The 72,089-nt window shown below is 44.8% G+C and overlaps 1 protein-coding gene across 1 annotated transcript; it reads left to right on the forward strand.

The window, feature by feature from the left end:
* Positions 1–20,056: 20,056 nt before the first annotated feature.
* GKN1 (gastrokine 1) lies at positions 20,057–50,989 on the forward strand. Its single transcript, XM_038746415.1, has 6 exons — positions 20,057–20,156; positions 25,623–25,630; positions 36,045–36,179; positions 41,664–41,771; positions 47,271–47,409; positions 50,895–50,989. The coding sequence occupies exons 1-6, from the start codon at positions 20,057–20,059 to the stop codon at positions 50,987–50,989; spliced, it is 585 nt and encodes a 194-aa protein (XP_038602343.1).
* Positions 50,990–72,089: the final 21,100 nt, after the last annotated feature.

The raw sequence follows: 72,089 nt of genomic DNA on the forward strand, positions 1-72,089 counted from the left end.
TCTAATCCCAGCTCCACCGCCTGTCTGCTGTGTGACCCTAGGCAAGTCACTTCACTTCTCTGGGCCTCAGTGACCTCATCTGTAAGATGAGGATTTCAACTGAGAGCCCCACGTGGGACGGGTTTGTGCCCTGGATCAGAGAGGTCAACACTGCCTCAGTGCATCCCCAGGCCACTACTAACGGAATATCCACTAAACCGTGCTGCTTCTCACTATCATTCATTCATTCAATCGTATTTATTGAGCGCTTACTGTGTACAGAGCATCATCATCATCATCAATCGTATTTATTGAGCGCTTACTGTGTACAGAGCATCATCATCATCATCAATCGTATTTATTGAGCGCTTACTGTGTGCAGAGCACTGTACTAAGCACTTGGGAAGTCCAAGTTGGCAACATATAGAGACAGTCCCTACCCAACAGTGGGCTCACAGTCTAAAAGCACCGTACTAAGCGCTTACACCACCATCATTATTATTATTAGTGTTGTCCGCAGCTGAATTTTCTTCTAGGTATCACCACTGGCTTCCAGGGGAGATCTTATCCTATTTAAAGCGGCTTTCAAAGTGCAGAAGAAATGGATGAACTACGCCATCGTCGAAGCAAAAATCAAAGCCACTCTGAAGCTCGGAGTAGAATCCGCCGAATCCGCGGGGATTGAGCTATTCCAAGAATGGCCATTGTCCGGAGCGGAAGAATGTTCGCTTTGGGCGAACTCACCCATCACCGTCCAGCTATTCGGTTTGAACTTTGGAATCCATCGGGGTGTCGCGTTTCAGATAAGTCTACGAGGAAGCCGCAGTGACGCTGACAGAAGCAAGATGACCGAAAGAAATCTCCTCGCAAAATTTCTGACTTTGCTCCAGGCTCCTTCCGGCCTATCTCCCCTCAACTGCCTCATCGACTATTTGAAGAATTCCCTAGCCCTCCTTAATGAGAATTCCTCTGGGGTGTCATTATCGACCCACAGGACTCCCCTCCTGCCCCCTCCCCAGAAGCAATCGCCCTCGTTCATCTCGGAGGGAGAGGACATCGATACCTCGAAGGAGACCGGCGAAGCCCCAGATTCCCCGTTCAGTCATCATCATCATCATCAATCGTATTTGTTGAGCGCTTACTATGTGCAGAGCACTGTACTAAGCGCTTGGGAAGTACAAATTGGCAACATATAGAGACAGCCCCTACCCAACAGTGGGCTCACAGTCTAAAAGGGGGAGACAGAGAACAAAACCAAACATTTTAACAAAATAAAATAAATAGAATAGATATGTACAAATAAAATAAATAAATAAATAAATAGAGAAAAAAATATGTACAAACATATATACATATACACAGGTGCTGTGGGGAAGGGAAGGAGGTAAGATGGGGGGGATGGAGAGGGGGATGAGGGGGAGAGGAAGGAAGGGGCTCAGTTGCCACGTCTTCTCTCCTTCCCTCTCCGTCCGACCCTTAATCAATCAATCAATCAATCGATCGTATTTATTGAGCACTTACTGTGTTTGGGAAGTACAAGCTGGCAACATATAGAGACAGTCCCTACCCAACAGTGAGCTCACAGTCTAAAGGCCTTAAGGGGACTGAGCGACCCAACCCGGCTTGAATTTCGTTTAGGAATCGATGGGGGGAAACGGGCGGAGGTGATCGACCCCTTTGCCAATTCTGTGATGGAGAGTAGTCTAAACAGAGTCTCCATCTGAGAGCGTCATCGTTTGGAGCCTTAGGGGCACTTAATGGTGAAAGAAATCCCTCTGCGAAGAGGCAGCGGCCTCTTTTCGCTGAGGATTTGTCGTGCCAGGGGTTTCAGGTCTCGGGGACTGTTGGAGAGAGGAAGGGGAAAGGGAAGGGTTTTATTTTCCCGAGAACAACATGGTGCTTAGCAACATCCAAGCACAACACACTTCTGCTATCGTTATGACCCCGCAGACCTTCTTCAAGAAACCAGCTTAGACAAAGCACCCGTCCGAACTTGGAGAGGGCAAGAGAAGTAGGGAAGCTGCCCATTCCCATGCCGTGCTGCTGAGACTTCCATTATCATCATCATCATCAATCGTATTTATTGAGCGCTTACTGTGTGCAGAGCACTGGACTAAGCGCTCGGGAAGTACAAGTTGGCAACATATAGAGACAGTCATCATCATCATCATCATCAATCGTATTTATTAAGCGCTTACTGTGTGCAGAGCACTGGACTAAGCGCTTGGGAAGCACAAGTTGGCAACATATAGAGACAGTCCCTACCCAACAGCGGGCTCACAGTCTATCAGCCTCTGCTCCAGCCTGGGAAGGACTCAAAGTCAGTCAGCCGGTCAACCTTATTTATTGAGCGCTTACTGTGCGCGCAGATTGATCGATTGATTGTGTGCAGAGCACTGTACTAAGAACGTGGGAAGTACAAGTTGGCAACAAATAGAGATGGTCATTCATTCAATCATATTTATTGAGCGCTTACTGTGTGCAGAGCACTGTACTAAGCGCTTGGGAAGTACATGTTGGCAACATATAGAGACAGTCCCTACCCAACAGCAGGCTCACAGTCTTTATTGAGTGCTTACTGTGTGCAGAGCACTGTACTAACCTTTTGGGAGAATACAGTAGGACAGTAACAAGTCTATTCATTCGTCACTGAATGAACAGCTACCCACATTGAGTTTATTCCTCTGTTCATTCAATCGTATTTATTGAGCACTTACTGTGTGCGGAACACTGTACTAAGATTTGGGGAGAATACAATAGAACAATGACAAGTCTATTCATTCGTCACTGAGTGAATAAACTACCCACAATGAGTTTATTCATCCGTTCATTGAATCGCATTTATTGAGCACTTACTGTGTGCGGAACACTGTACTAAGATTTGGGGAGAATACAGTAGAACAATAACAAGTCTATTCAATCGTCACTGAGTGAATAAACTACCCACAATGAGTTTATTCATCCGTTCATTCAATCGCAATTATTGAGCGCTTACTGTGTGTGGAGCACTGTACTAAGCTTTTGGGAGAATACAATAGAACAATAACAGGTCTATTCATTCGTCACTGAATGAATAAATTTCCCACAATGAGTTTATTCATTGGTTCATTCAATGATATTTATTGAGTACTTACTGTGTGCGGAGCACTGTACTAAGCTTTCGGAAGAATATAATAGAACAATAACAGGTCTATTCATTTGCCATTGAATAAGTAAACTACCCACAATGAGTTTATTCATCAGTTCATTCAACTGTATTTATTAAGCACTTACTGTGTGCGGGGCACTGTACTAAGCTTTTGGGAGAATCATCATCAATCGTATTTATTAAGCTCTTACTGTGTGCAGAGCACTGTACTAAGTGCTTGGGAAGTATAAGTTGGCAACATATAGAGACAGTCCCTACCCAACAGTGGGCTCACAGTCTAAAAGGGGGAGACAGAGAACAAAACCAAACATACTAACAAATAAAAGAAATAGAATAGATATGTACAATTAAAATAAATAAATAGAGTAATAAATATGTACAAACATATATACATATATGCAGGTGCTGTGGAGAAGGGAAGGAGGTAAGATGGGGGGATGGAGAGGGGGACAAGGGGGAGAGGAAGGAAGGGGCTCAGTCTGGGAAGGCCTCCTGGAGGAGGTGAGCTCTCAGTAGGGCCTTGAAGGGAGGAAGAGAGCTAGCTTGGCGGATGGGCAGAGGGAGGCCATTCCGGTCTCGGGGGATGACGTGGGCCGGGGGTCGATGGCGGGACAGGCGAGAGCGAGGTACGGTGAGGAGATTAGCGGCGGAGGAGCGAAGGGTGCGGACTGGGCTGGACAAGGAGAGAAGGGAGGTGAGGTAGGAGGGGGCCAGGGGATGGATGGACAGCCTTGAAGCCCAGGGTGAGGAGTTTCTGCCTGATGTGCAGATTGGTAGCCACTGGAGATTTTTGAGGAGGGGAGTAACGTGCCCAGAGCATTTCTGGACAAAGATAATCCGGGCAGCAGCATGAAGTATGGATTGAAGTGGGGAGAGACACGAAGATGGGAGATCAGAGAGAAGGCTGATGCAGTAGTCCAGACGGGATAGGATGAGAGCTTGAACGAGCAGGGTAGCGGTATGGATGGAGAGGAAAGGGCGGATCTTGGCAATGTTGCGGAGCTGAGACCGGCAGGTTTTGGTGACGGCTTGGATGTGAGGGGTGAATGAGAGAGCGGAGTCGAGGATGACACCAAGGTTGCGGGCTTGTGAGAGGGGAAGGATGGTAGTGCCTTCAACAGAGATGGGAAAGTCAGGGAGAGGGCAGGGTTTGGGAGGGAAGACAAGGAGTTCAGTCTTGGACATGTTGAGTTTTAGGTGGCGGGCAGACATACAGATGGTGATGTCCTGAAGGCAGGAAGAGATGCGAGCCTGGAGAGAGGGGGAGAGAGCAGGGGCAGAGATGGACATCTGGGTGTCATCAGCGCAGAGATGATAGTTGAAGCCGTGGGAGCGAATGAGGTCACCAAGGGAGTGCATGTAGATCGAGAATCAGAATACAGTAGAACAATAACAGGTCTATTCATTCGTCACTGAATGAATAAACTACCCACTATGAGTTTATTCATCCGTTCATTCAGTCGTATTTAGCGTTTACTGCGTGCAGAGCACTGGACTAAGCACTTGGGAGAGTACAATGCAACAGTGAACAATGACCTTCTCTGCCCACAGTGGGTTTACAGTCTCGGGGGGAGACAGACATCAATGCGAATAAAGAAAATGACAGCTGTGGAAATCATCATCATCATCATCATCAATCGTATTTATTGAGCACTTACTATGTGCAGAGCACTGTACTAAGCGCTTGGGAAGTACAAATTGGCAACATATAGAGACAGTCCCTACCCAACAGTGGGCTCACAATCTAAAAGGGGGAGACAGAGAACAAAACCAAACATACTAACAAAATAAAATAAATAGGATAGATATGTACAAGTAAAATGAATAAATAAATAAATAGAGTAATAAATATGTACAAACATATCTACATATATACAGGTGCTGTGGGGAAGGGAAGGAGGTAAGATGGGGGGGATGGAGAGGGGGACGAGGGGGAGAGGAAGGAAGGGGCTCAGTCTGGGAAGACCTAGAAGGAAATAAGCGGTGTGGGGCTGGGAGGGGTGAGGAGAGCAAAGGGAATAAGCCAGCCCGATGCAGAAGGGAGTGGGAGATGAGGAAAAGTGTGGCTTAGTGAGGGAAGGAGTCTCCTTTTGGAGGAGATGGGCCTTCAAGCCAACGGTTGAGGAGATTATGCTCGATGCGGAGGTGGATTGGGCAGCCACTGGAGATTTTTGAGGAGCGGGGTGACGTGTTCCGATTGTTTTTGTAGAAAAATGACGTGGACAGCAGAGTGAAGTATGGATTGGAAGGGGGAGAGACAGGAGGCTGGGAGGTCAGTAAGGAGGCTGATGTGGTCATCTAGGCGGGATAGGAAGAGCGATTGGATGAACGTGGTAGTCGTTTGGATGGACAGGAAAAGGCAGATTTTAACCATGTTGTGAAGGTGGGACCAACAGGACTGGGTGACAGATTGAATGTGTGGATTGAAGGAGAGAGAGGAATCAAGGATGACGCCAAGGTTACGGGCTTGTGAGACGGGAAGGATGGTGGGGCCGTCTACAGGGATGGGAAAGGGATGGGTTTGGGTGGGGAGATAAGGAGCTCTGTACTTCCCAAGCGCTTAGTACAGTGCTTTGCACACAGTAAGCGCTCAATAAATGCGATTGAATGAATGAATGAATATTATGGACGTGTTAAGTTTGAGGTGACGGGAGGACGGCCAAGTAGAGATGTCCGGAAGGCAGGAGGAGATGTGAAACTGGAGAGACGGAGAGAGATAAGGGCTGGAGGTGGAGATTTGGGAATCATCCGTGCATGACAGATCTGGACTTAAGTAGCAGGAACCATCTTGGCCTAGTGGATAGAGCAGCGCGGCTCAGTGGAAAGAGCCCGGGCTCTGGAGTCAGAGGTCATGGGTTCAAATCCCGGCTCCGCCACTTGTCAGCTGTGTGATTTCGGTCAAGTCACTTCACTTCTCTGGGCCTCTGTTACCTCATCTGTAAAATGGGGATTAAGACTGTGAGCCCCCCGTGGGACAACCTGATCACCTTGGAACCTCCCCAGTGCTTAGAACAGTGCTTTGTACATAGTAAGCACTTAATAAATGACATTATTATTATTATTATTATTATTATTATTATTATTATTATTATTGCCTGTTGGGTGACCTTGGGAAAGTCCCTTCACTTCTCTGGGCCTCAATTCCCTCATCTGGAAAATGTGGATGGAGATTGTGAGCCCCTTTGGGACTGTGAGCCCGTTGTTGGGTAGGGGCTGTCTTGATATGTTGCCGATTTGTACTTCCCAAGCGCTTAGTACAGTGCTCTGCACACATTAAGCGCTCAATAAATACAATTGAATGAATGACGGGGACGGTGGCCAACCCGATTTACTTGCCTCCATCCCGGCGCTTGGTCAATCAATCAATCAATCAATTGTATTTATTGAGCGCTTACTGTGTGCAGAGCACTGTACTAAGCTCTTGGGAAGTACAAGTTGGCAACATCTAGAGACGGTCCCTACCCAACAGCGGGCTCACAGTCTAGAAGGGGGAGACAGAGAACAAAACAAAACATATTAACAAAATAAAATAAATAGAATAGATATGTACAAGTAAGCACTTAACAAATACCACAATTATTATTATTATCAAACCGCCACCCAGCCAAGTTCATTTTGCTGCCTGACTCTCTCTCGCAGAAAAGATCGGACATTTCCTTCAATGGCTATAGGATTCCAACACGTCAGTCTTTTGGAATTCTTTCGGGTATTTCCTCTCAGCTTCAATCCCAAAAGAATTCCAGGGATCCTTGTGTTGTCATGTATACTTTTGACGTGTCTTTGGGGAAATTTCATTTTCAGCTGCATCCTTAGAGGGTGGTCATGGCTTTATAATAATAATAATAATGATATTTGTTAAGTGCTTACTATATGCAAAGCACTGTTCTAAGTGCTGGGGGGATACAAGGTGATCAAGTTGTCCCACGTGGGGCTCACAGTCTTAATCCCCATTTGACAGATGTGGGAACTGAGGCACAGAGAAATTAAGTGACTTGCCCAAAGTCACACAGCTGACAACGGATTTGAACCCATGACCTCTGGCTCCAAAGCCCAGGCTTTTTCCACTGAGCCACGCTGCTTCTAATAATAGTGATGGCATTTGTTAAGCGCTAACTGTGTGCCAAGCACTGTTCTGTGTCCAGCTGCCAACGATGACGCAAGATTTTAAATCGAATGGGAAGTAGTGATTGTAATTGGTGTGACGGTATGATGGTAATAATAATAATAATAATAATAATAATAATAATAATAATGGCATTTGTTAAGCGCTTACTATGTGCCAAGCACTGTTCTGTGTCCGGCTGCCAATGATGACGCAAGATTTTAAATCGAACGGGTAGTAGTGATTGTAATTGGTGTGATGGTATGATGGTAATAATAATAATAATAATAATAATAATAATAATGGCATTAGTTAAGCGCTTACTACGTGCCAAGCACTGTTCTATGTCCAGCTGCCAACGATGATGCAAGATTTTAAATCGAACGGGTAGTAGTGATTGTAATTGGTGTGATGGTATGATGGTAATAATAATAATAATAATAATAATGGCATTTGTTAAGCACTTACTATGTGCAAAGCACTGTTCTAAGCACTGGGGAGGATACAAGGTGATCGGGTTGTCCCCGTGGGGCTCACGGTCTCAATCCCCATTTTACGGATGAGGGAACTGAGGCCCAGAGAAGTGAAGTGACTTGCCCAAGATCACACAGCAGACACAGCAGACATATTTATTCTACTTATTTTATTTTGTTAATATGTTTTGTTTTGCTGTCTGTCTCCCCCTTCTAGACTGTTAGCCCGTTGCTGGGTAGGGACCGTCTCTAGATGTTGCCAACTTGTACTTCCCAAGCGCTTAGTACAGTGCGCTGCACACAGTAAGCGCTCAATAAATATGATTGATTGAATGAATGAATATATATATAATATAATTGTAGAATTATAATATCTAGAATTATTATTCTAGACTGTGAGTCCACTGTTGGGTAGGGGCAGTCTCTATGTATTGCCAACTTGTACTTCCCAAGCGCTTAGTCCAGTGCCCTGCACACAGTAAGCGCTCAATAAATATGATTGATTGATTGATTATATATTCATTCATTCATTCAATCGCATTTATTGAGCGCTTACTGTGTGCAGGGCACTGGACTAAGCGCTTGGGAAGTACAAGTTGGCAACATATAGAGACAGTCCCTACCCAACAGTGGGCTCACAGTCTAATATAATTGTAGAATTATAATATCTAGAATTATTATTCTAGACTGTGAGCCCACTGTTGGGTAGGGACCGTCTCTAGATGTTGCCAACTTGTACTTCCCAAGCGCTTAGTACAGTGCTCTGCACACAGTAAGCGCTCAATAAATATAATTGATTGAATGAATGAATATATATATATAATATAATTGTAGAATTATAATATCTAGAATTATTATTCTAGACTGTGAGCCCACTGTTGGGTAGGGGCCGTCTCTATACATTGCCAACTTGTACTTCCCAAGTGCTTAGTACAGTGCACTGCACGCAGTAAGCGCTCAATAAATACGATTGAATGAATGAATGAATATATAATCAATCAATCAATCGTATTTATTGAGCGCTTACTGTGTGCAGGGCACTGGACTAAGCGCTTGGGAAGTACAAGTTGGCAACATCTAGAGACAGTCCCTACCCAACAGTGGGCTCACTGTCTAATATAATTGTAGAATTATAATATCTAGAATTATTATTCTAGACTGTGAGCCCACTGTTGGGTAGGGGCCGTCTCTATACATTGCCAACTTGTACTTCCCAAGTGCTTAGTCCAGTGCGCTGCACACAGTAAGCGCTCAATAAATATAATTGAATGAATGAATGAATACATATAATTGTAGAATTATAATATCTAGAATTATGATTCTAGACTGTGAGCCCACTGTTGGGTAGGGACCGTCTCTATATGTTGCCAGCTTGTACTTCCCAAGCGCTTAGTACAGTGCCCTGCACACAGTAAGCGCTCAATAAATACGATTGAATGAATGAATGAATATCTATCAATCAATCAATCAATCAATCAATCATATTTATTGAGCGCTTACTGTGTGCAGAGCACTGTACTAAGCGCTTGGGAAGTCCAAGTTGGCAACTTCTAGAGACAGTCCCTACCCAACAGTGGGCTCACAGTCTAATATAATTGAATTATTATTCTAGACTGTGAGCCCACTGTTGGGTAGGGGCCGTCTCTAGATGTTGCCAACTTGGACTTCCCAAGCGCTTAGTACAGTGCCCTGCACATAGTAAGCGCTCAATAAATGCGATTGAATGAATGAATGATTGACTGGACACATGTCACCGTCTTGGGGCAATCCAGTGGCAGCTGAGCTCCCTGACAGGAGAGATTCGCGGGGGTTTGGACACAAAAGCCTGCTATTGAATATTATTCCGCTATCTCTCCAAGGGATTAACACGTTGGTCGATTAGATGCGGAGGATGAGTTTGGAAAACCCTCTTGACAAGCCCTCTCTTTATCAAAAAACCACTCAAACCTCACCCACTTCAGCCTTGCGAGGCCTGCGCTTGAGATGGAGCCAGGATTCAAGGAAACCTCCTCCCCAAAAGCACTATTAAATAATAAAAATAAGAATGGGACTTGTTAATCATCATCATCATCAGAATAATTGTGGTATTTATTAAGCGCTTACTGTGTATTCTGAGTGCTGGGGTAATAATAATAATAATAATAGCATTGGTATTTGTTAAGCACTTAAAATGTGCTCTAACCGGGGTAATAATAATAATAATAATGATAATGTTGGTATTTGTTAAGTGCTTACTATGTGTTCTAAGCACTGGGGTAATAATAATAATAATATTGGTATTTGTTAAGCACTTAAAATGCGTTCTAACTGGGGTAATAATAATAATAGTAATGATAATGCTGGTATTTGTTAAGCGCTTACTATGTGTTCTAAGCGCTGGGGTAATAATGATAAATAATAATAATAATGTTGGTATTTGTTAAGCACTTAAAATATGTTCTAAACGGGGTAATAATGATAATAATAATGTTGGTACTTGTTAAGTGCTTACAATGTGTTCTAAGCGCTGGGGTAATAATAATAATAATAGCATTGGTATTTGTTAAGCACTTAAAATGTGTTCTAACCGGCGTAATAATAATCATAATGATAATGTCGGTATTTGTTAAGCGCTTAAAATGTGTTCTAAGTGCTGGGGTAATAATAATAATAATGTTGGTATTTGTTAAGCACTTAAAATATGTTCTAAACGGGGTAATAATAATAATCATGATAATGTTGGTATTTGTTAAGCGCTTACTATGTGTTCTAAGCGCTGGGGTAATAATAATAATGATAATGTTGGTATTTGTTAAGCACTTAAAATGCATTCTAACCGGGGTAATAATAATAATAATAATAATAATGATAATAATAATAATAATAATAATAATAACAATGTTGGTATTTGTTAAGCGCTTACTATGTATTCTGAGCGCTGGGGTAACAATAATAATAATAATAATATTGGTATGTGTTAAGCACTTAAAATGTGTTCTAACCGGGGTAATAATAATAATAATAATAATGATAATGTTGGTATTTGTTAAGCGCTTACTATGTGTTCTAAGCGCTGGGGTAATAATAATGATAATAATAATAATAATGGTGGTATTTGTTAAGCACTTAAAATGCGTTCTAACTGGGGTAATAATAATAATAATATAATAATAATAATATAATAATAATACTAATACTACTACTACTACTACTACTACTAATAATAATAATAATGTTGGTATTTGTTAAGCACTTACTATGTGTTCTAAGCACTGGGGTAATAATAATAATGTTGGTAGTTGTTAAGCACTTAAAATATGTTCTAACTGGGGTAAAAAAATGGGGTCTTCATCCCCATTTTACAGATGAGGGAACTGAGGTACAGAGAAGTTAAGTGACTTGTTCAAAGTCACACAGGGGACTAGTGACGGACCCGGAATTAGAACCCATGACCTCTGACTCCCAAGCCCGGCCTCTTTCCACTGAGCCACACTGCTTCTCAAGGTGATCAGGTTGTCCCACTTGGGGCTCACAGTCTTCACCCCCATTTTACAGATGAGGTCACTGAGGCCCAGAGAAGTGAAGTGACTTGTCCAAGGTCACACAGCAGAGAAGTGGAGGACCCGGGATTAGAACCCATGTCTTCAGCGTGGCTCAGTGCGAAGAGCACGGGCTATGGAGTCAGAGGTCATGGGTTCAAATCCCGACTCTGCCAATTGTCAGCTGTGTGACTTTGGGCAAGTCACTTCACTTCTCTGGGCCTCAGTTCCCTCATCTGTAAAATGGGGATTAAGACTTTGAGCCCCCGGGGCATCAGTGACCTCATCTGTAAAATGGGGATGAAGACTGTGAGCCCCACAAGGGACAACCTGATCACCTAGTAACCTCCCCAGCGTTAAGAACAGTGCTTTGCACATAGTAAGCGCTTAATAAATGCCATTATTATTATTATTATTATTATTATTATTATTATTATTATTATTGTTCTGGCTCCCAAGCCCAGGCTCTTTCCCCTAACCCACTCTGCTTCTCACGCAGGAGGGTCTACTATGGGCCAGACACTGTCCTAAGCGCTGGGGTGGTTACAAGCTAATCGGGTCGGACACGGTCCCTGTCCCACGTGGGGCTCACGGTTTTAATCCCCATTTTGCGGATGAGATAACTGAGGCCCAGAGAAGTGAAGTGACTTGTCCAAGGTCACAAAACAGACGAGTCACGGAGCCGGGATTAGAACCCGGTACCTCTGACTCTCAGGCCCGGACTCTGTTCACTAAGCCCACAGTGGGCGGGGATTGTGCTCTGCACACAGTAAGCGCTCAATAAATATGATTGATTGATTGATTGTCTATTTGTTGCTGATTTGTACTTTCCAAGCGCTCAGTACAGTGCTCTGCACACAGTCAGTGCTCAATAAACAGGATGGAATGAATGAATGAATGCTGCTCCTATTAACGATGATAATAATGATAGCAATTGCAGCCTTTGTTAAGCGCTTACTGTGTGCAGAGCACTGTATAATAATATAGTGTAATATTTAAAATATAATAGATGATACAATAACAAATAATATATTTATAAGTAATGTAAAATAAACAATATATTCATAAATAATGTAAAATAAACAATATATTTATAAATGTTAATATATTTATAATATAAATAATAACTAATAATAAATGGCAGAATAGCACTATTATATATTATTATATAATAGTACACTTGTATATATTTACTATTCTATTTATTTTATTTTTGTTAATATGTTCGTTTTTTTTGTCTGTCTCCCCCTTCTCGACTGTGAGCCCGCTGTTGGGTGGGGACCGTCTCTAGATGTTGCCAACTTGGACATCCCAAGCGCTTAGTACAGTGCTCTGCACACAGTAAGTGCTCAATAAATACGATTGATTGATTGATTGATTGATTGATTAAGTGATCTGCCCAAAGTCACCCAGCTAACAAGTGACGGAGCCGGGATTAGAACCCACAACCTCTGACTTCCAAGCCCGGGCTCTTTCCACTAAGCCACGCTGCTTCTCTATTGATGGTATTTGTGGAGCGCTTACTATGTGCCAGGCACTGTTCTAAGCGCTGGGGGAGATACAAGGTCATCAGGTTGTCCCACGTGGGATTCACAGTCTAAGCAGTGCGGCCCAGTGGAAAGAGCCTGGGGTTTGGAGTCAGAGGTCATGGGTTCAAATCCCGACTCCGCCACTTGTCAGCTGTGTTACTCTATTTATTACTCTATTTATTTATTTATTTTACTTGTACATATCTATTCTATTTATTTTATTTTGTTAGTATGTTTGGTTTTGTTCTGTGTCTCCCCCTTCTAGACTGTGAGCCCACTGTTGGGTAGGGACCGTCTCTATGTGTTGCCGACTTGTACTTCCCAAGCGCTTAGTACAGTGCTCTGCACACGTAAGCGCTCAATAAATACGATTGATTGATTGATTGATTGCTAAGAACAGTGCTTGATATATAGTAAGAGCTTAAGAAGCAGAAGCAGCACGGCTCAGTGGAAAGAGCTCGGGCTTTGAAGTCAGAGGTCATGGGTTCAAATCCCGGCTCCGCCAGTTGTCAGCTGTGTGACTTTGGGCAAGTCACTTCACTTCTCTGGGCCTCAGTTCTTTCATCTGGAAAATGGGGACGAATCAGTCAATCAATCAATCAATCGTATTTATAGAGCGCTTACTGTGTGCAGAGCACTGTACTAAGCACTTGGGAAGTACAAGTTGGCAACATATAGAGACGGTCCCTACCCAATAGTGGGCTCACAGTCTAGAATATGTATATATGTATACCTGTATATATGTATATATGTTTGTACATATTTATTACTCTATTTATCTTACTTGTACATATCTATTCTATTTTATTTTGTTAGTATGTTTGGTTTAGTTCTCTGTCTCCCCCTTCTAGACTGTGAGCCCCCTGTTGGGTAGGGACTGTCTCTATGTGTTGCTGACTTGTACTTCCCAAGCGCTTAGTACAGTGCTCTGCACACGTAAGCGCTCAATAAATACGATTGATTGATTGATTGATTGCTAAGAACAGTGCTTGACATGTAGTAAGAGCTTAAGAAGCAGAAGCAGCATGGCTCAGTGGAAAGAGTTTGGGCTTTGGAGTCAGAGGTCATGGGTTCAAATCCCGGCTCCGCCAATTGTCTGCTGTGTGACTTTGGGCAAGTCACTTCACTTCTCTGGGCCTCAGTTCCTTCATCTGGAAAATGGGGACAAATCAATCAATCAATCAATCGTATTTATTGAGCACTTACTGTGTGCAGAGCACTGTACTAAGTGCTTGGGAAGTACAAGTCGGCAACACATAGAGACAGTCCCTACCCAACAGTGGGCTCACAGTCTAGAATATGTATATATATGTATATACCTGTATATATGTATATATGTTTGTACATATTTATTACTCTATTTATTTATCTTACTTGTACATATCTATTCTATTTATTTTATTTTGTTAGTATGTTTGGTTTTGTTCTCTGTCTCCCCCTTCACTTCTCTGGGCCTCAGTTCCTTCATCTGCAAAATCGTACTTATTGAGCGCTTACTGTGTGCAGAGCACTGTACTAAGCGCTTGGGAAGTACAAGTTGGCAACACATAGAGACGGTCCCTACCCAACAGTGGGCTCACAGTCTTCTAGACAACCTGATCACCTTGTAACCTCCCCAGCGCTTAGAACAGTGCTTGGCACATAGTAAGTGCTTAATAAATGCCATCGTTATTATTATTATTCATCCCCGTTTTCCAGAGGAGGGAACCGAGGCCCAAAGGAGTGAAACGACTTGCCCAGAGCCACCCGGCTGACAAGTGGCGGAGGTGGGATTAGAACCCACCACCTCTGGCTCGCAAGCCCGGGCTCTTGTCACTGAGCCACGCTGCTTCTCGATCCAGAAACCGATGCCAAATCCTCGGCCGGCCGCATCCTGAATATTCCCGAAAGGTGCTCGACTTCCAGGATCTTGCCTCCATTAGATTTCATTTAAGCGGCTTATCAGGGTGGCGCTGAAACAGCGGCCTGCTATTCTGACCCGGCCCTCGGTGACCCCAGGGACCCATGTTAATAATAACGACGGCGTTTCTTAAGCGCTTACTATGTGCAAAGCACTGTTCTAAGCGCTGGGGCGGTTACAAGGTGATCGGGTCGTCCCACGGGGGGCTCACAGTCTTCACCCCCATTTTCCAGATCAATCAATCAATCAATCGTATTTATTGAGCGCTTACTGTGTGCAGAGCACTGTACTAAGCGCTTGGGAAGTCCAAGCTGGCAACATATAGAGACAGTCATCATCATCAATCGTATTTATTGAGCGCTTACTATGCGCCGAGCACTGTACTAAGCGCTTGGGAAGTCCAAGTTGGCAACATCTAGACACGGTCCCTACCCAACAGTGGGCTCACGGTCGAAAAGGGGGAGACAGAGAACAAAACCAAACATACTAACAAAATAAAATAGAATAGATAGGTACAAGTAAAATAAATAAATAAATAAATAGAGTAATAAGGCACAGAGAAGTTAAGTGACTTGTCCAAGGTCGCGCAGCCGATGATTGGCGGAGCCGGGATTTGAATAATAATAATGATAATGGAATTTATTAAATGCTTACTATGGGCAAAGCACTGTTTTAAGCGCTGGGGAGGTTACAAGGTGATCGGGTCGTCCCACGGGGGGCTCACAGTCTTCATCCCCATTTTCCAGATGAGGGAACTGAGGCCCAGAGAAGTGAAGTGACTTGTCCAAGGTAGCACAGCTAACAACTGATGGAGCCAGGATTTGAATAATAATAATAATGGAATATATTAAATGCTTACTTTGGGCAAAGCACTGTTCTAAGCGCTGGGGAGGTTACAAGGTGATCAGGTCGTCCCACGGGGGGCTCACAGTCTTCACGCCCATTTCCCAGATGAAGTCACTGAGGCACAGAGAAGTTAAGTGACTTGTCCAAGGTAGCACCGCCGACAATTGGTGGAGCCGGGATTTGAATAATAATAATAATAATAGTATTTATTAAGTGCTTACTATGGGCAAAGCACTATTCTAAGTGCTGCAGGGGATACAAGGTGATCGGTTGTCCCACGTGGGGCTCACAGTCTTCACCCCCATTTTCCAGATGAAGTCACTGAGGCACAGAGAAGTTAAGGGACTTGTCCAAGGTCGCACAGCTGACAATTGGTGGAGCAGGGATTTGAATAATAATGATAATAGTATTTATTAAGCGCTTACTATGTGCAAAGCACTGTTCTAAGCACTGGGGAGGTTACAAGGTGATCGGGTCGTCCCACGGGGGGCTCACAGTCTTCATCCCCATTTTACAGATCAGGGAACTGAGGCCCAGAGAAGCAAAGTGACTTGTCCAAGGTCGCACAGCCGGCAATTGGTGGAGCCAGGATTTGAATAATAATAATAATAATAATAATGGTATTTATTAAATGCTTACTATGGGCAAAGCACTGTTCTAAGCGCTGGGGAGGTTACAAGGTGATCGGGTTGTCCCACGGGGGGCTCACAGTCTTAATCCCCATTTTACAGATGAGGGAACTGAGACACGGAGAAGTGAATCAATCAATCAACCAGTCGTATTTATTGAGCGCTTACTGTGTGCAGAGCACTGTACTAAGCGCTTGGGAAGTCCAAGTTGGCAACATATAGAGATGGTCCCTACCCAACAGTCTAGAAGACAAGTTCCACTGTGAAGACAAGTGAAGTGACTTGCCCAGAGTCACACAGCTGACAATTGGCGGAGCTGGGATTTGAACCCACGACCTCTGACTCCTAAGCCCGGGCTGTTTCCATTGAGCCACGCTGCTTCTCTAATTCTCTAATTCTAATTCTCTAATGCTAATTCCCAGGATCCTCCTGGCTTTGGATTTTCCTACAGAGAAGTAAGTGCTTAACAAATACTAATATTATTATTATTAATATTAAATAGAATAATAAGTATGTACAGATACACACAAGTGTTGTGGGGTGGAGAGGGGGTAGAGCAGAGGGAGGGAGTATCTCGTCTATCACACTGCCAACCCCTTTCTCACTTCCTCTCCCTGGCCTGGAATTCCCACCCGCTTCATACATGAGCGGCAGTGTCAGAAGGACCTGGGTTCTAATCCCGACTCTGCCACTTCATTCATTCATTCATTCAATCACATTTATTGAGCGCTCACTGTGTGCAGAGCACTGTACTAAGCACTTGGAGAAGTAGCGCGGCTCAGCGGAAGGAGCCCGGGCTTTGGAGTCAGAGGGCGTGGGTTCGAATGCCGCTCCGCCAGTTGTTAGCTGCATGACCTTGGGCAAGTCACTTCACTTCTCTGGGCCTCAGTGACCTCATCTGTAAAATGGGGATTAAGACTGTGAGCCCCCAGTGGGACACCCTGATCACCTTGTAACCTCCCCGGCGCTTAGACTGTGAGCCCACTGTTGGGTAGGGACTGTCTCTATATGTTGCCAACTTGTACTTCCCAAGCGCTTAGTACAGTGCTCTGCACACAGTAAGTGCTCAATAAATGTGATGGATTGATTAGAACAGTGCTTTGCACATAGTAAGTGCTTAATAAATGCCATTATTATTATTATTATTATTATTATTATTATTGGGAAGTACAAGTCGGCAACATATAGAGACAGTCAATCAATCAATTGTATTTATTGAGCGCTTACTGTGTGCAGAGCACTGTACTAAGCGCTTGGGAAGTACAGTTGGCAACATATAGAGACGGTCCCTACCCCACAGTGGGCTCACAGTCTAGAAGGGGGAGATAGACAACAAAACAAAACATGTAGACAGGTGACACTTAATAATAGGACTAATAATTATTATCATGGTATTTGCTAAGCACTTACTATGTGCCAGGCACTGCACTAAGCGTTGGGCTGAATACAAATAAATCGGGTTGGACACAGTCCCTGTGCCACATAGGGCTCACAGGTGTAATCCCCCTTTTACAGATGAGGAAACAGAGGTACAGAGCAGGGAAGTGACTTGTCCAGCGCTTAGAACGGTGCTTGGCGCATAGTAAGCGCTTAGTACAGTGCTCTGCACACAGTAAGTGATCAATAAATACGATTGAATGAATGGTAAGCGCTTAACAAACACCACCATTATTATAGAGAAGCAGCATGGTTTAGTGGAAAGAGGGAGTCAGGGGTTCCTCCCCTTGTCAGCTGTGTGACTTTGGGCAAGTCACTTCACTTCTCTGGGCCTCAGTTCCCTCATCTGGAAAATGGGGATGAAGACTGTGAGCCCCCCGTGGGACAACCTGATCACCTTGTAACCTCCCCAGCGCTTAGAACAGTGCTTGGCACGTAGTAAGCGCTTAACAAATACCAACATTCCAGTGCTTAGAACAGTGCTTGGCACATAGTAAGCGCTTAACAAATACCAACCTTCCAGTGCTTCGAACAGTGCTTGGCACATAGTAAGCGCTTAACAAATACCCTCATCATAAATATTATTATGTGAGCAGAGAAGCAGCATGGCTTAATGGAAAGAGCAGGGACTTGGGGGTCAGAGGTTGTGAGTTCTAATCCGGCCCTGCCACTTCTCAGCTGTGTGACTTTGGGTAAGTCACTTCACTTCTCTGGGCCCCACAGGGGACAACCTGATTACCCTGTATCTACCCCAGCGTTTAGAACAGTGCTTGGCACGTAGTAAGCGCTTAACAAATACCAACATTATAGCAGCGTGGCTCAGTGGAAAGAGCCCGGGCTTTGGAGTCAGAGGTCATGGGTTCGAATCAGGGCCCCGCCACATGTCTGCTGTGTGACCTTGGGCAAGTCGCTTAACTTCTCTGAGCCTCAGTTCCCTCATCTGTAAAATGGGGATTAAGACCGTGAGCCCCACGTGGGACAACCTGATCACCTCGTATCCCCCCGGCGCTTAGAACAGTGCTTGGCACATAGTAAGTGCTTAACAAATGCCATCATTATTATTATTATTATTATTATCATATTATCATATTAACTTGCTTATGTGGAATTGAGCTGAGAGGTCTCCCAGAGGCAATGCCTCTAATTAAGGGATTATTTTTAAAACGCTGACTACTTGCTAGACTCTAGGCCGGGTCTGTGTCCGTTTCTAGACTGTGAGCCCACTGTTGGGTAGGGACTGTCTCTATGTGTTGCCAATTTGTACTTCCCAAGCGCTTAGTACAGTGCTCTGCACATAGTAAGCGCTCAATAAATACGATTGATGATGATGATATTATTATTACAGGGTCACACGGCGGACACGTGGCCGTGCCGGGATTAGAATCCACACCCTCTGACTCCAAGGTTGAGGCTCTTTCCCCTACAGTGGGCAGTGTACTAAGCGCTTGGGAGAGTACAAGGGAATAATTCACTCAATCGTATTTACTGAGCGCTTACTGGGTGCAGAGCACTGTACTAAGCGCTGGGGAAGAACAAGCTGGCAACATCTAGAGACGGTCCCTACCCGACAGCGGGCTCACAGTCTAGAAACGGACACAGCCCCGGCCTAGAGTCTAGCAAGTAGTCAGCGTTTTAAAAAAAATCCCCTCATCATCATCATCATCATCAATCGTATTTATTGAGCGCTTACTATGTGCAGAGCAGTGTACTAAGCGCTTGGGAGAATACAAGGGAATAATTCATTCAATCGTATTCACTGAGCACTTACTGTGCGCAGAGCACTGTACTAAGCGCTGGGGAAGAACAAGCTGGCAACATCTAGAGACGGTCCCTACCCGACAGCGGGCTCACAGTCTAGAAACGGACACAGTCCCGGCCTAGAGTCTAGCAAGTAGTCAGTGTTTTTAAAAAAATCCCTTAATCATCATCATCCGTATTTATTGAGCACTTACTATGTGCAGAGCAGTGTACCAAGCGCTTGGGAGAGTACAAGGGAATAATTCATTCAATCGTATTTACTGAGCGCTTACTGGGTGCAGAGCACTGTACTAAGCGCTGGGGAAGAACAAGCTGGCAACATCTAGAGACGGTCCCTACCCGACAGCGGGCTCACAGTCTAGAAACGGACACAGTCCCGGCCTAGAGTCTAGCAAGTAGTCAGCGTTTTAAAAAAAATCCCTTAATCATCAGCATCATCATCAATCGTATTTATTGAGTGCTTACTATGTGCAGAGCACCGTACTAAGCGCTTGGGAAGTACAAATTGGCAACATAATTAATCAGAGGCCTTGCCTCCGGGAGACCTCTCAGCTCAATTCCACGTAAGCAAGTTAACCAGGATGGGGAAGGTCACCCCGCCAAGCGAGATTCCTGGGCCTGTTTGTTTTGGAATCGGAGCACTTGGTAGGACCATTGGAAAATCACTTCAGACGCGATTCGAGGCCTAACGCGATAAGGTTGTTTAACTAAAGTCGCCATAAATACCCGCCGGTATCATGGGCGTTGGGCGGATTATTGCCGATCGTTCTTCAATAACCACTCGATCCCGTCTCGATGTTTCCCCGGATTGTCACGGGACGGAGGATGATGCTGGGAGTGAGTATCCGGCCTGGCTTCAATCAATCAAGCAATCAATCGTATTTATTGAGCGCTTACTATGTGCAGAGCACTGTAGAGAGACGTCTCCCGAGCGGCGGGGCGGCCTAGTGGGAGCTGGAAGGTCCTGGGTTCTAGTCAATCATTTATTGTCATATTTATTGAGCGCTTACTGTGTGCAGAGCACTGTACTAAGCGCTTGGGAAGTCCAAGCGGGCAACACAGAGAGACGGTCCCTACCCAACAGCGGGCAGTCCCCATTCTGCCTCTGATTGGCTGTGTGACCTTGGGTAACTCACTTCACTTCCCCAGGCCTCGGTTCCCTTTTGGGCAGCTGCATGTAGTGGAAATAATAGTAATAATAATGGCGGTATTTGTTAATTTGTTAAAAGTCCCCCTCTCCATCCCCCTCCACCGCCTTACCTCCTTTTTTTTTTTTTGATGGCATTTATAAAGCGCTTACTATGTGCAAAGCACTGTTCTAAGCGCTGGGGAAGTTACAAGGAGATCAGGTTGTCCCTCAGGGGGCTCACAGTCTTAATCCCCATTTTACAGATGAGGTAACTGAGGCCCAGAGAAGTGAAGTGACTTGCCCGAAGTCACACAGCTGACAATTGGCAGAACCGGGATTTGAACCCATGACCTCTGACTCCAAAGCCCGGGCTCTTTCCACTGAGCCACGCTGCTTCTCTTTCCCCACAGCACCTGTATATATGGATATATGTTTGTACGGATTTATTACTCTATTTATTTATTTTACTTGTACATATCGATTCTATTTATTTTATTTTGTGAATATGTTTGGTTTTGTTCTCTGTCTCCCCCTTCTAGGCTGTGAGCCCACTGTTGGGTAGGGACCGTCTCTATGTGTTGCCAACTTGTACTTCCCAAGCGCTTAGCACAGCACTCTGCACACAGTAAGCGCTCAATAAATGCGATCGATTGATTGTTAAGCGCTTACTATGTGCCGAGCACTGTTTTTTTTTTAATGGCATTTATTAAGCGCTTACTCTGTGCAAAGCACTGTTCTAAGCGCTGGGGAGGTTACAAGGTGATCAGGTTGTCCCACATGGGGCTCACAGTCTTCAGCCCCATTTTACAGATGAGGTAACTGAGGCCCAGAGAAGTTAAGTGGCTTGCCCAAAGTCACACAGTTGACGTGTGGCGGAGCTGGGATTTCTAAGCGCTGCGGTAAATACAAGATAATTAGGTTGTCCCACGTGGGGTTCACAGCCTTAATCCCCATTTTACACAATAAATACGCTCAATATATATGATTGATTGATTGTTAATCACTTACTATGTGCCGAGCACTGTTTTTTTTTCAATGGCATTTATTAAGCGCTTACTATGTGCAAAGCACTGTTCTAAGCGCTGGGGAGGTTACAAGGTGATCAGGTTGTCCCACAGGGGGCTCAGAGTCTTAATCCCCATTTTACAGATGAGGTAACTGAGGCACAGAGAAGTTAAGTGGCTTGACCAAAGTCACACAGCAGACATGTGGCGGAGCTGGGATTTCTAAGCGCTGGGGTAAATACAATCAATCAATCAATCAATCAATTGTATTTATTGAGCGCTTACTGTGTGCAGAGCACTGGACTAAGCGCTTGGGAAGTACAAGTCGGCAACATCTAGAGACAGTCCCTACCCAACAGTGGGCTCACAGTCTAAAAGGGGGAGACAGAGAACAAAACCAAACATACTAACAAAATAAAATAAATAGAATAGATATGTACAAGTAAAATAAATAAATAGAGTAATAAATATGTGCAAACATATATACAGATAATTAGGTTGATCCCACGTGGGGTTCACAGCCTTAATCCCCATTTTACAGATAAGGGAACTGAGGCACAGAGAATTGAAGTGATTTACCCAAAGTCCCGCAGCTGATAAGTGGTGGAGGCGGGATTAGAACCCACGACCTCTGATTTACAAGCCCGGGCTCTTGCCCCTAGGCCATGCTGCCTCTCATAAGAGCCCGGGCTTGGGAGTCAGAGGTCGTGGGTTCTAATCCCGGCTCCGCCACTTTTCAGCTGGGATAGGTACAAGGTGATCAGGTTGTCCCCCGTGGGGCTCGCAGCCTTCATTCCCATTTTACGGTTGAGGGAACTGAGGCCCAGAGAAGAATAATAATAATGGCATTTATTAAGTGCTTACTCTGTGCAAAGCACTGTTCTAAGCGCTGGGGATCTTACAAGGTGATCAGGTTGTCCCACGGGGGGCTCACAGTTTTAATCCCCATTTTACAGATGAGGGAACTGAGTCACAGAGAAGTGGAGCGACTTGCCCAAAGTCACCCAGCCGACAAGTGGCGGAGGTAGGATTAGAACCCATGACCTCTGACTCCCAAACCCGGGCTCTTTCCACTGAGCCACGCTGCTTCCCACGTATGTGCTTCCCCCATACGTATATGCTTGTACGTATTTATTACTCTATGTATTTATTTTATTTGTACGTATTTATTCTATTTTATTTTGTTAATATGTTTTGTTTTGTTGTCTGCCTCCCCCTTCCAGACTGTGAGCCCGCTGTTGGGTAGGGACTGTCTCTAGATGTTGCCAACTTGTACTTCCCAAGCGCTTAGTACAGTGCTCTGCACACAGTAAGCGCTCAATAAATACAATTGAATGAATGAAAGAATGCTTCTCAAAGTGAACGACTGCTTTGCTGATGAAGCAGAGGAACTTTTTTCCAAGAGCTCCTCAGTCTAAGCAGGGGAGTTCGGGGTTCCAATCCTGCGGGGGTCCGGGGAGGAGGGGAGGGAGGGAAGATTGGGAGCCATGGCTGCGTGGGAATCAGAAGGTCATGGGTTCTAATTCCGCTCCGCCACTTATCTGCTGTGTGACATTAGGAAAGTCACTTCACTTCTCTGGGCCTCAGTTCCCTTATCTGTCAAATGGGGATGGAGACTGTGAGCCCCATGGTTGACAGGGACTGTGTCCAACCTGATTAGCGCTTAGTACAGTGCTCTGCACACATTAAGCGCTCAATAAATACGATTGAATGAATGAATGAATGAATGGGAATCAGAAGGTCATGGGTTCTAATCCCATCTCAGTTCCCTTATCTGTCAAATGGGGATGGAGACTGTGAGCCCCATTGTTGACAGGGACTGTGTCCAACCTGATTAGCGCTTAGTACAGTGCTCTGCACACAGTAAGCGCTCAATAAATACGATTGAATGAATGAATGAATGAATGAATGGGAATCAGAAGGTCATGGGTTCTAATCCCATCTCAGTTCCCTTATCTGTCAAATGGGGATGGAGACTGTGAGCCCCATGGTGGACAGGGACTGTGTCCAACCTGATTAGCGCTTAGTACAGTGCTCTGCACACAGTAAGCGCTCAATAAATACGATTGAATGAATGAATGGGAATCAGAAGATCATGGGTTCTAATGCCGCTCCGCCACTTGCCTGCTGTGTGACATTAGGCAAGTCACTTCACTTCTCTGGGCCTCAGTTCCCTCATCTGTCAAATGGGGATGGAGACTGGGAGCCCCATGGGGGTCAGGGACTGTGTCCAACCTGATTAGCGCTTAGTCCAGTGCTCTGCACACAGTAAGCGCTCAATAAATACGATTGAATGAATGAATGGGAATCAGAAGGCCATGGGTTCTAATCCCACTCTGCCACTTGTCTGCTGTGTGATGTTAGGCAAGTCACTTCACTTCTCTGGGCCTCAGTTCCCTCATCTGTCAAATGGGGATGGAGATTGGGAGCCCCATGGGGGACAGGGACTGTAACCGACCTGATTAGCGCTTAGTACAGTGCTCTGCACACAGTAAGCGCTCAATAAATACGATTGAATGAATGAATGAATGAATTAGCTTGTATCCACCCCAGCGCTTAGAACAGTGTTTGGCACATAGTGAGCGCTTTACAAATTCTATCATCATCATTTGATGACAGATGATAGGAAGTAGCATGGCTCAGTGGAAAGAGCCCGGGTTTGGGAGTCAGAGGTCATGGGTTCAAGTCCCGGCTCTGCCGCTTGTCAGCTGTGTGACTTTGGGCAAATCACGTAACTTCTCTGGGCCTCAGTTACCTCCTCTGTAAAATGGGGATAAAGACTGTGAGCCCCCCGTGAGACAACCTGATCACCTTGTATCTTCCCCAGCACTTAGAACAGTGCTTGGCACATAGTAAGCGCATAACAAATGCCATTATTATTATTATTTGACTCCCTTTGGAGACCGGGCGTGGGAGTCAGAGATCATGGGTTCTAATCCCAGCTCCATCACGTGTCAGCTGTGTGACTTTGGGCAAGCCGCTCAACTTCTCTGTGCCTCAGTTCCCTCATCTGTAAAATGGGGATGAAGACTGTGAGCCCCACGTGGGACAACCTGATTACCTTGTATGCCCTCCCAGCGCTTAGAACAGTGCTGGGCACATAGTAAGTGCTTAACAAATACCATTATTATTATGATTCTCTGGGCCTTGGTTCCAGGAAGGAGAAACAGCGTGGCTCAGTGGAAAGAGCCCGGGCTTTGGAGTCAGAGGTCATGGGTTCAAATCCCGAGTCCGCCAACTGTCAGCTGTGTGACTGTGGGCAAGTCACTTCACTTCTCTGGGCCTCAGTTACCTCATCTGGAAAATGGGGATTAAAACTCTTCTAGACTGTGAGCCCACTGTTGGGTAGGGACTGTCTCTATATGTTGCCAACTTGTACTTCAAAAGCGCTTAGTACAGTGCTCTGCACACAGTAAGCGCTCAATAAATACGATTGATGATGATGATGACCATCTCTCTATGTTACCAGTGCTCTGTGTAGTACAGTGCTCTGCACACAGTAAGCGCTCAATAAATATGATTGATTGATTGATTAACAAATACTATTATTATAATGATTCTCTGGCCTTGGTTCCCTTGTCTATAAAATGGGGATGAAGACTGTGAGCCCCGTGGGGGACAGGGACTGTGTCCAACCCGATTAGCTCGTATCCACCCCAGCGCTCAGTACAGTGCCTGGCACACAGTAAGCGCTTAACCATTGGGGAAGCAGCGTGGCTCAGTGGAAAGAGCCCGGGCTTCGGAGTCAGAGGTCAGGGGTTCAAATCCTGGCTCCGCCAGCTGTCAGCTGTGTGACTTTGGGCAGGTCACTGAACTTCTTTTAGACTGTGAGCCCACTGTTGGGTAGGGACTGTCTCTATATGTTGCCAACTTGGACTTCCCAAGCGCTTAGTACAGTGCTCTGCACTCAATAAATACGATTGGTTGATTGATTGATTCTCTGAGCCTCAGTTCCCTCATCTGGAAAATGGGGATGAAGACTGTGAGCCCCACGTGGGACAACCTGATCACCTTGTATCCTCCCCAGCGCTTAGAACAGTGCTTTGCACATAGTAAGTGCTTAATAAATGCCATTATTATTATTATTATTATTATTATTATTATTATCTTTGTTTCAATTCCAGATTGTGACGGTTGTTCTGTTAACAAGCTGCTTCCTTCCGACACCAGCCCTAGGGGTAAGTGCGTTTTGGGGATCAATCAATCAATCATCAATCGTATTTATTGAGTGCTTACTGTGTGCAGAGCACTGTACTAAGCGCTTGGGAAGTACAAGTTGGCAACATATAGAGACGGTCCCTACCCGGGCTGACCCTTCTGCAGCTTGACCCGAGTGGGCAGTGTGGCCTAAAGGAAAGAACCAGGGGCCGGGAGGCGGGAGGGATTAGGATCAGCTCTGTCCTGACCAGCTGGGTGACCTTATTCTAGTCACTTACCCTCTCTGTAGAATAATAATAATAATAATAATAATGTTGGCATTTATTAAGCGCTTACTATGTGCAAAGCACTGTTCTAAGCGCTGGGGAGGTTACAAGGTGATCAGGTTGTCCCACGGGGGGCTCACAGTCTTCATCCCCATTTGACAGATGAGGTCACTGAGGCCCAGAGAAGGGAAGTGACTTGCCCACAGTCACACAGCTGACAAGTGGCAGAGGCGGGATTTGAACCTGTGACCTCTGATACCGAAGCCCGGGCTCTTTCCACTGAGCCACGCTGCTTCTCTGAGAAGCCCATGAGAAGCAGTGTGCTTTTAGGCTGTGAGCCCGCTGTTGGGTAGGGACTGTCTCTAGATGTTGCCAACTTGGACTTCCCAAGCGCTTAGTACAGTGCTCTGCACACAGTAAGCGCTCAATAAATACGATTGATTGATTGATTGATTTAGTGGCAAGAGCCCAGACTGAGCCCCCTCCTTCCTCTCCCCCTCCTCCCCTTCCCCATCTTCCCCGCCTTACCTCCTTCCCCTCCCCACAGCACCTGTATATATGGATAGATGTTTGTATGGATTTATTACTCTATTTATTTTACTTGTACATTTTTATTCTGTTTATTTTATCTTGTTAATATGTTTTGTTTTGTTGTCTGACTCCCCCTTCTAGACTGTGAGCCCGCTGTTGGGTAGGGACCGTCTCTATAGGTTGCCAACTTGGACTTCCCAAGCGCTTAGTACAGTGCTCTGCACACAGTAAGCGCTCAATAAATACGATTGGAAAAAGCCCGGGCTTGGGAGTCAGAGGTCGTGGGTTCTAATCCCGGCTCCGCCGCTTGATGGTAATGGCATTTATTAAGCGCTTACTATGTGCAAAGCACTGCTCCCAGCTCTACGGAGGATACAAGGTGATCAGGTTGTCCCACAGGGGGCTCACAGTCTTAACCCCCATTTTACAGATGAGGGAACAGAGGCACAGAGAAGTTAAGTGACTTGCCCAAAGTCACACAGCTGACAATTGGAAGAGTGAGGATTTGAACCCGTGACCTCTGACTCCAAAGCCCGGGCTTTTTCCACTGAGCCACGCTGCTTCTCAGCTGAGTGAATTCGGGCAAGTCACTTCACTTCTCTGGGCCTCAGTTCCCTCATCTGGAAAATGGGGATGAAGACTGTAAACCCCAGGTGAGACAACCTGATCACCTTATATCCTCCCCAGTGCTTAGAACAGTGCATGGCACATAGTAAGCGCTTAACAAATACCAATATTCCAGTGCTTAGGACAGTGCTTGGCTCATAGTAAGCGCTTAATCAATCAATCAATCAATCGTATTTATTGAGCACTTACTGTGTGCACAGCACTGTACTAAGCGCTTGGGAAGTCCAAGTTGGCAACATCTAGGGACGGTCCCTACCCAACAGTGGGCTCACAGTCTAGAAGACTGTGTTAAGTATTTGCTTAACAAATACTATCATCTTTATTATTATGTGAGCAGAGAAGCAGCTCTTAACGGAAAGAGCGTGGCTCATTAGAAAGAGCCCGGGCTTGGGAGTCAGAGGTCATGGGTTCAAATCCCGGCTCTGCCACTTGTCAGCTGTGTGACTTTGGGTAAGTCACTTCACTTCTCTGGGCCTCAGTTCCCTCATCTGTAAAATGGGGATGAAGACTGTGAGCCCCCCGTGGGACAACCTGATGACCTTGTATCTCCGCCAGCGCTTAGAACAGTGCCTGGCCCATAGTAAGTGCTAAACAAATACTATCATTTTTATTTGTTATTATTATTATAATACAAGTTCATTGGGTTAGGCATAATGCTTGTTCCACATGGAGAAGACCCAGTGGCAGAAGAGGATTGGAGGGTGCGGGCTGGGATCAATCAGTCAATCAATCAATCGTATTTATTGAGCGCTTACTGTGTGCAGAGCACTGTAGTAAGCGCTTGGGAAGTCCAAGTTGGCAACATATAGGGATGGTCCCCACCCAACAGTGGGATCATAGTCTAGAAGTGGGATGGAGAAGGAGAGAAGGGAGGTGAGGTAGGAGGGGGCGAGGGGATGGATGGCTTTAAAGCCGACACGGTGACAAGTTTCTGTTTGATGTAGAGGTGTATGGGCCACCCCTGGAGGGTCTTGAGGAGCGGGGAGACATGGACTGAACGTTTTTGTCGAAAAATGATGCGGACAGCGGAGTGAAGTATGGACTGGAGTGGGGAGAGACTCTTGGGAGGGAGGGAGGTCAGCAAGGAGGCTGATACAGTCATCCAGGCAGCATAAAACGAGTGCTTGGATTAATGTGATAGTAATAATAGTAATAATAATGGCATTTATTAAGCGCTTACCGTGTGCAAAGCACTGTTCTAAGCGCTGGAGAGGTTACAAGGTGATCAGGTTGTCCCACGTGGGGCTCACAGTCTTCACCCCCATTTTACAGATGAGGGAACTGAGGCACAGAGAAGTGAAGTGACTTGTCCAAAGTCACACAGCTGAGAAGTGGCAGAGCTGGGATTTGAACCCATGACCTCTGACTCCAAAGCCCGGGCTCTTTCCACTGAGCCACGCTGCTTCTCTAGGTGCTGTTCTAAGCACTGGGGAGGTTACAAGGTGATCAGGTTGTCCCACGTGGGGCTCACAGTCTTCACCCCCATTTTACAGATGAGGGAACTGAGGCACAGAGAAGTGAAGTGACTTGTCCAAAGTCACACAGCTGAGAAGTGGCAGAGCTGGGATTTGAACCCATGACCTCTGACTCCAAAGCCCGGGCTCTTTCCACTGAGCCACGCTGCTTCTCTAGGTGCTGTTCTAAGCACTGGGGAGGTTACAAGGTGATCAGGTTGTCCCACGTGGGGCTCACAGTCTTCATCCCCATTTTACAGATGAGGGAACTGGGGCACAGAGAAGTGAAGTGACTTGCCCAAAGTCACACAGCTGAGAAGTGGCGGAGCTGGGATTTGAACCCATGACCTCTGACTCCAAAGCCCAGGCTCTTTCCACTGAGCCACACTGTTTCTCTAGGTGCTGTTCTAAGCACTGGGGAGGTTACAAGGTGATCAGGTTGTCCCACGTGGGGCTCATAGTCTTCATCCCCATTTTACAGATGAGGGAACTGAGGCCCAGAGAAGTGAAGTGACTTGCCCAAAGTCACACAGCTGACAAGTGGCGGAGCCGGGATTCGAACCCATGACCTCTGACCCCAAAGTAGAAGACGGGATGGAAGGGGAAGGCCAGATTTAACGATGTTGTGAAAATTGAAGTGACTTACCCAAGGCTGATGAGCAGACCCGTGGTGGAGTCAGAATTAGAACCCACGTCCTCTGACTCCCAAGTCTGGCTTCAGCTTGTTGTGGGCAGGGATTGTCACTCTTTATGGCCGTTTTGTACTTTCCCAAGCGCTTAGTACAGTGCTCTGCACACAGTAAGCGCTCAATAAATACGATTGAATGAGTGAATGAATGCTCTGCACACAGAAGTGCTTACTAAATATGGTTGAATGAATGAATGAATAATAATGATGATAATGATGGCATTTATTAAGCGCTTACTATGTGCAAAGCACTGTTCTAAGCGCTGGGGAGGTTACAAGGTGATCAGCTTGTCCCACAGGGGGCTCACAGTCTTCATCCCTATTTTACAAATGAGGGAACTGAGGCCCAGAGAAGTGAAGTGACTTACCCAAAGTCATACAGCTGACAATTGGTGGAGCCGGGATTTGAACCCACGACCTCTGACTCCAAAGCCCGGGCTCTTTCCACTGAGCCACGCTGCTTCTCGTAATGACAGGGGTATTTGTTAAGTGCTTACTGTGTGCCAGGCACTGTACTAAGCGCCGGGGTTGATTCTAGACTGTGAGCCCACTGTTGGGTAGGGACTGTCTCTATATGTTGCCAACTTGTACTTCCCAAGCGCTTAGTACAGTGCTCTGCACACAGTAAGCGCTCAATAAATATGACATTGATTACATTCAATCATTCAATCGTATTTACTGAGCGCTTACTGTGTGCAGAACACTTTACTAAGCGCTTACATGCAAATCTAGTTGGACACAGTCCTCTATGCTTTCATAATAATAATATTAATAGTATTTGCTAAGCGCTTACAATGTGCCAAGCACTGTTGTAAGCGCTGGGGTTGATACCAGGTAATCAGGTTGCCCCACGTGGGGCTCACAGTCTTCATCAGAGAAGCAGCGTGGCTCAGTGGCAAGAGCCTGGGCTCGGGAGTCACAGGTCATGGGTTCTAATCTTGCTCCACTAGTTGTCAGCTGTATGACTTTGGGCCAGTCGCTTTACTTCTCTGGGCCTCAGTTCCCTCATCTGTAAAATGGGGATGAAGACTGTGAGCCCCCCGTGGGACAACCTGATTACTTTGTATCTCTCCCAGTGCTTAGAACAGAGCTTGGCACGTAGTAAGCGCTTAACAAATACCATTATTATTATTATTCTTCCCAGATGAGGTCACTGAGGCACAGAGAATAATAATAATGATGATGATGATGGCATTTGTTAAGCGCTTACTATGTGCAAAGCACTGTTCTAAGCGCTGGGCGGATGCAAGGTGATCAGGTTGTCCCCCGTGGGGCTCACAGGCTTCATCCCCATTTTACAGATGAGGGAACTGAGGCTCAGAGAAGTTAAGTGACTTGCCCAAGGTCACACAGTTGACAAGCGGCGGAGCGGGATTAGAACCCACAACTTCTGACTCCCAAGCTTGGGCTCTTTCCTCTGAGCCATGCTGCTTCTTTCCATCAGAGGGGCAGCCTGGCTTAGTGGAAAGAGCTCGGGTTTAGGAGTCACAGGTCATGGGTTCTAATCCCGGCTCCGCCACTTGTCAGCTGGGTGACTTTGGGCAAGTCACTTCACTTCTCTGGGCCTCAGTTCCCTCATCTGGAAAATGGGGATGACGACTGTGAGCCCTACATGGGACAACCTGATTAGCTTGTATCTACTCCAGTGCTTAGAACAGTGTTCGGCACATAGTAAGTGCTTAACAAATGTTGTTATTATTATTATTATTATTATTATTATTATTAAAATGGGGATGAAGACTGTGAGCCCTACATGGGACAACCTGATTAGCTTGTATCTACTCCAGTGCTTAGAACAGTGTTTGGCACATAGTAAGCGCTTAGAAAATGTCATTATTATGATTATCATTATTATCATTACTATTATTAAAATGGGAATGAAGACTGTGAGCCCTACATGGGACAACCTGATTAGCTTGTATCTACTCCAGTGCTTAGAACAGTGTTTGGCACATAGTAAACGCTTAAGAAATGTCATTATTATTATTATTATTATTATTATTATTAAAATGGGGATGAAGACTGTGAGCCCTACATGGGACAACCTGATTAGCTTGTATCTACTCCAGTGCTTAGAACAGTGTTTGGCACATAGTAAGCACTTAAAAAATGTTGTTATTATTATTATTATTATTATTATTATTATTATCATTATTAAAATGGGGATGAAGACTGTGAGCCCTACATAGGACAACCTGATTAGCTTGTATCTACTCCAGAGCTTAGAACAGTGTTTGGCACACGGTAAGCGCTTAACAAATGTCATTATTATTATTATTGTTATTATTATTATTATTATTATTAAAATGGGAATGAAGACTGTGAGCCCTACGTGGGACAACCTGATTAGCTTGTATCTACTCCAGTGCTTAGAACAGTGTTCGGCACATAGTAAACGCTTAACAAATGTCATTATTATTATTATTATTATTATTATTATTATTATTATTAAAATGGGAATGAAGACTGTGAGCCCTACATGGGACAACCTGATTAGCTTATATCTACTCCAGTGCTTTGAACAGTGTTCGGCACATAGTAAGTGCTTAACAAATGTTATTATTATTATTATTATTATTATTATTATTAATTAAAATGGGGATGCAGACTGTGAGCCCTACATGGGACAACCTGATTAGCTTGTATCTACTCCAGTGCTTAGAACAGTGTTCGGCACATAGTAAGTGCTTAACAAATGTCATTATTATTATTATTATTATTATTATTATTATTATTATTATTATTATTAAAATGGGGATGAAGACTGTGAGCCCTACATGGGACAACCTGATTAGCTTGTATCTACTCTAGTGCTTAGAACAGTGTTCGGCACATAGTAAGTGCCTAGCAAATGTCATCATTATTATTATTATTATTAAAATGGGAATGAAGACTGTGAGCCCTACATGGGACAACCTGATTAGCTTGTATCTACTCCAGTGCTTAGAACAGTGTTTGGCACATCGTAAGTGCTTAACAGATTTCATTATTATTATTATTATTATTATTATTATTATTATTAAAATGGGGATGCAGACTGTGAGCCCTACATGGGACAACCTGATTAGCTTGTATCCACTCCAGTGCTTAGAACAGTGTTTGGCACATAGCAAGCGCTTAAGAAATGTCATTATTATTATTATTATTATTATTAAAATGGGAATGAAGACTGTGAGCCCTACATGGGACAACCTGATTAGCTTGTATCTACTCCAGTGCTTAGAACAGTGTTCGGCACATAGTAAGCGCTTAACAAATGTCATTATTATTATTATTATTAAAATGGGAATGAAGACTGTGAGCCCTACATGGGACAACCTGATTAGCTTGTATCTACTCCAGTGCTTAGAACAGTGTTTGGCACATAGTAAACGCTTAACAAATGTCATTATTATTATTATTATTATTAAAATGGGAATGAAGATCGTGAGCCCTACATGGGACAACCTGATTAGCTTGTATCTACTCCAGTGCTTAGAACAGTGTTCGGCACATAGTAAGCGCTTAACAAATGTTTTTTTATTATTATTATTATTATTATTATTATTATTATCATTATTATCATTATTATTAAAATGGGAATGAAGACTGTGAGCCCTACATGGGACAATCTGATTAGCTTGTATCTACTCCAGTGCTTAGAACAGTGTTCGGCACATAGTAAGCGCTTAACAAATGTCATTATTATTATTATTATTATTATTAAAATGGGAATGAGGACTGTGAGCCCTACATGGGACAACCTGATTAGCTTGTATCTACTCCAGTGCTTAGAACAGTGTTTGGCACATAGTAAGCACTTAGCAAATGTTATTATTATTATTATTATTATTATTATTATTATTATTAAAGCGGGGATGAAGACTGTGAGCCCTACATGGGACAACCTGATTAGCTTGTATCTACTCCAGTGCTAAGAACAGTGTTTGGCACATAGTAAGCACTTAACAAATGTTATTATTATTATTATCATTATTATTGTTATTATTATTATTATTAAAATGGGAATGAAGACTGTGAGCCCTACATGGGACAAATGATTAGATTGTATCTACTCCAGTGCTTAGAACAGTGTTTGGCACATAGTAAGCGCTTAACAAATGTGATCATCATTATTATTATTATTATTAAAATGGGAATGAAGACTGTGAGCCCCACACGGGACATCCTGATTAGCTTGTATCTACTCCAGTGCTTAGAACAGTGTTTGGCACATAGTAAGCGCTTAACAAATGCCATTATTATTATCATTATTGTTACCAAACCATTCAGGCCACGTCTCCCCACCCCTCAAGACCCTCCGGTGGTTGCCCATTTGTGTTGTTGTCCGTCTCCCCCTTCTAGACTGTGAGCCCATTGTTGGGTAGGGACCATCTCTATCTGTTGCCAACTTGTAATAATAATAATAATGGTATTTGTTAAGCGCTTACTATGTGCCAAGCACTGTTCTAAGTGCTGGGGGGATACAAGGAGATCAGGTTGTCCCACGGGGGGCTCACAATCTTAATCTTAAGCAGCTCCGCCACTTGTCAGCTGTGTGACATTGTCAGCGTGGCTCAGTGGAAACAGACCGGGCTTTGGAGTCAGAGGTCGTGAGTTCAAATCCCCACTCCTCCAATTGTCAGCTGGGTGACTCTGGGCAAGTCACTTAACTTCTCTGTGCCTCAGTTCCCTCATCTGCAAAATGGGGATTAAGATTATGAGCCCCACGTGGGACAACCTGATCACCCTGTATCCCCCCAGTGCTTAGAACAGTGCTTTGCACATACTAAGCGCTTAGCAAATACCACCATTATTATTATTAAGTCACTTAACTTCTCTGGGCCTCAGCGACCTCATCTGGGAATAATAATAATAATAATAATGGTATTTGTTAAGCGCTTACTATGTGCCAAGCACTGTTCTAAGCACTGGGATAGATACAGAGTAATCAGGTTGTCCCACGTGGGGCTCACAGTCTTCATCCCCATTTTACTGATGAGGGAACTGAGGCACAGAGAAGTGAAGCCCCCTCCTTTCTCGTCCCCTCCTCCCCCTCCCCATCTCCCCTGCCTGACCTCCTTCCCCTCCCCACAGCACCTGTATATATGTATATGTTTGTACGTATTTATTACTCTATTTATTTGATTTGTACATACTTATTCTATTTATTTTATTTTGTTAATATGTTTTGTTTTGTTCTCTGTCTCCCCCTTCTAGACTGTGAGCCCGTTGTGGGGTAGGGACCGTCTCTAGTTGTTGCCAACTTGTACTTCCCAAGTGCTTAGTCCAGTACTCTGCACACAGTAAGCGCTCAATAAATACGATTGAATGAATGAATGAATAATATGCTTTGTTTTGTTGTCTGTCTCCCCCTTCTAGACTGTGAGCCCACTGTTGGGTAGGGACCGTCTCTAGATGTTGCCACCTTGTACTTTCCAAGCGCTTAGTCCAGTGCTCTGCACACAGTAAGTGCTCAATAAATATCATTGAATGACTGAATGAATGAATAATATGTTTTGTTTTGTTGTCTGTCTCCCCCTTCCATACCGTGAGCCCACTGTTGTGTAAGGACCGTCTCTAGATGTTGCCAACTTGGACTTCCCAAGAGCTTAGTCCAGTGCTCTGCACACAGTAAGCGCTCAATAAATATAATTGAATGAATGAATGAATGAATGAATAATATGTTTTGTTTTGTTGTCTGTCTCCCCCTTCTAGACTGTGAGCCCACTGTTGGGTAGGGATCGTCCCTAGATGTTGCCAACTTGGACTTCCCAAGCACTTAGTCCAGTGCTCTGCACACAGTAAGCGCTCAATAAATACGATTGACTGAATGAAGTGACTTGCCCAAAGTCATACAGCTGACAACTGGCGGAGCCAGGATTAGAACCAATAATAATAATAATGTTGGTATTTGTCAAGCGCTTACTATGTGCCAAGCACTGTTCTAAGCGCTGGGGAAGATACAAGATAATCAGGTTGTCCCACGTGGGGCTCACAGTCTTCATCCCCATTTTCCCAATGAGGGAACCGAGGCCCAGAGAAGTGACGTGACTTGCCCAAGGTCACACAGCTGACAAGTGGCAGAGCTTGTCTGCTGGGTGATCCTGAGGAAGTCCCTTCCCTTCTCTGGGCCTCGGTTCCCTCATCTGGAAAATGGGGATGGAACCTTGGGGCCCCATGTGGATCGAGGACTTGGTCCAATCCGACTTGCTTGTAGTATTAATAATAATGCTATTTGTTAAGTGCTTACTATGTGCCAAGCACTGTTCTAAGCGCTGGGATAGATGCAAGGTAATCAGATTGTCCCACATGGGGCTCACAGTTTTAATCCCCATTTTCCAGATGAGGGAACTGAGGCCCAGAGAAGTGAAGTGACTTGCCCAAGGTCACACAGCTGACAAGTGGCAGAGCTGGGATTTGAACCCACGCCCTCTGACTCCAAACCCACAATCTTTCCACCGAGCCACGCCGCTTGTCAATGACCTGTGACTCCCAACCCCGGGCTCGGCTTGAACTTCCTGAGCGCTTCCCAGCTTGTACTTCCCAAGCGCTTAGTCCAGTGCTCTGCACACAGCAAGCGCTCAATAAAGGCGATTAAATGAATGAATCACCATCATCGATCGTATTTATTGAGCGCTTACTATGTGCAGAGCACTGGACTAAGCGCTTGGGAAGTACAAATTGGCAACATCTAGAGACAGTCCCTACCCAACAGTGGGCTCACAGTCTAGAAGGGGGAATGAATGACTGCACCCAGGAAGCGCTCAATAAATACGATTGAATGAATGGACGAATGAATGAACAAATGCCGTAATAATAATAATAATGTGCCGAAAGTCGGTCAGAGGGCGTCTCATGTGGTCCATGCGGTGTGTTTGCTCCCCAGAATGTCCGGGATAAGGAAGATCCCAACAGGATGGCGGACAGTTGGATCGTCGGACTGGACGGCGAGAGCGGCCTAGCCAGCATCCAGGACCCGGGCGTCCGGGGGGAATGGTACGGTGTCATGGACTACAAGAAAGTAAGACCCCAGCGGAGGACTTCCCACTGCCCCCTCCCACCATAATAATAATAATAATAATAATAATAATAATGGCATTTATTAAGCGCTTACTATGTGCCAAGCACTGTTCTAAGCGCTGGGGAGGTTACAAGGCGATCAGGTTGTCCCACATGGGGCTCACAGTCTTCATCCCCATTTGACAGATGAAGGAACTGAGGCCCAGAGAAGTGAAGTGACTTGCCCCAAGTCACGCAGCTCACAGTTGGCGGAGCCGGGATTTGAACCCATAATAATAATAATAATAATGGCATTTATTAAGCGCTTACTATGTGCCAAGCACTGTTCTAAGCGCTGGGGGGATACAAGGCGATCAGGTTGTCCCACATGGGGCTCACAGTCTTAATCCCCATTTGACAGATGAGGGAACTGAGGCCCAGAGAAGTGAAGTGACTTGCCCCAAGTCACGCAGCTCACAATTGGCGGAGCCAGGGTTTGAACCCATAATAATAATAATAATAATAATGGCATTTATTAAGCGCTTACTATGTGTGAAGCACTGTTCTAAGCGCTGGGGGGATACAAGGCGATCAGGTTGTCCCACATGGGGCTCACAGTCTTAATCCCCATTTTACAGATGAGGGAACTGAGGCCCAGAGAAGTGAAGTGACTTGCCCCAAGTCACGCAGCTCACAGTTGGCGGAGCCAGGGTTTGAACCCATAATAATAATAATAATAATGGCATTTATTAAGCGCTTACTATGTGCGAAGCACTGTTCTAAGCACTGGGGAGGTTACAAGGTGATCAGGTTGTCCCACAGGGGGGCTCACAGTTTTAATCCCCATTTTCCAGATGAGGTCACTGAGGCCCAGAGAAGTGAAGTGACTGGCCCAGAGTCACACAGCTGACAGTTGGCGGAGCCGGGATTTGAACCCATGACCTCTGACTCCAAAGCCCGGGCTCTTTCCACTGAGCCACGCTGCTCTGTGCCTCATCTGTAAAATGGGGATGAAGACTGTGAGCCCCCCGTGGGACAACCTGATCACCTTGGAACCTCCCCAGTGCTTAGAACAGTGCTTGGCACATAGTAAGCGCTTAATAAATGCCATTATTATTATTATTATTATCATTATGATTACCAAACTGTTCAGGCCTTGTCTCCCCACCCCTCAAAACCCTCTGGTGGTTGCCCATCCACCTCCGCATCAAATCATCATCAATCGTATTTATTGAGCGCTTACTATGTGCAGAGCACTGTACTAAGCGCTTAGCACTGTTCAGATGGAAACTCCTCGCCGTCGGCTTTAATAGCGGAAAGAGCCCGGGCTTGGGAGTCAGAGGTCATGGGTTCTAATCCCGGCTCCGCCACTTGTCCGCTGTGCGACCTTGTCACAAGTTCTCTGGGCCTCAGTGACCTCATCTGTCAAATGGGGATGAAGACTGTGAGCCCCCCGTGGGACAACCTGATCACCTTGTATCCTTCCCAGCGCTTAGGACAGTGCTTCGCACATAGTAAGAGCTTACATGTTTTGTTTTGTTGTCTGTCTACCCCTTCTAGACTGTGAGCCCGTCGTTGGGTAGGGACCATCGCTACATGTTGCCAACTTGTACTTCCCAAGCGCTTAGTACAGTGCTCTGCACACAGCAAGCGCTCAATAAATACGATTTAATGATTGAGTGAATGAACAAATGTCATTATTATTATTATTATTATTATTATTATTATCATTATTATTACCAAACTGTTCATGCAACATCTCCCCACCCCTCAAGACCCTCCAGTGGTTGCCCATCCACCTCCGCATCAAACAGAAACTCCTCGCCATCGGCTTTAATAGCAGAAAGAGCCGGGGCTTGGGAGTCAGAGGTCATGGGTTCTAATTCTGGCTCCGCCACTTGTCTGCTGTGTGACCTTGGGCAAGTCACTTCACTTCTCTGGGCCTCAGTTCCCTCATCTGGAAAATGGGGATGAAGACTGTGAGCCCCACGTGGGACAACCTCATTACCTTGTATCTACCCCAGTGCTTAGAAGAGTGCTTGGCACATAGTAAGTGCTTAATAACTACCATAATTAATTAATTAATTAAAAAGCCCTCATTCTCCTTGCCCCCTCCTACCTCACCTGTTCCCCATGGGGCTCACAGTCTTCATCCCCATTTTACAGATGAGGGAATTGAGGCATGGAGAAATGAAGTGACCTGGCCCAGGTTTCACCGCAGGCAAGTGGTGAAGCTGGGATTATTATTATTATTATTGTTAATATAGTGCAATATAATAGTAATGATAATGGTACTTGTTAAGCACTTATTATGTACCAAGCACTGTTCTAAGCACTGGGGGGGATACAAGGTAATCAGGTTGTCCCACGTGGGGCTCACATTCTTAATCCCCATTTTACAGAAGAGGGAACTGAGGCACGGAGAAGTGAAGTGACCTGATGATGATGATGGTATTTGATACTAATAATAATAATAATAATAATAGTAATAATAATGGCATTTATCATCATCATCAATCGTTTTTATTGAGCGCTTACTGTGTGCAGAGCACTGTACTAAGCGCTTGGGAAGTACAAGTTGGCAACATATAGCATTTATCAAATGCTTACTATGGGCAAAGCACTGTTCTAAGCACTGGGGGGGTTATAAGGTGATCAGGTTGTCCCACGGGGGGCTCACAGTCTTCATCCCCATTTTACAGATGAGGTAACTGAGGCCCAGAGAAGTGAAGTGACTTGCCTAAAGTCACCCAGCTGATAAGTGGCAGAGCTGGGATTTGAACCCATGACCTCTGACTCCAAAGCCCGGGCTCTTTCCACTGAGCCACGCTGCTTCTCATGCACTTACCTAAGCCCTGGGGTAGATCCAGCGCTTAGAACAGTGCTCCAGTGCTTAGAACAGTGCTTTGCACATAGTAAGTGCTTAACAAATGCCATTATTATTATTATTATTATTATTATTATTATTATTATCATTATACAAGGTATTCAGGTTGGACACAGTCCCTGTCCCACATGGGGCTCACAATCTTGAATCCCATTTTCCAAATGAGGGAACTGAGGCCCAGAGAAGTGAAATGACTTGCCCAAGGTCACACAGCAGACACGTGGCAGAGCCGGGATTATTCATTCAATCGAATTTATTCAACTGGATTTATTGAGCACTTACTGTGTGCAGAGCACTGTAGTAAGCGCTTGGGAAGTACAAATCGGCAAAATATAGAGACAGTCCCTACCCAACAACGGGCTCACAGTCTAGAAGATTAGATTAGATTAAACCTGGATTAGAACCCAGGTCCTTCTGAGTCCCAGGCCCGGGCTCTACCTATTAGGCCACACTGTTTCATTCAACCCATGTGTTAAAACTAACACCAAAGAATCGAGAATAAATAAATACGATTGATTGATTGATTGATTGAGAAACCACACGGCGCAGTAGATAAAACACGAGTTTGGGAGTCAGAAGGTCATGGGTTCTAATCCCGGCTCCACCACTCATCTGCTGTGTGACCTTGGGCAAGTTGCTTCACTTGGCTGTGCCTTGGTTACCTCATTGATTCAATCGTATTTATTGAGCGCTTACTGTGTGCAGAGCACTGTACCAAGCGCTTGGGAAGGACAAGTTGGCAACATATAGAGACAGTCCCTACCCAACAGCGGGCTCACAGTCTCAAAGGAGACAGAGAACAAAACCAAACATCCTAACAAAATAAAATAAATAGAATAGATATGTACAAGTAAAATAAATAGAGTAATAAATATGTACAAACATATATACATATATACACGTGCTGTGGGGAAGGGAAGGAGGTAAGATGGGGGGGGATGGAGAGGGGGACGAGGGGGAGAGGAAGGAAGGGGCTCAGTCTGGGAAGGCCTCCTGGAGGAGGTGAGCTCTCAGTAGGGCCTTGAATGGAATCACTTAGCGCTTAGTACAGTGCTCTGCACACAGTAGGCGCTCAATAAATACTGTACTGACCACTTGGAAAGTACAATTCAGCAACAGGTAGTGACAATCCCTACCCAACAACGGGCTCGCGTGAGGAATGAAGACTGTGAGTCCCACGTGGGCCACGGACTGTGTCCAACCTGATTTGCTTGTATCGAACCCAGTGCTTAGTACAGTGCCCAGCACCTAGTAAGTGCTTAACACTGTAAAAAAATAAATATACAAGTCTCTTATTTCTATTAAATATTTTATTAATAACTAAATAATTAATAAATATTAACATGTCCATTAAAATGTTCTCCAGCATCTAAGGTCGGGGGTGCGGGGGGGTGTCTATGAGCTCAGCTGGGAGGAGTGAAATTGGGCCAAAGAGTCAATCAATCAATCAATCAATCAATCATATTTATTGAGCACTTACTGTATTTGTTAAGCGCTTACTATGTGCCAAGCACTGTTCTAAGTGCTGGGGTAGACACAAGGTGATCAGGTTGTCCCACGTGGGGTTCACAGTCCTAATCCCCATTTTACAGAGGAGGTCACTGAGGCACAGAGAAGTTATATATGTATATGTATATATGTATATATGTTTGTACATATTTATTACTCTATTTATTTATTTTACTTGTACATATCTATTCTGTTTATTTTATTTTGTTAGTATGTTTGGTTTTGTTCTCTGTCTCCCCCTTTTAGACTGTGAGCCCACTGTTGGGTAGGGACTGTCTCTAGATGTTGCCAATTTGTACTTCCCAAGTGCTTAGTACAGTGCTCTGCACATAGTAAGCGCTCAATAAATACGATTGATTGATTGATTGATTGCAGAGCACTGTATTAAGCGCTTGGGAAGTACAAGTCGGCAACATATAGAGATGGTCCCTACCCAACAGTGGGCTCACAGTCTAGAAGAAGTCAATCAGCCACGAGAAGCAGCGTGGCTCAGTGGAAAGAGCCCGGGCTTTGGAGTCAGAGGTCATGGGTTCAAATCCCGACTCTGCCAACTGTCAGCTGTGTGACTTCGGGCAAGTCGCTTATCTTCTCTGGGCCTCAGTTACTTCATCATCATCATCAATCGTATTTACTGAGCGCTTACTGTGTGCAGAGCACTGTACTAAGCGCTTGGGAAGTACAAGTTGGCAACATATAGAGACAGTCCCTACCCAACAGTGGGCTCACAGTCTGAAAGGGGGAGACAGAGAACAAAACCAAGCATACTAACAAAATAAAATAAATAGAATAGATATGTACAAGTAAAATAAATAAATAAATAGAGTAACAAATATGTACAAAAATATATACATATATCCAGGTGCTGTGGGGAAGGGAAGGAGGTAAGATGGGGGGATGGAGGGGGGACGAGGGGGAGAGGGGGAGGGGGAGTTACTTCATCTGTAAAATGGGGCTGAAGACTGCGAGCGCCCTGTGGGACACCCAGATCACCTTGTAACCTCCTCAGCGCTTAGAACAGTGCTTTGCACATAGTAAGCGCTTAATAAATTTATTATTATTATTATTATTATTATTAAGCCAGTAAGAGATCTCTCTGTTTTATCTCCCCAGGGTCTCTTTGCCGCCCACCTGCTGAACAAGAAGGCTTGTGTGTTGGTGAGGATGGTTGAAGCCGCGTTTCCCAGTTTGGAAGCGCTGAGCCACATCCTCAGCGGAAAGGTAAGCAAAGACAGGCTGAGATTATTCCTTCCTTCCTTCAGTCACTCAATCACATTTATTGATCTCTTACTGCATGCATCATCATCATCATCATCAATCGCATTTATTGAGCGCTTACTGTGTGCAGAGCACCGGACTAAGCGCTTGGGAAGTCCAAGTTGGCAACATATAGAGACAGTCCCTACCCAACAGCGGGCTCACAGTCTAAAAGGGGGAGACAGAGAACAAAACCAAACATACCAACAAAATAAAATAAATAGAATAGATATGTACATGTAAAATAAATAAGCACTCGGGAGAGGACAATATAACATCAGAAACATTCCCTGCCCACAAGGAGCTCAGAGTCTAGAGGGGAAGACAGACATTAATAGAGATAAATAAAAAAAGAGATAAGTAAATAAATGACAGATCTATCCAGATATATGAAAATAATAATAATAATGATGGCATTTATTAAGCGCTTACTATGTGCAAAGCACTGTTCTAAGCGCTGGAGAGGTGACAAGGTGATCTGGTTGTCCCACGGGGGGTTCACAGTCTTAGTCCCCATTTTACAGATGAGGGAACTGAAGCACAGAGAAGTGAAGTGACTTGTCCAAAGTCACACAGCTGACAAGTGGCGGAGCAGGGATTCGAACCCATTATTCGAATATTATTATTATTATTATTATTATTATTATAACGATGGTATTTGTTAAGCGCTTACTATGTGCCAAGCACCGTTCTAAGTGCTGGAGTAGGTGCAAGGTGATCAGGTTGTCCCACGTGGGGCTCACAGTCCTAATCCCCATTTTACAGAGGAGGTCACTGAGGCACAGAGAAGTGAAGTAACTTGCCCAAAGTCACACAGCTGACAAGTGGTGGAGCCGGGATTCGAACCCACGACCTCTGAATCCCAAGCCCGGGCTCTTTCCACTAAGCCACCCTGAAACATTCCCTGCCCACAAGGAGCTCACGGTCTAGAGGGGAAGACAGACATTAATAGAGATAAATAAAAAAAGAGATAAGTAAAGAAATGATAGCTCTACCCAGCTATATGATAATAATAATAATAATAATAATAATAATAATAATAATGGCATTTGTTAAGCGCTTACTATGCACAAGCACTGTTCTAAGCGCTGGGGTAGATGCAAGGTGATCAGGTTGTCCCACGTGGGGCTCACAGTCCTAATCCCCGTTTTACAGATGAGGGAACTGAGGCACGGAGAAGTTAAGTAACTTGCCCAGAGTTACACAGCTGACAAGTGGTGAAGACAGGATTCGAACCCACGATTTCTGACTCCCAAGCCCGGGCTCTTTCCACTAAGCCATTCTGTATATATGTATATATGGTTGTACATATTTATTACTCTATTTATTTATTTATTTATTTATTTTACTTGTACATTTCTATCCTACTTATTTTATTTTGTTGGTATGTTTGGTTCTGTTCTCTGTCTCCCCCTTTTAGACTGTGAGCCCACTGTTGGGTAGGGACTGTCTCTAAGTGATGCCAATTTGTACTTCCCAAGCGCTTAGTACAGTGCTCTGCACATAGTAAGCGCTCAATAAATACGATTGATTGATTGATTGATTGATTGATTGTAACATTCCCTGCCCACAAGGAGCTCACAGTCTAGAGGGGAAGACAGACATTAATAGAGATAAATAAAAAAGAGATAAGTAAATAAATGATACCTCTACCCAGCTGTATGATAATAATAATAATGATGGCATTTGTTAAGCGCTTACTATGTGCTGAGCACTGTTCTAAGCGCTGGGGTAGACACAAGGTGATCAGGTTGTCCCGCCTGGGGCTCACAGTCCTCATTCTCCCCCCGTCTCGACTGTGAGCCACTTGTTGGGTAGGGACCATCTCTGTATGTTGCCAACTTGTACTTCCCAAGCGCTTAGTACAGTGCTCTGCACACAGTAAGCGCTCAATAAATACGATTGAATGAATAAATGAATGAATTTTCCAGATGAGGGAACCGAGGCACAGAGAAGGTAAGTGGCTTGCCAAAGGTCACACAGCAGGCGAGTGTGGGTTTAGAACCCACAACCTAAGCGGGATTAGGCTAGTCCAGGATTAGAACCCACAGCCTCCGACTCCCTAGCCCATGTGGGGTTGGGAGAGAGCTCACTGTTGGGTAGGGACCGGCTCTATATGTTGCCAACTTGTACTTCCCAAGCGCTTAGTACAGTGCTCTGCACACAGTAAGCACTCAATAAATATGACTGAATGAATGAATTTTCCAGATGAGGGAACTGAGGCACAGAGAAGGTAAATGGCTTGCCGAAGGTCACATAGGCGAGTGTGGGATTAGAACCCACAACCTCGGCGGGTTTAGGCTAGTCTGGGATTAGAACCCACAACCTCTGACTCCCAAACCCAGCCATAGGTGATGTGGGGTTGGGAGGGAGCCCACTGTTGGGTAGGAACCGTCTCTATATGTTGCCAACTTGTACTTCCCTTGCGCTTAGTACAGTGCTCTGCACACAGTAAGTGCTCAATAAATAGCTAGCTCTCTTCCTCCCTTCAAGGCCCTGCTGAGAGCTCACCTCCTCCAGGAGGCCTTCCCAGACTGAGCCCCTTCCTTCGTCTCCCCCTCATCCCCCTCTCCATGCCCCCCATCTTACCTCCTTCCCTTCCCCACAGCACCTGTATATATGTATATATGCTTGTACATATTTATTACTCTATTTATTTATTTATGTATCTTACTTGTACATATCTATTCTATTTATTTTATTTTGTTAGTATGTTTGCTTTTGTTCTCTGTCTCCCCCTTTTAGACTGTGAGCCCACTGTTGGGTAGGGACTGTCTCTAGATGTTGCCAATTTGTACTTCCCAAGCGGTTAGTACAGTGCTCTGCACATAGTAAGCGCTCAATAAATACAATTGATGATTATGATGGTGATGATAAATACGACTGAATGAATGAATTTTCCAGATGAGGGAACTGAGGCACAGAGAAGGTAAGTGGCTTGCTGAAGGTAACACAGCAGGCGAGTGTGGGATTAGAACCCACAACCTCAGCGGGATCAATCAATCAATCAATCAATTGTATTTATTGAGCGCTTACTGTGTGCAGAGCACTGTACTAAGCGCTTGGGAAGTACAAGTTGGCAACATATAGAGACGGTCCCTACCCAACAACAGGCTCACAGTCTAGGCTAGTCCGGGATTAGAACCCACAACCTCTGACTCCCAAGGCCATCCATAGGTGACGTGGGGTTGGGAGGGAGCCCACTGTTGGGTAGGGACCATCTCTATATGTTGCCAACAGCGCTTAGTCCAGTGCTCTGCACACAGTAAGCGCTCAATAAATACGATTGAATGAATGAATGAATGAGGGGGGAATGAATAAAGGGACCAAGTCAGAGGGAGCAGGAGAAGAGGAGAGGAGGGTGCACTCAGGAAAGGCTTCCTAATAACAATGAAAATATTGATAATAATCCCACTGCCACTCACTATGTGCCAAGTGCTGTCAATCAATCAATCAATCAATCAATCGTATTTATTGAGCGCTTACTGTGTGCAGAGCACTGGACTAAGCGCTTGGGAAGTCCAAGTTGGCAACATCTAGAGACGGTCCCTACCCAACAGTGGGCTCACAGTCTAGAAGGGGGAGACAGAGAACAAAACCAAGCATATTAACAAAATTAAATAAATAGAAAAGATATGTACAAGTAAAATAAATAAATAAATGGAGTAATAAATCCGTACAAACGTATATACATATATACAGGTGCTGTGGGGAAGGGAAGGAGGTAAGGCAGGGCTGTTCTAAAAATCATGCCAAGCACTGGAGTCTAGCATGCCATGTTAAGCACTTACTATGTGCCATCCCTTCTAGACCTGTATATATGTATATATGTTTGTATATATTTATTACTCTATTTATTTATTTTACTTGTACATATCTATTCTATTTATTTTATTTTGTTAGTGTGTTTGGTTTGTTCTCTGTCTCCCCCTTTTAGACTGTGAGCCCGCTGTTGGGTAGGGACTGTCTCTAGATGTTGCCAACTTGTACTTCCCAAGCGCTTAGTACAGTGCTCTGCACACAGTAAGCGCTCAATAAATACGATTGATGATGATGATGATGACTGTCTCTATATGTTGCCAACTTGTACTTCCCAAGGGCTTAGTACAGTGCTCTGCACACAGTAAGCGCTCAATAAATACGATTGATTGATTGATTGATTGATTGAGAGCCCGTTGTTGGGTAGGGACCGTCTCTATGTGTTGCCGAATTGTACTTTCCAAGCGCTTAATACAGTGCTCTGCGCACAGTAAGCGCTCAATAAATACTAGTGAGTGAATGAATGCCAGGCCACACCGTGCCAAGCACTAGAGAAGCAGCTAGGCCCGGTGGAAAGATCGCGTCTGGGAGCCAGAGGATGTGGGTTCTAATCCCGGCTCTGCCACAGGTTTTCTGGGTGACCTTGGGCAAGTCATTTCACTTCTCTGGGCCTCAGTTCCCTCATCTGGAAAATGGGGATGGAGACTGTGAGCCCCATGCGGGGCAGGGATTGGGTCTGACCCGATTAGCTTCTATCTATCCCAGCGCTTAGAACAGTGCTCGGCACATAGTAAGTGCTTAACAAATGCCACAGTTATTATTAATACAAGATAATGAGGTCAGACACATTTCTCACCACATGGGGCTCCTAATAATAATAATAATAATGGCATTTATTAAGCGCTTACTGTGTGCAAAGCATTGTTCTAAGCGCTGGGAAAAAATAATGGCATTTATTAAGCGCTTACTATGTGCCAAGCACTGTTCTAAGTGCTGGGGAGGTTACAAAGGGATCAGGTCATCCCATGGGGGGCTCACAGTCTTCATCCCCATTTCACAGTTGTGGGAACTGAGGGCCAGAGAAGTGAAGTGACTTAATAATAATAATAATAATAATGGCATTTATAAAGCGCTTATTATGTGCAAAGCACTGTTCACGTTACAAGGTGAACAGGTTGCCCCACGGGGGGCTCACAGTCTTCATCCCCATTTTGCAGATGTGGGAACTGAGGCTCAGAGAAGTGAAGTGACTTGGCCAGAGTCACCCAGCCGACAAGTGGCAGAGCCGGGATTTGAACCCACGACCTCTGACTCCAAAGCCCGGGCTCTTTCCACTGAGCCACGCTGCTTCTTGACTCCCTTCCGATTCCCACTGGGCCATGCTGGTTCCCATTTACCAGTCTTCTGGCCTGTGAGCCCGCTGTTGGGTAGGGACCGTCTCTATACGTGGCCAACTTGGACTTCCCAAGCGCTTAGTACAGTGCTCTGCACACAGTAAGCGCTCAATAAATACGATTGATTGATTGATTGATTGTTGGGTGGGGACCGTCTCTATACGTGGCCAACTTGGACTTCCCAAGTGCTTAGTCCAACTCTCTGCACACAGTAAGCGCTCAATAAATACGATTGATTGATTGATTGACCATGGATTGATGGATGAATTGATTGATAGCAGCCTGACGGGCTACCGCTGATTCCTTTCAGCCTCCGGAGCCGCGGCCTCCACGGCGGAGGCTGATTTATGCCGTCCTCTCCCCTCGGATCAAGAACGTGGCCCAGTTCGGAAGACCGATCGATGAGCTCTGTAGAGGCGTCCCCACTTACTTCGCCCAGAAAGTAGCAGGTGAGTGGACGTTCGAGGTTTTTAATTCACTTTTTCTCTGGACTGTCCGCATCCCCCGGGCCTGGTTGAACGATTGAGGTCATTTCTATGAATTCATTCCTTCAGTCGTATTTATTGAACGCCCACCGCTGGACTAAACGCTTGGGTGGGAACAACACGACAATCAACGGACACACTCCCTGCTCAGAACTAGCTGACTGTCAGAAGGGGGAAGCAGACATTAATAATAATAATAATAATAATGGCATTTATTAAGCGCTTACTATGTGCAAAGCATTGTTCTAAGCCCTGGGAGGTTCATTCATTCAGTCGTATTCATTGAGCGCTTACCGTGTGCGGAGCACCGTGCTAAGCGCTTGGGAAGTACAAGTTACAAGGTGATCAGGCTCACAGTCTTCATCATCATCATCATCAATCGTATTTATTGAGCGCTTACTGTGTGCAGAGCACTGGACTAAGCGCTTGGGAAGTCCAAGTTGGCAACATATAGAGACGGTCCCTACCCAGCAGTGGGCTCACAGGCTAAAAGGGGGAGAATTTTCATCTTATATGTTGCCAGTTTGTACTTCCCAAGCGCTTAGTACAGTGCTCTGCACACAGTAAGCGCTCAATAAATACGATTGATTGATTGATTGATTAATCAGAGAGGCAGCGTGGCTCAGTGGAAAAGAGCCAGAGGTCATGGGTTCAAACCCCGGCTCCGCCAATTGTCAGCTGTGTGACTTTGGGCAAGTCACTTGACTTCTCTGGGCCTCAGTTACTTCATCTGTAAAATGGGGATGAAGACTGTGAGCCCCACGTGGGACATCTGATCAGCTTGTAACCTCCCCAGCACTTAGAACAGTGCTCTGCACATAGTAAGTGCTTAAAAAATGCCATTTTTTTTAAATCTCTACTTTACAGATGAGGTAAAGTGACTTGACCAAATCAATCAATCAATCGTATTTATTGAGCGCTTACTGTGTGCAGAGCACTGGACTAAGCGCCTGGGAAGTCCAAGTTGGCAACATCTAGAGACGGTCCCTACCCAACAACGGGCTCACAGTCTAGAAGAGGGATGCAGAGAACAAAATGAAACAAGTAGACAGGCATCAGTTAGCATCAAAATAGATAAATGGAATTATAGAAATATTCCCAGATATATATACGGAAGCAGCGTGGCTCAGTGGAAAGAGCCCGGGCTTGGGAGTCAGAGGTCATGGGTTCTAATCGCGGCTCCACCTCTTGTTAGCTGTGTGACTTTGGGCAAGTCACATCACTTCTCTGCGCCTCAGTTAACTCATCTGTAAAATGGGGATTAAGATTGTGAGCCCCCCGTGGGACAAACTGATCACTTGTAACCTCCCCAGCGCTTAGAACAGTGCCTTGCCCATAGTAAGCGCTTAACAAATGCTGTCATTCTTTTAGACTGTGAGCCCACTGTTGGGTAGGGACTGTCTCTATATGTTGCCAACTTGTACTTCCCAAGCGCTTAGTACAGTGCTCTGCACACAGTAAGCGCTCAATAAATACGATTGATTGATTGATTGTCATTATTATTATCATTTTCGTTACACAAGTGTACTTCCCAAGCACTTAGTACAGTGCTCTGCACACAGTAAGCGCTCAATAAATATGATTAATTGATTGATTATCATTAATAAAATGAATAGAGTAATAAATATGTACAAGTATGACTTTGGGCAAGACACTTCACTCCCCTGGGCCTCAGTTCCCTCATCTGGAAAATGGGGATGAAGACTGTGAGACCCACGGGGGACAAACTGATCACTTGTAACCTCCCCAGCGCTTAGAACAGTGCCTTGCCCATAGTAAGTGCTTAACAATTGCCATCATTATTATTATCATTTTCATTACACAGTGCTTTGCACTTAGTAAGCAGTTAATATTATTATCATTAATAAAATGAATAAAGTAATAAATATGTACAAGTATGACTTTGGGCAAGACACTACACTCCCCTGGGCCTCAGTTTCCTCATCTGGAAAATGGGGATGAAGACTCTGAGCCCCACGGGGGACAAACTGATCACTTGTAACCTCCCCAGCACTTAGAACAGTGCCTTGCCCATAGTAAGCGCTTAACAATTGTCCTCATTATAATTATAATTTTCATTATACAGTGCACATAGTAAGCAGTTAACATTATTATCATTAATAAAATGAATAGAGTAATAAATGTGTACAAGTTTTGTTACTCTATTTATTTATCTTGTACATATCTATTCTATTTATTTTATTTTGTTAGTATGGTTTTGTTCTCTGTCTCCCCCTTTTAGACTGTGAGCCCACTGTTGGGTAGGGACTGTCTCTATATGTTGCCAACTTGTACTTCCCAAGCGCTTAGTCCAGTGCTCTGCACACAGTAAGCGCTCAATAAATACGATTGATGATGATGATGATGACTTTGGGCAAGACACTTCGCTCCCCTGGGCCTCAGTTCCCTCATCTGGAAAATGGGGATTAAGATAACTGGGTCCCACAGTGGGTTTACAGCGTTAAGTAGGAGAAAGAACCATTTGGCAGATGAGGAAACTGAAGCACAGAGAAGTAAAGTGATTTGTCCTAGGTAAATAATAATAATAATAATAATGATGGTATTTGTTAAGCGCTTACTATGTGCCAAGCACCGTCCTAAGCACTGGCTGTTTGGCCCAAGGTCACACAGCAGGCGATAATAATAATGATGGGATTTGTTAAGCACTTACTATGTGCCAAGCACTGTTCTAGGCGCTGGGGGAGATACAAGGAAATCAGGTTGTCCCACGTGGGGCTCACAATCTTAATCCCCATTTTACAGAGGAAGTAAATGAGACTGTGAGCCCCATTTTACAGAGGAGGGAACTGAGGCCCAGGGGAGTGAAGTGTCTTCCCCTCGTCCCCCTCCTCCTCGTCCCCCTCTCCTTCCCCTCCATCTTACCTCCTTCCCTTCCCCACAGCACCTGTATAGATGTATATATGTTTGTACATATTTATTACTCTATTTATTTATTTATTTTATTTGTACATATCTATTCTATTTATTTTATTTTGTTAGTATGTTTGGTTTTGTTCTCTGTCTCCCCCTTTTAGACTGTGAGCCCACTGTTGGGTAGGGACTATCTCTATATGTTGCCAATTTGTACTTCCCAAGCGCTTAGTACAGTGCTCTGCACATAGTAAGTGCTCAATAAATACGATTGATGATGATGAGGCCCAGAGAAGCGAAGTGTCCCACGGGGGACAACCTGATGTCCTTGTATCTCCCCCAGCGCCTAGAACAGTGCTTGGCACGTAGTAAGTGCTTAACAAATACCATCATTATTATTATTGCCTGCTGTGTGACCTTGGGGCTTGAGACCGTGAGCCTCGTGTAGGACAGGGATTGGTGAGCCTGTATCTACCCCAGCGTCTAAAACAGTGCCTAGGCCATAGCGCTTAGCAAGTTCCATAAAAAAAAGTCCAGTTTCTCCCATCCTAACTCTTGTTTCTTTCCTCCCGTTGAAGGAGCCTCTGGAGAGATGGATTCCAAACCCTGTTTCGAAGCCCGAATCCTGTGCAACCTGGTTCTCTCCTTCTGTGGTGAGATCACAGGTCTCTGAGTCCGAGCCGCGGGGACTGGGGGGAGCGTCTTGGGCTGTGAGAGACCCCTGAGAGACCCTCCGTCTGCTTGCCGGCCCTCGCCCCCTCCTCTTAACTTCCAATCTGGAGGAACAACCAAGCCTGGCTGAGCCACCCCTCTGCGCTTTCCACCGTTGTCTGGGGGATTCAATAAAAGTTCACGAAGAAAAAGCGGTGGAAGTAGTAATCATAGTTGAATTCCCCCTTCTAGACTGCGAGCCCACTGTTGGGTAAGGACCGTCTCTCTATGTTGCCAACCTGTACTTCCAAAGCGCTTAGTACAGTGCTCTGCACAAAGCAAGCGCTCAATAAATACGATTGAATGAATGAATGAATGAATGAATTATTAGTATTAATAATAATGGCATTTATTAAGCACTTACTATGTGTAAAGCACTGTTTTAAGCGCTGGGGAGGTTACAAGGTGATCAGGTTGTCCCACTGAGGGCTCACAGTCTTCATCCCCATTTTACAGATGAGGGAACTGAGGCCCAGAGAAGTTAAGTGACTTGCCCAAAGTCACACAGCTGACAATTGGAGGAGCCGGGATTTGAACCTATGACCTCTGACTCCAAAGCCCGGGCTCTTTCCACTGAGCCACGCTGCTTCCCCCTTTCCTTATCTCCCACCCCCTTCTGCGTCACCCTGACTCACTCCCTTTCTTCAATCATCAATCAATCAATCAATCAATCAATCGTATTTATTGAGCGCTTACTATGTGCAGAGCACTGTACTAAGCGCTTGGGAAGTACAAGTCGGCAACACATAGAGACAGTCCATACCCAACAGCAGGCTTTCTTCATGAGAAGCACCGTGGCTCAGTGGAAAGAGCCCAGGCTTTGGAGTCAGAGGTCATGGGTTCAAAATCCGGCTCCGCCAATTGTCAGCTGTGTGACTTTGGGCAAGTCACTTGACTTCTCTGGGGCTCAGTGACCTCATCTGTAAAATGGGGATTAACACTGTGAGCCTCCTGTGGGACAACCTGATCACCTTGCAACCTCCCCAGCGCTTAGAACAGTGCGTTGCACTTAGTAAGCACTTAATAAATGCCATCATTATTATTATTATTATTATTATTCCCCCTCCCAGCCCCACACCACTTCTGTTCACATCCCTCATTTATAGAGAAGCAGTGTGGCTCAGTGGAAAGAGCCCGGGCTTTGGAGTCAGAGGTCATGGGTTCAAATCCCCGCTCCACCACTTGTCAGCTGTGTGACTTTGGGCAAGTCACTTGACTTCTCTGGGCCTCAGTTCCCTCATCGGGAAAATGGGAATTAAAACTGTGAGCCCCCCGTGGGACAACCTGATCACCTTGAGTGAATGAAATGAATATTCTATTGATTTTATTTTGTTAATATGTTTGGTTTTGTTCTCTGTCTCCCCCTTCTAGACTGTGAGCCCACTGTTGGGTAGGGACCGTCTCTATATGTTGCCAACTTGTACTTCCCAAGCGCTTAGTACAGTGCTCTGAACACAGTAAGCACTCAATAAATATGATTGATTGATTGATTTTATGGAGGAGGTAACTGAGGCCCAGAGAAGTGAAGTAATAACTTCTCCTCACCTCAGTTTCCTCATCTGTAAAATGGGGATGAAGATGGGGATGAGCCCCACGTGGGACAACCTGATGACCTTGCATCTACCCCAGTGCTTAGAACAGTGCTCGGCACATAGTAAGCGCTTAACAAATGCCATCATCACCACACAACAGCTGGGTGCCAGAGAGGAGACGTCCATCCCCTCTTGCCTTCCCATCCCTCTCCCTTCCTCTCCATTTCAATCAATCAATCAATCAATCATATTTATTGAGCACTTACTGTGTGCAGAGCACTGTACTAAGCGCTTGGGAAGTCCAAGTTGGCAACATCTAGAGACAGTCCCTACCCAACAGCGGGCTCACAGTCTAAAGGGGGAGACAGAGAACAAAACCAAACATACTAACAAAATAAAATAAATAGAATAGATATGTACAAGTAAGATAAATAAATAGAGTAATAAATATGTACAAACATATATACATATATACAGGTGCTGTTATTTTGCTTGTACATATCTAGTCTATTTTATTTTGTTAGTATGTTTGGTTTTGTTCTGTCTCCCCCTTTTAGACTGTGAGCCCACTGTTGGGTAGGGACCGTCTCTATATGTTGCCAATTTGGACTTCCCAAGCACTTAGTCCAGTGCTCTGCACACAGTAAGCGCTCAATAAATACGATTGATTGATTAATTGATTGACGATGGGGATGGAGAGAATGGATGGATCTCCTTTCTCCTCCTCTCTTCCCTTCCCGTCCTCTCTGTCTCCCTCTCCTCCTTCTCCCAAAAATGGTCAGGCTGGATTGGAGAAGGAGAGCAGTGAGGTGAGATAATTTCTTTTGTTAATGATGCGCATCTACCTTTACTTCTATTTATTCTGTGTCCCTTCCCCACAGCACCTGTATATATGTATATATGTTTGTACGGATTTATTCCTCTATTTATTTATTTATTTTACTCGTACATATCCATTCTATTTATTTTATTTTGTTAATATGTTTGGTTTTGTTCTCTGTCTCCCCCTTCTAGACTGTGAGCCCACTGTTGGGTAGGGACCGTCTCTAGATGTTGCCAACTTGGACTTCCCAAGCGCTTAGTCCAGTGCTCTGCACACAGTAAGCGCTCAATAAATACGATTGATTGATTTGATCATTATTATCTGCCCAAGGTCACCCAGCAGACGAGTGGCAGAGCCGGGATTAGAACCCATGACCTTCTGATTTCCGGGCCCGGGCTCTAGCCACTAGGCCATGCCGCTTGCCGACGCTTTGCAGATCTCAAGGGAAGAGAGGAAGAGAGCGAAGATGAGGCGAAATCCATCAGCCGGCCTGAAATTATCCCTCCGGCGGATTTCCCACTCCGATTTGAACTATTCCCAGCATTCCCACAATGGGAAAAAGGTGTCCATTGCGGAGTGAAGTGGAAACACATTTTCATTTCTTTCATTCTTTCCTTTGGCCTTGGTGTTTTCTGAGAAGCAGCCTGGTGCTGTGGGTGGAATCCGGGCTTGGATGTCAGAAGGTCACGGGTTCTAATCCCGGCTCCGCCACTTGTCTGCTGTGTGACCTTGGGCAAGTCACTTCACTTCTCTGGGCTAAGAGAAGAAGCGTGGATTAGTGGAAAGAGCCCGGGCTTGGGAGTCAGAGGACGTGGGTTCTCATCCCGGCTCTGCCACTTAATAATAATAGAATAATAATAATGATGATGATGATGGTATTTGTTATAATAATAATGGTATTTGTTAAGCGCTTACTATGTGCAAAGCACTGTTCTAGCACTTGGCTGCTGTGTGACCTTGGGAAAGTCACTTCACTTCTCTGGGCTAAGAGAAGAAGCTTGGCTTAGTGGAAAGAGCCCGGGCTTGGGAGTCAGAGGACGTGGGTTCTAATCCCGGCTCTGCCACTTAATAATAATAATAATAATAATAATAATAATGGTATTTGTTAAGCGCTTACTATGTGCAAAACACTGTTCTAGCACTTGTCTGCTGTGTGACCTTGGGAAAGTCACTTCACTTCTCTGGGCTAAGAGAAGAAGCTTGGCTTGGTGGAAAGAGCCCGGTCTTGGGAGTCAGAGGACGTGGGTTCTAATCCCGGCTCTGCCACTTAATCATAACAATAATAATAATAATAATAATAATAATAGTAATGATGATGATGATGATGATGGTATTTGTTAAGCGCTTACTATGTTCAAAGCACTGTTCTAGCACTTGGTTGCTGTGTGACCTTGGGAAAGTCACTTCACTTCTCTGGGCTAAGAGAAGAAGCTTGGCTTAGTGGAAAGAGCCCGGGCTTGGGAGTCAGAGGACCTGGGTTCTAATCCTGACCCTGCCACATAATAATAATAATAATAATAATGATGGTATTTGTTAAGCACTTACTATGTGCAAAGCACTGTTCTAGCACTTGGCTGCTGTGTGACCTTGGGAAAGTCACTTCACTTTTCTGGGCTAAGAGAAGCAGCATGGCTTAGTGGAAAGAGCCCGGGCTTGGGAGTCAGAGGACGTGGGTTCTAATCCCGGCTCTGCCACTTAATAATAATAATAATAATAATAATAATAATAATAATGGTATTTGTTAAGCGCTTACTATGTGCAAAGCACTGTTCTAGCACTTGTCTGCTGTGTGACCTTGGGAAAGTCACTTCACTTCTCTGGGTTAAGAGAAGAAGCTTGGCTTAATGGAAAGAGCCCGGGCTTGGGAGTCAAGGGATGTGGGTTCTAATCCCGGCTCAGCCTCTTAATAATAATAATAATAATAATAATAATAATAATAACAATGGTATTTGTTAAGCGCTTACTATGTGCAAACTACTGTTCTAGCACTTGTCTGCTGTGTGACTTTGGGAAAGTCACTTCACTTCTCTGGGCTAAGAGAAGAAGCGGGAATTAGTGGAAAGAGCCCGGGTTTGGGAGTCAGAGGATGTGGGTTCTAATCCCGGCTCAGCCTAATAATAATAATAATAATAATAATAATAATAATTTTATTTGTTAAGCACTTACTATGTGCAAAGCACTGTTCTAGCACTTGTCTGCTGTGTGACCTTGGGAAAGTCACTTCACTTTTCTGGGCTAAGAGAAGAAGTGTGGCTTAGTGGAAAAAGTCTGGGCTTGGGAATCAGAGGATGTGGGTTATAATAATAATATTAATAATGGTATTTGTTAAGCGCTTACTATGTGCAAAGCACTGTTCTAAGCCCTGGGGAGGTTACAAGGTGATCAGGTTGTCCCACGGGGGGGCTCACAGTTTTAATCCCTATTTTATAGATGAGGTCACTGAGGCCCAGAGAAGTTTAGTGACTTGCCCAAAGTCACACAGCTGACAGTTGGTAAAGCCAGGATTTGAACCCATGACCTCCGACTCCAAAGCCCCGGCTCTTTCCACTGAGCAACGCTGCTTCTCCAATCCCAGCCCTGGCTGCTTCTCCAATCCCAGCCCTGTCCCTTGGCTGCTGTGTGACCTTGGGCAAGTCACTTCACTTCTTTGGGCCTCAGTTACCTCATCTGTAAAATGAGGATTAAAAGTGTGAACCCCATGTGGGACAACCTGATCACCCTGTATCTACCCCAGAGCCTAGAACAGTGCTTGGCACATAGTAAGCACTTAACAAATACCATTATTATTATTATTATTATCATCATTATTATTATTATTATTCAGTTCCCTAATCTGTAAAATGGGGATGGAGACTGTGAGCCCCACATGGGACAGGGATTGTGTCCAACCTGATTTTCCTGTAACCACCTGAGCACATAAACAGCACAACAGTGCTTTGCACATAGTAAGCGCTTAACAAATGCCATAAAAAACATAGTAAGCACTTAATGAATACCATAATAATAGTAATAATAATAATAATAACAATAATAACAATAATAATAGTCATTACTCAGAAATGGAATCCAATAGGTAGTTGCCAAAGATGGCTCATTGTGGTCCCATCGGGTCAGATGGGAGTGAGAACTGAACTTCTTTAGCACTGAACAAATAACAAAATTAGGAGGAAGGTCTGGAGGGAGTGTTTTGAACGCCACTGCTGCTCTATTCATTCAGTCATATTTATTGAGCACTTACTGTGTGCAGAGCTCTAATGCCGATATCCAGGCAGGACTTTTCTGTGCATCCTCCCTTAATTCTAGTATCCACCTCAGCGATTAGTACAGTGCCTGGCAGTCAAACAATCAATTGTATTTATTGAGTGCTTACTATCATCATCAATCGTATTTATTGAGCGCTTACTATGTGCAGAGCACTGTACTGGGTGCAGAGAACTGTAGTTGTAAGCTCGTTGTGGGCAGGGGTTGTGTCTATCTATCGCATTGTAGAGAAACAGCGTGGCTCAATGGAAAGAGCCCGGGCTTGGGAGTCAGAGGTCATGGGTTCAAATCCCCGCTCCGCCAATTGTCAGCTGTGTGACCTTGGGCAAGTCACTTCACTTCTCTGGGCCTCAGTTACCTCGTCTGGAAAACGGGGATTAAGACCGTGAGCCCCCCGTGGGACAATCAATCAATCAATCATATTTATTGAGCGCTTACTGTGTGCAGAGCACTGTACTAAGTGCTTGGGAAGTACAAGCTGACAACCTGATCACCTTGTATCCCCCTCCAGTGCTTAGAACAGTGCTTTGCACATAGTAAGCGCTTAACAAATGCCATTATTATTATTATTATTATTATACTCTCCCAAGTGCTTAATACAGTGGTCTGCATGCAGGAAGTGCTCAATAAATACAGTTGACTGATTGACTCACTGTACTAAGCGCTTGGTAGAGCAAAATACAACAGAAGTAGCAAACACGTTCCCTGCACACCCATCGACTTGTACTTCCCAAGCGCTTAGTCCAGTGCTCTGCACACAGTAAACGCTCAATAAATACGATTGACTGACTGAATGAATGAATAGTAAGCGTTTAGCAAATACCACAATTATTAACTGGAGAAGCAGCATGGTGTAGAGGGTAGAGCCTGGGCCTGGGACTTAGAAAGACCTGGGTTCTAATCCCGACTCCACCACTCGTCTGCTGTGTGACCTTGGGCAAGTCACTTCACTTCTCTGGGCCTCAGTTCCCTCATCTGTCAAATGGGGATGGAGACCGTGAGCCCCACGTGTTACAGGGACTGCATCATCATCATCATCAATTGTGTTTATTGAGCGCTTACTATGTGCAGAGCACTGTACTAAGCGCTTGGGAGGTACAAATTGGCAACATATTGTGCTTAGTACAGTGCCTGGCACATAGGAATCACTTAACAAATATCATTACCATGGGAAGCAGCGTGGCTCAGTGGAAAGAGCCCGGGCTTTGGAGTCAGAGGTCATGGGTTCAAATTCCGGCTCCACCAATTGTCAGCTGTGTGACTTTGGGTGAGTCACTTCACTTCTCTGGGCCTCAGTTACCTCATCTGGAAAGTGGGGATGAAGACTGTGAGCCCCCCGTGGGACAACCTGATCACCTTGTAAGCTCCCCAGCGCTTAGAACAGTGCTTTGCACGTAGTAAGCACTTAATAAATGCCATTATTATTATCTCATCACTGGGTTAGCGGACATGGGCCACCTTGGACCCCGAAATCAGGCTGGGAGATCAAGCTAAATTCATTCAGTCGTATCTGTCGAGCGCCCACTGTGTGCCGAGCACTGTACTAAGCGCTTGGGAGAGGACAATACAGCAATAAACAGATGCATTCCCTGCCTACAATGGTGTGTCTGTGTGCAGATGAGGGGGAAATGGAGGCAAGGTGGCTCATGTCCGCTGACACAGTGATGAGATAATAATGATAATGATACTTGTTAAGTGATTACTAGGTGCCAGACACTGTACTAAGCGCTAGGGTGGATACAAGCAAATGGGGTTCGATGCAGTCCCTGTAACACGTGGGGCTCACGGTCTCCATCCCCATTTGAGAGATGAGGGAACTGAGGCCCAGAGAAGGTCACCCATGGAAATGGAGAATCAATCAATCAATCAATCGTATTTATTGAGCGCTTACTGTGTGCAGAGCGCTGTACTAAGCGCTTGGGAAGTACAAGTTGGCAACATCTAGAGACGGCCCCTACCCAACAGCGGGCTCACAGTCTAGAAGGGGGAGACAGAGAACAAAACCAAACTTATTAACAAAATAAAATCAATAGAATAGATATGTACAAGTAAAATAAATAAATAAATAGAGTAATAAATATGTCTTCCCAAGGATGCGGGGTGGACTTGTGACCTGAGCCCGGGCCTGGGAATCAATCAATCAATCAATCAATCGTATTTATTGAGCGCTTACTGTGTGCAGAGCACTGGACTAAGCGCTCGGGAAGTACAAGTTGGCGACATATAGAGACGGTCCCTACCCAACAACGGGCTCACGGTCCTCCCTCAATCAATCAATCAATTGTATTTATTGAGTGCTTACTGTGTGCCGAGCACTGTACTAAGCGCTTGGGAAGTCCAAGTTGGCAACATCTAGAGACGGTCATCATCATCATCATCATCATCAATCGTATTTATTGAGTGCTTACTATGTGCAGAGCACTGTACTAAGCGCTTGGGAAGTACAAATTGGCAACATATAGAGACAGTCCCTACCCAACAGCGGGCTCACAGTCTAGAAAGGGGAGACAGAGAACAAAACCAAACACACTAACAAAATAAAATAAATAGAACAGATATGTACAAGTAAAATAAATATATAAATAAATGTAGAATAGATATGTACAAGTAAAATAAATAGAGTAATAAATCTGTACAAACATACATACACATATACAGGGGCTGTGGGGAACGGAAGGAGGTAAGATGAGGGGGATGGTAAAATGAATAGAGTAATAAATAATAAATAATTATGCATTTTATATTTTATTTATTACTCTATTTTATAAGTAGAGTAATAAATATGTACAAACATATATACATATATACAGGTGCTGAGGGGAAGGGAAGGAGGTAAGACGGGGGGATGGAGAGTGGAATGAGGGAGGGAGAGAAGCCAGATGGCAGGGAGTTGAGGAGGTGAGGAAGAGGAGGAAGATGAAGTAGACGCCTCGCTGGGAGGAGGACTATGGTAGGAAGGAGTCGGGTTGATAATCGGAGGGAATCGTGGAGTCCGGCGGGGATTTTCCCGGTCAAGGGAAACAGGAGTGAGCTGGAAAATGGGGATGAAGACTGTGAGCCCCACATGGGACAGGGGCCGTGTCCACCTTGTATCCACTCCAGCGCTTGGTACAGTCCTTGGCACCTAGTAAGCGCTTTTAACAAAACACCGCAATTATTATTATTATTTTGTCATTATCAAATAAACCATGGGGCGACTATCAAGTGTTGATACCTGTCCACTTGTTCTGTTATGTGGTCTGTCTCCCCCCTTCAACGCTGTGGGCCCGTTGTTGGGCAGGGCCTGTATCTGTTGCCGAATTGGACTTTCCAAGCGTTTAGTACAGTGCTCTGCACACAGTAATCAATCAATCAATCGTATTTATTGAGCGCTTACTGTGTGCAGAGCACTGTACTAAGCGCTTGGGAAGTACAAGTTGGCAACATTTAGAGACCCAACAGTGGGCTCACAGTCTAGAAGTCTATTATTACCCCAGTGCTTAGAACACATTGTAAGCGCTTAACAAATACCAACATTATTATTATTATTATTATTATTACCCCAGCATTTAGAACACATAGTAAGCGCTTAACAAATACCGACACTATCATTATTATTATTATTATCATCATCATCATCATCAATCGTATTTATTGAGCGCTTACTATGTGCAGAGCACTGTACTAAGCGCTTGGGAAGTACAAATTGGCAACATATAGAGACAGTCCCTACCCAACAGTGGGCTCACAGTCTAAAAGGGGGAGACAGAGAACAAAACCAAACATGCTAACAAAGTAAAATAGAATAGATATGTACAAATAAATAAAATAAATAAATGGAGTAAAAAAATATGTATTATTATTATCCTGGTTAGAACGCATTTTAAGTGCTTAACAAACACCAACATTATTATTATTATTATTATTATTATCATTATTATTATTATTATTATTACCCCAGGGCTTAGAACACATAGTAAGCGCTTAACAAATACCAACATTATCGTTATTATTATTATTACCCAGTAAGTGCTCGATAAATATAATTGCATGAATAATAATAATAATGGCATTTATTAAGCGCTTACTATGTGCAAAGCACTGTTCTAAGCGCTGGGGGGGATACAAGTTGATGAGGTTGTCCCACGAGGGGCTCACAGTCTTCATCCCCATTTTACAGATGAGGAACTGAGGCCCAGAGAAGTGAAGTGACTTGCCCAAAGTCACACAGCTGACAAGTGGCGGAGCCGGGATTTGAACCCATGACCTCTGACTCCAAAGCCCGTGCTCTTTCCCACTGAGCCATGCTGCTTCTCTATGTTGCCATATGTTGCCATATGTTGAATGTTGCCAACTTGTACTTCCCAAGCGCTTAGTACAGTGCTCTGCACACAGTAAGCGCTCAATAAATGCGATTGATGATGATGATGATGAATGAATGAAAGCAGAGGGGAAGGGGTGACTTGCCCAGGGCCACCAAGCCGGGCTGAAGTTGTCCAACCGTGTCTGACGCGATTTGCCGGTATCCACGCTAGCGCTTAGTACAGTGCCTGGGCCCGTAGTCAGCACTTAAACAAATGCCTTTATTATGAGAAGCAGCGTGGCTCAGTGGAAAGAGCCCGGGCTTTGGAGTCAGAGGTTATGGGTTCGAATCCCGACTCCGCCACATGTCTGCTGTGTGATCTTGGGCAAGTCGCTTCACTTCTCTGGGCCTCAGTGACCTCATCTGTAAAATGGGGATGAAGGCTGTGAGCCCCACGTGGGACAACCTGATCACCCTGCATCCTCCCCAGCGCTTAGAACAGTGCTTTGCACATAGTAAGGCCTTAACAAATGCCAATTATTATTATTATCCCGGCTCCACCATTTGTCTGCCGTGTGACCTAGGGCAAGTCGCTTTACTTCTCTGGGCCTCAGTTACCTCATCTGTAAAATGGGGATGAAGACTGTGGGCCCCAAGTGGGAAAGGGAGTGTGTCCAACTTGATTAGCTTATATCTACCCCAGCGTTTAGAACAGTTCCTGGCAAGTAATAATGATAATAATAATGTTGGCATTTGTTAAGCGCTTAACAAATGCCACAGTTATTATTATTATTATTATTATTATTGTTATTATTAGATATATCACACACACACATCAACGTCCCTCTCCTGCTCAGTGGCAACGGAGATCACTTAATTACCTCCAGACCATAAACTCATTATGGGCAGGAATCTGTCTACCTATCAGTCAATCAATCGATCGATCCATTGACTTATTGAGCGCTTACTCTGTGCAGCGCACTGTACTAAAAAAATCGTATTTATTGAGCACTTAGTGCTTGGCACAAAATAGGGGCACATAGTGCCCCTCTAAGCTGCTGGAGCATCATCATCATCATCAATCGTATTTATTGAGCTCTTACTATGTGCAGAGCACTGTACTAAGCGCTTGGGAAGTACAAATTGGCAACATATGTAATCGGGTTGTCCCACATGGGGCTCACAGTCTTCACCCCCAGTCTACAGATGAGGAAACTGAGGCCCAGAGAAGTGAAGTGACTTGCCCAAAGTCACACAGCTGACAAGGGGCAGAGCCGGGATTAGAACCCACGACCTCTGACTCCCAAGCCCGGGCTCTTTCCACTGAGTGACGCTGCTTCTCAAAAAAATAATGGTATTTGTTAAGTGCTTACTATGTGCCAATCACTGGGGTAGATACAAGGTGATCAGGTTGTCCCACGGGGGGCTCACAGTCCTCATCCCCATTTGACAGATGAGGTAACTGAGGCACAGAGAAGTGAAGTGACTTGCCCAAGGTCACACAGCAAGCAGCAGAGCCACTTGGGAGAGTCCACTACAGCAATATAACAGACACATTCCCTGCCACAATGAGCTTGCAGTCTAATAATAAGGATGTTGATGGCATTTATTAAGCGCTTACTATGTGCAAAGCACTGTTCTAAGCACTGGGGAGGTTACAAGGTTGTCCCACAGGGGGCTCACAGTCTTAATCCCCATTTTATAGATGAGGGAACTGAGGCACAGAGAAATTAAGTGACTTGCCCAAAGCCACACAGCTGACGATTGGCAGAGCGGGGATTCGAACCCATGACCCCTGACTCCAAAGCCCGTGCCCTTTCCAGTGAGCCACGCTCTAAGCGCTTACTATGTGCAAAACCCTGTTCTAAGCGCTGGGGAGGATACAAGGTGATCAGGTTGTCCCCCGTGGGGCTCACAGTCTTAACCCCCATTTTCCAGATGAGGTAACTGAGGCCCAGAGGAGTTAAGTGACTTGCCCAAGGTCACACAGCTGACAATTAGTGGAGCCGTTATTTGAACCCATGACCTCTGACTCCCAAGCCCGGGCTCTTTCCATTGAGCCGCATCTGTCTTGCCTTAGAGAAGCAGCGTGGCTCAGTGGAAAGAGCCCGGGCTTTGGAGCCAGAGATCATGGGTTCGAATCCCGACTCCACCACATGTCTGCTGTGTGACCTTGGGCAAGTCACTTCACTTCTCTGAGCCTCAGTTATCTCATCTGTAAAATGGGGATTAAGACTGTGAGCCCCACATGGGACAACTTGATCACCTTGTATCCCCCCCAGCGCTTAGAACAGTGCTCTGCACATAGTAAGCGCTTAACAAATGCCATTATTATTATTATTATTATTCCGTCGAGTAATTTTCAACTCATAGCGACGCCACGGACACATCTCTCCCGGAAGGTCCCGCTTTCCATCTAGCATCGTTCCGGTCGTGGATCCACAGAGTTTTCCAGGGAAAAATCGGGAAGCGTTTGACCATCGCCTCCTTCCGCGGGGTCAACTTGAGTGTCCACCCTCGACATACTTGTACATATCTATTCTATTTATTTTATTTTGTTAATATGTTTTGTTTTGTTCTCTGTCTCCCCCTTCTAGACTGTGAGCCCACTGTTGTGTAGGGACCGTCTCTATGTGTTGCCAACTTGGACTTCCCAAGCGCCTAGTACAGTGCTCTGCACACAGTAAGCGCTCAATAAATATGATTGATTGATTGATTGATTGATTGATTGTAGCCAACGACCTGCTCCTCGCTAGCCACTGGCTCAGCTCGGAATGGACTGGACAGGCCTTGGCTTTACTCACCCTCCCATAGCCGAGACTGGCATTCATTCATTCATTCAATTGTATTTATTGAGCGCTTACTGTGTGCAGAGCACTGTACTAAGCGCTTGGGAAGTACAAGTCGGCAACATATAGAGACAGTCCCTACCCAACAGTGGGCTCACAGTCTAGAAGTAGAGGGCTAGCGGTTTGTACCAACTGTGTTAAGCAGTGTGGCCTAGCGGATAATAATAATAATAATAATAATAATAATAATAATGATAATGATTGCATTTATTAAGTGCTTACTATGTGCAAAGCACTGTTCTAAGCGCTGGGGAGGATACAAGGTGATCAGGTTGTCCCACGGGGGGCTCACAGTCTTCATCCTCATTCGACAAAGGAGGGAACTGAGGCACAGAGAAGTGACTTGTACTTCCCAAGCACTTAGTCCAGTGCTCTGCACACAGTAATTGCTCAATAAATACGATTGAATGAATGAATGAATGAATGAATTGACTTGCCCCAAGTCACAACAGCTGACAATTGGAGCTAGGATTTGAACCCACGACCTCTGACTCCCAAACCCGAGCTCTTTCCACTGAGCCACGCTGCTTCTCCAGCCTGAAAGTCAGAAGGACCGGGGTTCTAATCCTGCCTAGCCGCTTGTCTGCTGTGTGACCTTGAGCAAGTCACTTCATTTACCTAGGCCTCTGTTCCCTCATCTGTAAAATGTGAGGCAGGGACTGTGTTCAATCAATCAATCAATCAATCAATCAATCAATCAATCATATTTATTGAGCGCTTACTGTGTGCAGAGCACTGGACTAAGCGCTTGGGAAGTCCAAGTTGGCAACATATGGAGACAGTCCCTACGCAACAGTGGGCTCACAGTCTAAAAGGGGGAGACAGAGAACAAAACCAAACATATTAACAAAATCAAATAAATAGAATAGATATGCACAAGTAAAATAAATAAATAAATAAATATGTACAAACATGCATACATATATACAGGTTCAACCGTTCATTTATTCATTTAATTGTATTTATTAGGGACCATCTCTATTGTAAAGAAGTAGTGTGGCTCAGTGGAAAGAGCCCAGGCTTTGGAGTCAGAGGTCGTGGGTTCAAATTCCGGCTCTGCCACTTGTCAGCTGTGTGACTCTGGGCAAGTCACTTCACTTCTCTGAGCCTCAGTTCCCTCATCTGTAAAATGGGGATGAAGACTGTGAGCCCCACGTGGGGCAACCTGATCACCTTGTAACCTCCCCAGTGCTTAGAACAGCACCTAGAGAAGCAGTGGGGCTCAGTGGAAAGAGCCCGGGCTTTGGAGTCAGAGGTCATGGGTTCAAATCCCGGCTCCTCCACGTTTCAGCTGTGTGACTTTGGGCAAGTCACTTCACTTCTCTGGGCCTCAGTTACCTCATCTGTAAAATGGGGTTTGACAGTGAGCCCCCCGTGGGACAACCTGATCACCTTGTATCCCCCCCCCACCCCAGTGCTTAGAACAGTGCTCTGCACATAGTAAGCACTTAATAAATGCTATTAATCAATCAACCATATTTATTGAGTGCTTACTGTGTGCAGAGCACTGTACTAAGTGTTTAATTATTATTATTATTATTATCTGTTGCCGACTTGTACTTCCCAAGCGCTTAGTCCAGTGCTCTGCACACGGTAAGCGCTCAATAAATACGATTGAATGAATGAATTTATTGAGCGCGTACCGTGTGCAGAGCACTGTACTAGGCGCTTGGAAAGTCCAACTCGCCAACAGATAGAGACAATCCCTACCCAACAACGGGCTCACACTCCAACCCCGCGCTTAGTATAGTGACCGGTGTCTATTGGTATATCGTCCTCTCCCAAGCGCTTAGCACAGTGCTCTGCACACGGTAAGTGCTCAGTAAATATGACGGACTGATGGATTCATTCACTGTGAGCCCAATGTTGGGTAGGGACCGTCTCTATATGTTGCCAATTTGTACTTCCCAAGCGCTTAGTACAGTGCTCTGCACACAGTAAGCGCTCAATAAATACAATTGATTGATTGATTGATCTGTCAGTCTTTCCAGTTGGATCATTGGGTCGAAATTCCGTGATTCTGCATTGATTTTTGCCAAAGTCAGAAAAGACAATCCCGAAAAATAATGCGGAAAAAAGTGCATTGGCCACCAGGTGCCACTGTTGAATTATATATATTTTGATGGTATTTAGTAAGCGCTCCCTATTATTATCATTAATCGTATTTATTGGGCGCAATGCACACAGTAAGCACTCAATAAATATGATTAATGAATGAATGAATGTGCAAAGCATGGTATCGAGCACTTGGGAGAGGACAATATAATAATGGTGGTATTTGTTAATAATAATAATAATAATAATAATAATAATAATGGCATTTATGAAGTCCTTACTATGTGCCAAGCACTGTTCTAAGCACTGGGGCTGTTACAAGGTGATCAGGTTGTCCCCCGTGGGGCTCACAGTCTTCATCCCCATTTTACAGATGAGGGAACTGAGGCCCAGCGAAGTGAAGTGACTTGCTTCTTCTGTTAAGCGCTTACTATGTGCCAAGCACTGTTAATAATAATAATGGCATTTATTAAGCACTTATTATGTGCAAAGCACTGTTCTAAGCGCTGGGGAGGTTACAAGGTGATCAGGTTGACCCACGGGGGGCTCACAGCCTTGATTCCCATTTTACAGGTGAGGTAACTGAGGCCCAGAGAAGTGAAGTGACTTGCTTTTCTTGTTAAGTGCTTACTATGTGCCAAGCACTGTTAATAATAAGAATGGCATTTATTAAGCACTTATTATGTGCAAAGCACTGTTCTAAGCGCTGGGGAGGTGACAGGGTGATCAGGTTGCCCCACGGGGGGCTCACAGCCTTGATTCCCATTTTACAGATGAGGTAACTGAGGCCCAGAGAAGTGAAGTGACTTGCTTTTCTTGTTAAGCGCTTACTATGTGCCAACCACCTGTTAATAATAATAATGGCGTTTATTAAGCGCTTACTATGTACAAAGCACTGTTCTAAGCGCTGGGGAGGTTACAAGGGGATCAGGTTGTCCCACGGGGGGCTCACAGCCTTGATTCCCATTTTACAGATGAGGTAACTGAGGCCCAGAGAAGTGAAGTGACTTGCTTTTCTTGTTAAGCGCTTACTATGTGCCAAGCACTGTTAATAATAAGAATGGCGTTTATTAAGCACTTATTATGTGCAAAGCACTGTTCTAAGCACTGGGGAGGTTACAAGGTGATCAGGTTGTCCCACGGGGGGCTCACAGCCTTGATTCCCATTTTACAGATGAGGTAACTGAGGCCCAGAGAAGTGAAGTGACTTGCTTTTCTTGTTAAGTGCTTACTATGTGCCATGCACTGTTAATAATAATAATGGCATTTATTAAGCACTTATTATGTGCAAAGCACTGTTCTAAGCGCTGGGGAGGTTACAAGGTGATCAGGTTGTCAAATGGGGGGCTCACAGCCTTGATTCCCATTTTACAGATGAGGTAACTGAGGCCCAGAGAAGTGAAGTGACTTGCTTTTCTTGTTAAGCGCTTACTATGTGCCAAGCACTGTTAATAATAAGAATGGCGTTTATTAAGCACTTATTATGTGCAAAGCACTGTTCTAAGCACTGGGGAGGTTACAAGGTGATCAAGTTGTCCCACGGGGGGCTCACAGTCGTCATCCCCATTTTACAGATGAGGGAACTGAGGCCCAGAGAAGTGAAGTGACTTGCTTCTCTTGTTAAAAGCGCTTACTATGTGCCAAGCACTGTTAATAATAATGATGGCATTTATTAAGCACTTATTATGTGCAAAGCACTGTTCTAAGCGCTGGGGAGGTGACAAGGTGATCAGGTTGCCCCACGGGGGGCTCACAGCCTTGATTCCCATTTTACAGATGAGGTAACTGAGGCCCAGAGAAGTGAAGTGACTTGCTTTTCTTGTTAAGCGCTTACTATGTGCCAAGCACTGTTAATAATAAGAATGGCGTTTATTAAGCACTTATTATGTGCAAAGCACTGTTCTAAGCACTGGGGAGGTTACAAGGTGATCAAGTTGTCCCACGGGGGGCTCACAGCCTTGATTCCCATTTTACAGATGAGGTAACTGAGGCCCAGAGAAGTGAAGTGACTTGCTTCTCTTGTTAAGCGCTTACTATGTGCCAAGCACTGTTAATAATAATAATGGCATTTATTAAGCGCTTATTATGTGCAAAACACTGTTCTAAGCGCCGGGGAGGTTACAAGGGGATCAGGTTGTCCCACGGGGGGCTCACAGCCTTGATTCCCATTTTACAGATGAGGTAACTGAGGCACAGAGAAGTGAAGTGGCTTGCCCAAAGTCACACAGCCGACAATTGGCGGAGACGGGATTAGAACCCAAGACCTCTGACTCCCAAGTGTCTCTACAAGTCGGACACAGTCCCTGCCTCACATGGGGCTCCCAGCCTAAGTAAGAGGGAGACTCCCCCCCACCCCGCAATTTTACATTTGAGAAAACTGAGTCACTGAGAAGTTAAGTGACTTGCCCAAGGTCACACAGCAGGCTTATGGCAGAGCCTGGATTTGATTAGAACCTCTAGGTTCTAATGAAATAGAAAAAAACAATTATATCATTTTTATCCAGCAGTAATAAAACCTGATCTTTAAGATGAAGTGTCTTAAAATGAGTCAATTGTATTTATTGAGCACTTACTAATACTGAGCACTGGGAAGCAGCGTGGTTTAGTGGAAAGAGTCCAGGCTTGGGAGTCAGAGGTCATGGGTTCGAATCCCCACTCTGCCACTTGTCTGCTGTGTGACCTTGGGCAAGTCACTTCACTTCTCTGGGCCTCAGTTCCCTCATCTGGAAAATGGGGGTGAAGACTGTGAGCCCCACGTGGAACAACCTGATCACCTTGTATCTTCCCCAGCACTTAGAACAGTGCTTGGCACATTGTAAGCGCCTAACAAATACCATTATTATTATTATTATTATTACTTCTATGTGCAGAGCACTGTACTAAGCGTTTGGGGGAGGACAATACAATGGAGGTGGTAGACAACTCTGGAATCAATCAATCAATCATATTTATTGAGCGCTTACTGTGTGCAGAGCACTGTACTAAGCGCTTGGGAAGTACACATTGGCAACATGTGACTTTGGGCAAGTCACTTCACTTCTTTGTGCCTCAGTTACCTCATCTGTCAAATGGGGATGAAGACTGTGAGCTCCACGAGGGACAACCCGATCACCTTGTAACCTCCCCAGCACTTAGAACAGTGCTTTGCACATAGTAAGCGCTTAACAAATGCCATCATTATTATTATTATTGTCAGCTGTGTGACCTTGGGCAAGTCACTTATCTTCTCTAAGCCTCAGTGACCTCATCTGTAGAATGGGGATTAAGATTGTGAGCCCCACGTGGAAAAACCTGATCACCTTGTAACTTCCCCAGTGCTTAGAACAGTGCTTTGCACATAGTAAGCGCTTAATAAATGCCATCATCATTCATCATCATTCTCTAAGCCTCAGTTCCCTCATCTGTAAAATGGGGATTAAGACTGTGAGCCCCACGTGGGACAACCTGATCACCTTGTATTCCCCCAGCGCTTAGAACAGTGCTTTGCACGTAGTAAGCGCTTAACAAATGCCATCAATATTATCATCATCATCATCAATCGTATTTATTGAGCGCTTACTGTGTGCAGAGCACTGTACTAAGCGCTTGGGAAGTACAAGTTGGTAACATATAGAGACAGTCCCTACCCAGCAGTGGGCTCACAGTCTAAAAGGGGGAGACAGAGAACAAAACCAAACATACTAACAAAAGAAAATAAATAGAATAGATATGTACAAGCAAAATAAATAAATAAATAAATAGAGTAATAAATATGTACAAACATATTATTATTATTATTATTATTATATAGAGACGGTCCCTACCCAACAATGGGCTCACAATCTAGAAGGGGGAGACAGAGAACAAAACCAAACATTTTAACAAAATAAAATAAATAGAATAGATATGTACAAGTAAAATAAATAAATAGAGTAATAAATAAATAAATAGAGTAATAAATAAATAAATAGAGTAATAGCAGCCTGGCTAGAGCCCGGGCCTTGGAGCCAGAAGGTCACGGGTTCTAATCCCGCCTCTACTGCTTGTCTGCTCTGTGACTTTGGGCAAGTCACTTCACTTCTCTGGGCCTCAGTTCCCTCATCTGGAAAATGGGGATGAAGACTGTGAGCGCCACGTGGGACAGGGACTGTGTCCAATCCGATTTCCTTGTAGCCACCCCAGTGCTTAGTACAGTGCCTGGCACAGAGTAACAAACAAATGAACAAATACCGTAATTATTATCATTAATTATTATCAGACAAGTTCCCTGCCTACAAGGAGCTTACGATCCAGAGATCAGTTTCTAACTCATCTGAACGATTAGACGCGTCAGACCATCATGGAGTGAAAGGAGCGACTACAACATCGGCATAAATTAACTAAACCTCTCTAATAATCGGTTAAATTAAACGGCCACTTTCTAAATCTTTCCCCAATCCACAAATTAGACTCCTGCGACACGTTATCCGGCATTTAAGTGGCTTATTTGAGAAGCAGCGTGGCTCAGTGGAAAGAGCCCGGGCTTTGGAGTCAGAGGCCGTGGGTCGTGGGTTCAAATCCCGGCTCTGCCAACTGTCAGCTGGGTGACTTTGGGCCAGTCACTTCACTTCCCTGGGCCTCAGTTCCCTCATCTGGAAAATGGGGGTGAAGACCGTGAGCCCACCGTGGGACAACCTGATCACCTTGTAACCTCCCCAGCGCTTAGAACAGTGCTTTGCACATAGTAAGCGCTTAATAAATGCCATTATTATTATTATTATTTTGATCGATCGGGTGATCACTCTGTGTTATAACAATAACAATGATATTTGTTAAGCGCTTACTCTGTCCCAAGCGCTGGGGTGGGGGGATACAAGCTAATCAGGTTGTCCCACATGGGGTTTACAGTCTTAATCCCCATTTTATAGACGAGGGAACTGAGGCACAGAGAAGTTAAGCGATTTGCCCGAAGTCACACAGCTGACAAGTGGCGGAGCCGGGATTAGAACTCACGACCTCTGACTTCCAAGCCCGGGCTCTTTCCACTGAACCACTCTGCTTCACTAAACCCTTGGGAGAGATGGTAGCCACATTTCCTGCTCAAAACCAGCTTATATAAGTCTAGAGAGGGAGCATACAGTCTCCCAAAATAATAATAATTATAATAATAATGGTATTTGTTAAGTGCTCACTATGTACCAAGCACTGTTCTAAGCGCTGGGGCAGATACCAGCTCACCAGGTTGTCCCCCTTGGGGCTCACAGTCTTCATCCCCACTTTCCAGATGAGGGAACTGAGGACCAGAGAAGTGAAGCGACTTGCCCAAGGTCACACAGCGGATGAGTGGGAGGGCCGGGATTAGAACCCATGACCTCTGGCTCCCAGGACTGTGTCCTATCCACTACGCCGTGCCGCTTCTCTGCTGGTTAAAGCCGGTCTTATAATCAATCAGTGGTATTTATTGAGCGCTTACTGTGTGCAGAGCACTGTCAAGCGCTTAGTACAGTGCTCTGCACACAGTAAGTGCTCAATAAATACGATTGAATGAATGAATGAATGAATAATTATGTAGGACAGGGACGGTGTCCAACCTCATTACCTTGTATCTACCTCAGCACTTAGAATAGTACATGGCACATAATGAGCGCTTAAAAAGTATTATTATTATTATTATTATCTAGAGAAGCAGCATGGCACATAATGAGCGCTTAAAAAGTATTATTATTATTGTTATTATTATTATTATTATTATTATTATTATTATCTAGAAAAGCAGCGTGGCTCAGTGGAAAGAGCCCGGGCTTTGGAATCAGAGGTCAGGGGTTCAAATCCCGGCTCCGCCAGTTGTCAGCTGTGTGACTCTGGGCAAGTCACTTCACTTCTCTGGGCCTCAGTTCCCTCATCTGTAAAATGGGGATGAAGGCTGTGAGCCCCACGTGGGGCAACCTGATCACTTTGTAACCGCCCCAGCGCTTAGAACAGTGTTTTGCACATAGTAACCGCTTAATAAATGCCATTATTATTATTATTATTATTAAGTGCTCAATAAATAGACAGATTAATTGATCGATCGATTGATTAAAAACTAAAGTGGATAGGGAGCTGTGGGAGGAGGAAAAGAATTTTTCCTGGTGATTTAGAGTCCACAGCACCTACTGCTGTGGAATCTAAATATACATATATGTATATATGCATAAATCCTGTATATATATATATATATGTATATATATCCTGTATATATGTATATATCCTGTATATATGTTTGTACATATTTATTACTCTATTTATTTATTTATTTTACT

The sequence above is a fragment of the Tachyglossus aculeatus genome, chromosome 5 (assembly GCF_015852505.1).
Source record: "Tachyglossus aculeatus isolate mTacAcu1 chromosome 5, mTacAcu1.pri, whole genome shotgun sequence".
NCBI lineage: Eukaryota > Metazoa > Chordata > Mammalia > Monotremata > Tachyglossidae > Tachyglossus > Tachyglossus aculeatus.

Coding starts and splice junctions, on each gene's coding strand:
- GKN1 (XM_038746415.1), top strand. CDS start 20,057: ATGGGCGTTGGGCGGATTATTGCCGATCGTTCTTCAATAACCACTCGA. Junction 36,180..41,663: donor GTGTCATGGACTACAAGAAA/GTAAGACCCCAG, acceptor TTATCTCCCCAG/GGTCTCTTTGCCGCCCACCT. Junction 41,772..47,270: donor GCCACATCCTCAGCGGAAAG/GTAAGCAAAGAC, acceptor GATTCCTTTCAG/CCTCCGGAGCCGCGGCCTCC.